At 42.4% G+C, this 60,948-nt stretch overlaps 1 protein-coding gene across 3 annotated transcripts; it reads right to left on the bottom strand.

The window, feature by feature from the left end:
* Nucleotides 1–1,364: 1,364 nt before the first annotated feature.
* Nucleotides 1,365–49,282, bottom strand: RIPK1 (receptor interacting serine/threonine kinase 1). Of its 3 annotated transcripts, none has more exons than XM_072152483.1 (12): nt 49,037–49,282; nt 32,091–32,291; nt 28,969–29,122; nt 25,461–25,598; nt 23,168–23,402; nt 22,655–22,804; nt 12,256–12,332; nt 11,663–11,750; nt 10,337–11,095; nt 7,683–7,751; nt 5,846–5,977; nt 1,365–4,285 (listed from the first exon to the last, which is right to left on the bottom strand). In XM_072152483.1, exons 2-12 carry the CDS (start codon nt 32,240–32,242, stop codon nt 4,005–4,007), a joined length of 2,235 nt encoding a protein of 744 aa, XP_072008584.1. In that variant the 5' UTR covers nt 32,243–32,291; nt 49,037–49,282; the 3' UTR covers nt 1,365–4,004. The 3 variants fall into 3 exon arrangements, with proteins under 3 accessions (XP_072008584.1, XP_072008586.1, XP_072008585.1); XM_072152485.1 differs by having other exon boundaries at nt 10,337–11,092; XM_072152484.1 differs by lacking the exon at nt 49,037–49,282 and adding an exon at nt 46,922–46,993.
* Between the last annotated feature and the right edge of the window lie 11,666 nt (nt 49,283–60,948).

Raw genomic sequence — 60,948 nt, 5'->3', positions numbered from 1 at the left:
TCGCAGCAGAAATCCAGACTCATCAGACCAGGCAACGTTTTTCCAATCTTCTACTGTCCAATTTCGATGAGCTTGTGCAAATTGTAGCCTCAGTTTCCTGTTCTTAGCTGAAAGGAGTGGCACCCGGTGTGGTCTTCTGCTGCTGTAGCCCATCTGCCTCAAAGTTCGACGTAATGTGCGTTCAGAGATGCTCTTCTGCCTACCTTGGTTGTAACGGGTGGCGATTTGAGTCACTGTTGCCTTTCTATCAGCTCGAACCAGTCTGCCCATTCTCCTCTGACCTCTGGCATCAACAAGGCATTTCCGCCCACAGAACTGCCGCTCAGTGGTTGTTTTTTCTTTTTTGGACCATTCTCTGTAAACCCTAGAGATGGTTGTGCGTGAAAATCCCAGTAGATCAGCAGTTTCTGAAATACTCAGACCAGCCCTTCTGGCACCAACAACCATGCCACGTTCAAAGGCACTCAAATCACCTTTCTTCCCCATACTGATGCTCGGTTTGAACTGCAGGAGATTGTCTTGACCATGTCTACATGCCTAAATGCACTGAGTTGCCACCATGTGATTGGCTGATTAGAAATTTAGTGTTAACGAGCAGTTGGACAGGTGTACCTAATAAAGTGGCCGGTGAGTGTATATGACCACATATGAGTTGTGCCATTTGCACAACTTAAAAAGGTGAGTGCAACTACACACTTCTTTTACTCAGTTATTAAACCTGAGATAATCTGCACATCGAGTGCCCATGGCTCTCTTCTCTTCTTCTTTTTCTTCCTTGAAGTTGAGCAATATGACAATGCGACCCTCAGACTGACAAAGGTTATGCACCAATGTTTTAGACTAAGTGCATAGAAAATCAATAGTTATTATAACTATTATAAATTATAACTATTATAACTATTCAAATTTTTATGAGCAACAAAATATTTGGATTTTTTTTGTGTGATCACATTTTCAGTATCTTATACTTATTTTTAAAGAAAACCTACCATTTGATTTGATGCATTTTGAAACAAACGTACCTTGAGAATGCTGTAGCTGCACTGATGCAGGATCATATCCCTATGCTGAGTGGTTTTGCTGATAAAACAGATATAACATTATGATAATGAAGCTCTGTTGCTTTTATGGCTGCTTCCGTGCTTCTACTAGCACATGAGTTATTCTCTGCAGGAGAGGATGATGTAATCCCTGAGTTGTGCCTGAAGGCAGAATAATCAATTGCTGCACCATCCCCTAGCTGCTGTGTATGAGTGAACCACCTCAGGTTGATTAGTGATGTCTTGACTAACCTCCATTTGTAATTACAAGCTTCCCTGTTCTCACCAGTGTAGCTACAGCATTCTCAAAGTATGTTTTCTTCATAATGCATCAAATCAAATGGTAGGTTTCCTTTAAACATTATTTAGGCCCCCTAGGGTGTTATTATTGAGCTTTTCTAGTACACCATGAGGCAGGTAGTGATAGTGAATGTTAGATGAGGAAGAGCCCTGTGTTTGATTATAAATGTTTTATTTGCAGCAGTTAAAAGATATGTATGCAAGCAACATCAGCATTTTGCAACAGCGCCAAGATTGGAGAGATTTTTCCTGCTTGTATATTTTATGGAATAAAGTTGGATATATTATTTTAACATGGATACTACTTAGCAGTTATGTCTGTCATTTTCTCCCCTACCCTGATTGTCGCCCAGTCTTCTATGGCATTGTATGACTAATAGTTTGAATGATGAAAATGTTTGTGTCCAGAGGCCATGAGGAACCTGGTGTGTAGTTTTGTGCTATAAGAAGCAGTGTGCCCTGTCTGTGGTGGATGTAATATGGGAGCAACAGTATCAACAAATGTGGATGGTTTGGATTTTCCAGCTTTGGGAAACTGAATTTTATTGTTTTTCCCTTAAAGTAAGGGCTCCCATAGTAAGTACTTGTTGCTGCATGGTCTGACTTACATCTGTCTTTTAAAAAAAACATGATATGTACATTATTTAAAAAATAAGAAAATAATAGCACAATTAAAAATACTATTAAAATATATACCACATTAAAGAATCATCATAAAGAGGACCTATAAGCTCTCCTGACAGGTCTGTTTTAGTAAATACATATGTTTTCTCAAGGTGATACATGTGAGGGATAGCCCCTACAGGGTGGCTGCTGACCATTTCAATATTGAGGGGAGGTTGCTGGCCATTTTTTTAGTGGGGAGGCTTACGGCCATTTGATTAGTGAGGGTATGCTGCTGGGAATTTAATTATTGAGGGGAGGCTGCTGGCCATTACATTAGTAGAGGAGGCTGCGAGACATTTCATTAGTGGGGAAGGCGGCTGGGCATTTCATTAGTGGGGGAGGCTGCTGGGCATTTCATTAGTGAAGGGAGGCTGCTTGACATTTTATTAGTTGGGGAGGCTGCTGGGCATTTTATCAGTGAATGGAGGTTGCTGACCATTTCCTTATTGCGGGGAGGCTGATGGCTATAACAGTAGTGAAGGGTGGCTGTGAGTAATGCATTTCCAACCCTAGGATCTTACTCAAGTCAATGTAATTTTTTGAGGAAAAATTAGGTCCCACAGCTAATATTCAGGTTGGCTTGTTCTCAAGTATATGCAGTACAACAGTACATTGAAGCACTGCTTCAGCCATCTCTTTTCTGCATCTGCATCCTTGTCTTTATGTTTTCTCTGTAACATGATTTAGGCACATCTTTTATAGGAACACACACCTTTATCTAGGGGATCGTTTGCACCGAGATATCAATTTATTCTTTAATTTGTAACAGAATTAACTGAGTAACAATGCAGTTTTTAAATAATGGTTCTAAACAGACATGTTATGGAAACAGGTAATCTGTATAGGGCAGTGATGGCAAACCTTTTAGATGCCGAGTGCCCAAACTATAACCGAAACCCACATATTTTTCGCAAAGTGCCTATTCAACAATTTAAGCAGTAACTTATTACTCCCTGCTCCATTACATGTTTAAATTATATAGGCACCTGAGGACACCAATACAGTAGAAATAAGGAGAAGAAGTTAGGATTATCATTGTAGCTTCCTTCTAGGGTTCTGGGCTGCAAGAGGCCTTGAGTCCTGTCTGGGGAACTCTGCGTTGGGGTGATGCCGCAGGTGCCCATGGAGAGGGCTCTGAGTGCCACCTCTGGCACCCGTGCCATAGGTTCGCCACCACTGGTATAGGGGTTTAAAGCAATCAGAAAACTCCCTGTAATACACCTTACTTGTTGATACACACAACCTTTCCTATAACTGTATGCTGACCATATGTTTGTGCAGCTTGAATATTTATTGTATATGTTGTCCTTAGGTATCAAGCTTCTAGTATCTTTATTTTAGTCTATTTGGCCCCCTTTTGATTGTAGTACCAATTTGCAGTGAAAATACACAGTGAAAATCGACAGTACACATTACACAAAAAAGAGACCAGCTTAGCTATCCCTAGTCCCTTATTTGGTAATGATACAAAAGTAAGCCCAGCTTAAATAGTTCATTTTCATTATTGTTACAAAATATAATTCAAAGAATTTTTGTAGGAATATCTATTATCTGCATAGAAAATGAAGCACATATAAAATGTCCACAGGGTATAAACCTTTATACTTGTCTTTAAATTATTCTGACCTCTATGCTACTAACTGGCCATATACGGTATGTTCTGAATATCATTTATAATTTGTTTACACACATTGTTGTTTCTTGTTTGACAAGGAGGTGTGGTCGCGTCGATTAGAGGGTAATGGGTACCAATAAAGACGAGCCAAGAAGCACTAGACTTTTTGGAAAAAGTAAGCAATTCTTGTGGGATAAAAGTTTAAAAAGGTGTCTAAAGATGAAGTTAACTTTTTATCCAGTATGCCATTTAGACAAATTTCTGCATCTTTAGACTGCCTGCTCTAATTCTGGAACTGGATTAAAGAAGCTTTATCTGCCCAGGTACTTTTGTAGAAATCCGGTCTTCCTTGTGATATAATTAGGCCATATGTGGTTGTCATATTAGTTCAACATGATCAATTGGTTTAGAAGGTCGGTATGTTTGAGATTATAGAGGGCAGTGGCCACCTTTCCAACTGTGACACTTTTGGACCCCTCTTTCATCTGCCACCTGTGCAACATCTGATAAACTTTTTCCTTCAACCCATCACGTTCCCAGTCGTGGTCTATTTCGTCAATTTCTGGCTGGCAAAATCCAACTGCGCGTGCAAACGCTTTCCATTTCTTGGATAAATTGTCCCTCAGCAACTGCATCTGTTTTTCATTCATTAATGCATTGCTCCCTGAAATGCAAAAGTAGAAAGAAAAGACTAAAACTTCATAATAAACTTGACATCTACTTGGTTCAAAATGAGATATATTTGACTTTACTTGACCAAGTTAATGCCAAATTAATTTAATGTGATGGACTTTATTTTGGTTTATTTGGATTTTTACCAAGAAGGAGGTTTCATGATCAGAGACAACTGTGATCATGGACCTCTCACCACTAAGATGTTGTATACAGATTAAAACACAGCTCCTAAGAACTTACTTTCACTTTCTATAAATGTTATGGAATAGCACCCCCAAGAGGCGAACTACTACATGGATATATACAGTAATTCTATATAATAATAAGTTATTGCTATGACATTGTATTTTGAAATGCAATGCGACCAGAATAACGAGGCACTTTTGCTGATCCCCTTCGTTTCCTCTGAAATGCAGGTATTAGATAACAAACACTACATATTTTGCATTGTTAACATGCAAAACACATGGTGCATGGTTCAGAGGAAATGTAGGTGATCAGCAGAAGCCCCTCTCCGTTCTGGTTGCATTGTGTTTCAAAACACAATGGAAGCGGAAAGCGTTACCCCACCATTAGAGGATCCCATAGTTGTTAACTGGCAGTCTTTCTGGTGGAGGCGGGCTATAATAGAGAAGCAGTATGTTCACAATATACTGCAATACAGTTTTATTGCTGTACATTGTATAGGAAACTGGACTCCCTAGGGTCCAGGCACCCTAGGGGGCTTGAAATCATAGAGATGTTTTATTTTTAAATAATATCAAAATATATATTTAAAAAGAAAATTCCAATCAGCCCCCTTTTCTGAGAATGCAAATAATTTATTTGTTTACTTATTCATACGTGCGTTCACTGCAAGGACTAATCGATTTTATATTTTGATATTTTGGGTTATTGGGATACCTAACATGTTTATCATAAACATTTCCCAACAAGCCAAAATTTTTGATCCACCAAAATATAAAAATGACCTGGCAGTCAACATTGTAGCTGAAAATAATTACACATTTAACCTCAGCTAATAATTTTGCCGTCCAAGTCTCTCCCATGCAAGTCTATAGCACTACAAAAATAAAGTAAAAGGACTGCATATAGGCATTAGGCCGAATTCACACAGAGGGCAATGGCCGAACGGAGTTATATACAGTGCCACCGTACCGCTCCATCCATGCGGACAAGATGTCATATCTTTCCCCGCGTGCATGGCTGTACACCATACATCTCTAAGGAGAGTGGAGGGGTAATCCCTACTTCTCTCCAGCGTGGCGGCTAAGGCGGGACGGGTATATGTTTGTGTGCATTTGACCATAGTCTGTTTTTCATAGCAATAATAATTGCGAAATAAAGGTGGCAGAAAAATAATTGAAACCTTTTGGAAAGAGTTTTCTACTTTTTTTTATGCCTCCTAGAAGTATAAATCCTGTTTTCCACTTCTCAAAGACATGAATTGTTGTGCCATCTATATAATTTTACCCATCCTGTATTACTCAGTGGCTTGTCTTTAGACTGCCTATAATCCTTGTAGACAATTAATGCTAACTGAACTTACCAAGAACATTGGTGTATTGGTTTGACTCTTGAGTGATCCGACTCTTATCTGAGTCTCCACTAAAATTTAAGGTATTTTGGGTTCCTATCTGAAAGGCTGTACTGTTTGATATAGTAAGATTGACAGATTTTTCTGAAAAAAAAACAAACACATTGGGATCATGTCTGTGGGATAAATCAGAACACACCATATATAATAACAGAAGCAAACAGAGGACAGTAGTCAGCATCACTTAATATGGTTGAATAGCCTGATCCACGGTTGTAGATTCAACAAATAAATGAAAACAAGTTGCTGAGCTCCAGCAAACATCATGTTTATGGTATACGCTCAGCGTATACGTCGGGAAAGCATAGTTGTACCTTCACCTGCTCGGTATATGACGTATCTGGTGTAAAAGATACAATGGAAAGACGTCCTCCTCCAGATACATGGGACTGCAGGAGAGGGGGACACTGGTGAAGTCACTGTCCATCATTGAAATAACACCCCTAACATTGGCAGCAGCCAATTGCCAGCTACTGCCCTGGTTCACTTCTCTCCCCGCATTCAGGGGAGAGGACAAGTCACAGGGGCGTATCCCACTATAGTGGGATACGCCTTTGCCATACGTTGTAAGGACACGACAGAAATCAGCCTTGACCGATTTGGCAAGCTCTGTGTAGCTCTGCGTAATCTGTGTACGCTATATAAATAAGGGGATTATTATTATTATTACTACAATGTAGACAAAATACGTGAGGTGAACCCAGCCTCATTAGCTCATATCACTCATATCACCTTGCCTGTTTTTCAATGGAGCGCTGTGATGTATTGGGGGTGTCCCAAGATTATCAATGAAGCTCAGAACAGGAAGTGCAGTTCCTGTCTTTTCCATGTTATTATTAACAAGTTATCCAGGATAAGAAAAGTGTGGCTGTTTTTAGTCCAAAAACAAGCACCATGTCTGTCACTAACTAGTATGTTGCATAACTGCTCAGCTAGATCTGATATGCAATACCATCATTTATTTAATAATAAATCTTTCATTAGAGCCATCATTACCTTTGCAGATCATATATATATAAAAACAAAATAAGACATAGCATAATAAAATTGGATAAATGAAACAATAGGAATGAGGGCCCTGCTGACAAGACCATAAAGGTCTCATCTGGGTGTTCAATTTTAATTTAATTAATCTGCCATATATATATACATTTCTTTAATGTTATTAAAAAATCTATCTGAGTAAAGATAATTTCTAATAAATGTAGTCATGTTATCCTTTAGAAACCAGATAGTTATCCTTGGATACGACTACCGCACTCTTCCAGCAGTAGGGAGGCATGTAGTATTGAGGTGTCTAAATTCAGTGTTTTTACCACAGGACAGCTGTGAGACATAAGGTAACCCCCGTTCGTCTCATATGGAAGAACTATTTGGATATGACCACTGCTGCTGCAGTGATTGCTAAAAAAACCCAAATCAATCTTGCATTTGAGATGAGATAGTTCCATAGACATAGGACAGCTGTCTTTTGATATGAGCACTGCTACTGCAATGATTGCACACAAAAAAACAAAGACCTGTCCAATGTCTCTGTCTCTATGGAACCATATAACTACATTTATGGGAAGTTTGAAGAAAATGTGCAGCACTCCGTTTGTGGTAAAAAATGAATGTGGTCCTTTTATTCCATCACATATAACAATAGCTATTGCTTATCCTGCTTGATTTTCATGGAAGATTTTCTTTAAGGAAGCCAACATAGTCCAATTGGTTACCAGACCAAATGTTAGAGCCGTCACAGATTTTAGAAAAAAGAAATGGAACAAAAGTAAAAGTACTAATTTACCTGGAGCATATCCTGGAACGGGTGAATATCCAAAATTTCCCTTGGGGAACAAACTGCTGCCTTCTATGCCTGCAACAACAAAAGAGAGGTGGAAGCTACAATTCTGTTACCTTTTTTCCACTAAAACCCATGTATCAAAAATTACAATTTATACACAGGAATGCAGAGAAGTGACATGACACAAAGTTTAAAAGGGGTTTTTGGCTTTAGCATAGGTCTGTGGGAGGTGCAAACACCAGCATCCAGGTCGATCAGCAGTTATACACTAAGAGTGGTGCACACAACCTGGACGATTCTAAGGTCCATTCTTCACAACTGATTTGCTTCAGTTTTGTACCTGTCTGTCCATTTTTCATGGAAGGCACTTGGATGGAATCTGAGGGTCATCCTTAAAGGGATTTTCCCATGAAAAAAAGTTAGGCTCTATCCACGGGAGGGTTAACTTGTTCATCATTGGGGGTCTAAGTGCTGAGACCACCACAGATCACGAAAACGTTGTGTCCGATGGTGGTCTCGCGTACCTCCATCGGACCCCTCGTCGCTCCGTCAGACTAATGGAGCAGACGGCCGTACATGACCGCTCTGCTCCACTAATCTCTATGGAGCTGACGCTAATTGCCGAACACCACGCTCGGCGATCTCCGTCAGCACCATAGAGATCTGAGATCCCCACTGATAAGCGAGTCCAGGGGATAGGGCCTAACTTTTGTTCGTGGGAAAACCCCTTTAATTTTATTCACCCTTTGACTTCTATTGTACACATGTGTTGGTGTAAACTATTCAGAGTAGGAAATGCTCAACTCTTTTAACCCCTTAGCGCCACTCCCCTTTTTAGCATGTCAATTATTTGCTTTATGAGGGCTTGTTTTTGTGCAACAAATTGTCCTTCCTAGTGACGGTATTTAGTCCCATGCATTGTTCAGGAACGTCCGAATGCAGGGGTTAATGAACTGTGTATCCGATTGGCTCAAAAGTAAAAGTTAAATCAGTTAAAAATGGATGCAGCTAGGCCATGAGAAACAGTTGAAAATGTCAACTTTTCAAGTGGTGCTGGATAAAGTTGGAAACATTCATTCATGAATAGCTAGGCCAGTTGCACAAGACCATTGTTTAATTTCACAGCCAAACCTCATTGTAGAGGATATGACTCATTATAGTGCATCTTAGATATATGCTATAAGGAGTCCCTTCCTCCCTGCTGCCATAATGATTAACTAGTTGGTCCGTGAAATGCAACCAGCGCATAGTAATATGAATTCTGATGAACTGACCTTTTCTCTTGGTTAGTGCACATTTACTACTAATTTTACTACTACTACTTTGCACAAAACACCCTTTAAAAAAAAAAAAAAATAGAGAGCTTGGAGTAGCATTTACTATTTTGGAGTATGGTTTTAGAGGGGTGGGTGCAGATTTTATTCATATACTATTTCTTGAACAGATGATAATTGGAGAAGCCTGGCTCGATAAGGAGAGGTGTGTGTCACAGCAGCTAGATCCACCCACCATCCACAAATTATAGTTGTAGAAAGACTCAAGGAGGAAAATAGCGGAGAAAACAAAGAATACCAATTGTGTAACATTCAGAAACAGTGTTAAAAGGAACTTATCACCAGGAAACTCATTTTCACTAAAGACAGGTTACAGAAGTGCATTACACATCTGCTTTTCTGCTTTTTCTAAGCATCTGCATTACAATATAATTGTGTGTTATAACTTACCTTGCACCCTGACTGAATCCTCTGTGTAGTTCCATGGTTTGGTCTTTGGTTTGGATGCATTTAAAAAAATAGCATGTGACTTGTCTGTGCTGCAGACTGCTCAGCTCCTGGCCTCCATCTTTGTGCTCCTGTACAGCTCCTTCCTCTCCCACTGATGTTAGCTCACCAGGTTGTGAGCTCTGTGAAGGAGCAGGAGGGAGGAGCTGTACAGGAGCACAAAAGTGGGGGGTGAGAGCTGAGCAGTCTGCAGAACAGACAAGTGTTGTGTTGTTTTTTTGAAATGCATCCAAACCAAAGACCAACCTCTGGGACTACACAGAGGATTCTGTCAAGGTAAGTTATACCACACAATTATATTGTAATATTTGCACTGCAGATGTGATGGGCTTCTGCAATGAATTCCAATGAAAGATACCCACTACAATTATATACAATCCCTATACTACCCTAAAAATCAATACCAATAACAGTATACAGGACCAAAATGTAATACTCAAACCATAAAGTCCAATAGGATAGAATCTTTTAAATCTTTATTTGTACACAACATGGCAATCAAAAAACATTAAAATATTCACATAAAATCCACAGAAAAAAACAAGAAGGGTGGTGGTCAGTCCATAGTGCATATATCCGCCACAATGCGCCCAGAAGCGCGTTATATACATAAAGTGCCTACCAACAATAAGTAAATTCCCTGGACCACCACCACAGCACCCCGAGAGTACGTTTCGCCGTCGCTTCCTCAAGCGATGGTGAAAGTGAGGTCACTGGCTACGGGTTCCCTTTAATTTTTCTATGCACACAGTGAACTACTCATTTATTCTGAATGTATTGATAAGTGAACGTTTTAATTAGAATCTATCTATACTTCAGATATGAAGTATAATTAGCCTATGTCCAGAAGTAGTAACAGATCTTTTAGAGACTTACCTCCCGCAAGGGCTCCAACAGGATTATACGGATAACTTTGAGGTAGTGGATAGAGATTCTGTCCTGATTCTATAACTCCCAGCTTAGTGGAATCAAATGGAACAGAAGTGTCAGTAGTGTACAAATTGGGGTAGAAGGTAAGCGGGGATGAAATGGGTGGATTTGTATTCCATGCAAAGGGCTGGGGCGCTGGAAAATACATTGGTTCATTGGGTTGCTGATATTCTACAGGTCTGCTAGGAGCAGGGAAAATATTTGGGCTCTGTATGATATTATTATGGGTGTATGATGGAGCTGTATAAGCTGATGATTCACTGTTAGCACCATATGGCATGCTTCCAGGATATGCATAAGATGGATTAGAATTCCGTCCAGGCGATTCCCTATTGGTGTCAATCGGCATGACTACAGGATAGGTCCTTATGGAAGGAGAATTTGTTGCAGGAAGCTTAGTGTTGGCACCAGTTGGCATGCTCACAGGAGAAGCCCCCACTGGAGTAGAGTTCCACTCTTGTGGTTCACTGAACACTTTCCTGTTTCTCAGCTCACTCATACTAGGAGGGTTAGAAGGGTTTGTTATATTGTCAATGCGACTTCCTGCCTGATGGTAATTCATTTCATCTTGAAGTTTTCTCTCCAACAGCTCATCACATTTTTCTTCTTCACACTCCACCGGCTCATTAATACAAGCATAAAATGAAGCCTCATTCATATTTCCATATTGAAAACCCGAGCTGTGTAGAGATAGCGGAACATCTACTGGAAGAAAGAAAAAAATGGATATACATATCGTTATGTAACACACTTTTTTGAGGTACATCAATATTTAGAGTACAGTATGAACAAGCTTAGAAAAAAAAGTCTTAAAATTCAGGGAAAAACACATTTGTGCCATTTTCTTTTGGCCTGTTTTATGGCTTTCACTATGTGCTCCAAAAGATACCCGCCCTTTATTTTTTGGTCGTAATTTAACCCCAGGCGTTCTCATCTCTAATTTCATATACTACTCTACTACTTTCCATTATTCTGTGAGAAAGTCTTGGATTACTGGCACTGTCCCATAACACAACACAAGAATAATTCTTTCTTTTTGTCTATGATGCTGACAAACTTCAATGACTAGACTTACATAAGATGCTGCTGACTGACTGCTTCCATGTGTATCTGTGTTAAAATGTGTCAGGAAAATACAGGATCACTGATAAATATGTTATTTGATCATTTATTTATAGCTTGTTCTTTAGCTAAGATATGAATTGAATATTAAGGAGAAATGCAAGCTTTGTACTTTTTCAGCTATAGTCACATTAGGCATATAAGTCTTACCTCTTGGGATACTAGGAGGTTCTGCATCACAATCGAGCTGTAAAGATGCCATTCTCTGAATAAAGGCGTCCGGTTTAGGATATGATTCCTAAAATGAGATTGTAGTATATTTAATAGGCAATGATAAGTCAGCTTAATTTAACACAGGATCTGATGGATCTGAGCCAATAGAACAGAAAGAGGCTGTTTTACATATTGATATGTAAAAATTTTGCTGGAGAAAAATAATTTACAGGCGGTCCCCTACTTAAGGACACCCGACTTACAGACGACCCACAGTTACAGACGGACCCCTCTGCCCACTGTGACCTCTGGGGAAGCTCTCTGGATGCTTTATTATAGTCCCAGGCTGCAATAATCAGCTTAAAAGTGTCTGTAATGAAGCTTTATTGATAATTCTTGGTCCAATTACAGCAAAAAATTTTGAAACTCCAATTGTCAAAAGGGAAAAAAAAAAAAAATTGGCTGGAACTACAATTATTAAATATACAGTTTCGACTTACATACAAATTCAACTTAAGAACAAACCTACGGACCCTATCTTGTACGTAACCCGGGGACTGCCTGTATAAAAATATTTGAAAAATTCTCACCTGAATTTTTTTCAGATCATTTGCTACATATTTTTCATATCTTTCAGAGTATATGGGCCTGAATTTATTTTCACAATCTGAAACAAAACAAAATAAAATTTTACTCAGCACGGCTGCAGAGTCGCTAAGCGTGGTTTATCTCAATTTGCCTAAATCCAACTCCACCAAAATCGTCACCAACTCTGTATCCAAAGTCCTGTTTTCCTATTCATTCTAGCAGTTCTAAGATAAGTGCAAGCATTCTTTCCCAGTGATCTATGGCAGAGGAGCTACAATACTGAGCATGTACATAAAGAGCAACCACATTCGTTTCAACTAAAATCCAGTGAGAAGAAGAGGAGCCAGAAAAGGAGAGGATCTATTTCCTTTTTTTGGTCTGTTCTAGGGGTTTCAAGTATTATTAATCGCCTATGGGGTCTCCAATGTTATTTGTCTACTTTGGGGTCTCTCCATTATTATCATAGTCTACTCTGGGGGGTCTCCACTTTAAGTTTTTGTCTTCACTGGGGTCTCGACTATTATTGTCTGCTCTGAATGAAGTATTTGGTTTCTGAAGTACTATTTATTGCTGTACTGTGATTATTAGTGCATCTAGGGTGTACTAATGCACCAATGAATGTTTTAATTTTTCAATACCAAAGTACAAAAACATAAAATATAAATACTATAGATTACATATCAATTACCATTTCAATAGTTCATACAAATACTTTACTTATATTTTACCCCTAACATCATCCCACACCCCCACCCTCTCCTCCTGGTCGGCTGAGCAGGAAAAACCCTTGCTTTAAAATCTTTAAATGTCCTGTACCAACCAGCTCTTCCTCCAAATATTAAGGCACCCAGGACGTGTGCGGCACCGTCCTGCTTCATACTGCGCTGTCTGCCCATTGCCGGCTATGGGGGATGTATATACGCCATATATATACGTCGGCCGTATATACGCCCCCCGATACGCGTGTGTGTGAATGTACGTAGTCTAAATCGAAATCCAGGCATGACTAAGCCACATGCACAAAATTAGTGCCTTCTCCTGAGCACCGACAACATGCAGTTTTTCTAATAATAAAGCTGGTGCACAAAATTAAGAAGCATGAAGAAGAGGCATCTTTTTCAGACAAATAAATTTATAAATTAGTGAAATTGCTTTTCTAAATTATGTGACTAACTTTTTTTTTTTACTTGGATTGCCAGCCTGCCATTGCACTTGTAGCCAATGGATCTTGTAGCGGCTGAGCACCGATTGTAAGCTGCAGTTGCTGTGAGAAATTGTGTGCTTAAAGGGAACCTACCACCACAAATCTACCTATAAAAGGTAGATCGGGTGGTAGGTGGATCAATGGGACGTGAGGATAATCCTCACGTCCCCGCAATTTTTTGGTAACTTTTATGAAACGTTTATGCTAATTTTATTATGCGGCTACTGGGGCGTGGAGTAGCCGCATCTGAGGTTACACAAGGCGGCTACTCCACGCCCCGGTAGCCTCTTTTCTCCTCCTACTTACCATCTTCGGCGCGCAGCTGCTCGTAGCTTCGTGCCCTCGTCCGACGATCCTGCAGTCTGCGCATGCGCAGAACAGCAGGCCCGCGCCTGTGCAGCCCCGGCTTTGGAGCAGTGACCGCGCAGGCGCGGGCCTGCTGTTCTGCACATGCGCAGACTGCCGGATCGTTAGACGAGGGCGCGCAGCTACAAGCAGCTACGTGCCGAAGATGGTGAGTAGGAGTAGAAAAGAGGCTACCGGGGCGTGGAGTAGCCGCCTCGTGTAACCTCAGATGCGGCTACTCCACGCCCCAGTAGCCGCATAATAAAATTAGCATAAACGTTTCATAAAAGTTACCAAAAAATTGCGGGGACGTGAGGATTAGCCCTTAAAAGGCCTATCCTCACGTCCCATTTATCCACCTACCACCCGATCTACCTTTATAGGTAGATTTGTGGTGGTAGGTGCCCTTTAAAGTGTAACCGTCATTTCAAAAATCTTTTGATATGTTGTAGGGCAGGTAATTTTAAGCCCTTTTGCAATTGGATTAGTTACCTGAATCTTGCTCCTTCCTCTTGTATTCTGCAGACTTCCCCTAGATGGCAGTGTCTGTTTAGATAACAGTTACTATGGACATTCCGTCTTCATAAAGAACTAGGGGCAGGAGACACCCCCCATCTCTCCCTGCTCTCAGCTGATCACCTCATGTGTCACTGCCCCAGCACTCAGTCATGTGCAGGGAGAAGCCCTCACTAATGTAGTGACCAAACACCTGAACTTGTCTCTCCACAGCTTTCCCTACACTTGTGTATAACAAATAATCCACACAGACAGAAACTGCAGCCCCCCCATCACCTCACACAAGGAAGTGGCAGGAGACAATCTCCAAGCTGTCCCTCCCCTCACGTGCTGTGCTGGAGTGTTACATAGATAGATATGAGATAGATAGAAGATATAGATAGATAGAAGATATATATAGATAGATAGATAGATAAATATGGGATAGATATATGAGAGATATTAGATAGATAGATAGATAGATAGATATGAGATAGATACATAGATATTAGATAGATAGATAAATAGGCAAATAGATAGATATTACATAGATAGCTCTGGTGTCATTGGTCAGCAGCAGGCGCTTGTGATGAGGTGACAGGCGGCAGGCTCAGCCCCTCCATCTTGCTGAATGTAGTTCTTTTGAGAGCTGGAAACCCTGGTTGCTATGGGCCAAAAAAGATACTAAATGAGGACCGAGAGGGAAAATACTTTGAGGAATGATTCCCAGGGACACCTGGAGCTGAATTATGTATTTTAGTTTTTTTTTTTGGTCAGAATGACGGTTACACTTTAATTTTGAGTTCTTTACATAAATTGATAATTTACAGCTCCGGGTTATAGATGGCCCCAAAGAGTTGTTAATCTGGTGGAGGAAGCTCCAATTACTAAAACTAGGACATCGAAAAGAACCCACTCGGGTCCTCTTTGGGCTCAGTGCGCCCAAATATACGTATATGCGTCCCCAACGTCCGTGTGAATGTAGCCTAAGATCTATACAGTCATGTGTCAATATAAAAGGAGGTAGATAGTTCATCTAGCATGCTAAAGGTGGGATTATTCCCTGAATGGGGACAAATGACCACAGGGACAAAACAAATGAAAGAAGGGTTAGGAAAAATGTTATGATATTGTCAGGGGGAACCAGGCAAACGCTAAGTGCTAAACACTAAATTAGAAAAAGTACTCAATTATGTAGTAGGCATTATCAGCACAATTATGAGTTTGTGTGTGTGAGTGTATATCCGAGAGAGTCTTGGGGTGAGAAAGAGCAGTTCAGCTCAGATTTCCAGGCAGTTACAAACACTGTGGGGGAATTAGTCGTGCAATCATGTAAAACCCCATGTATCAAGGAGAGAGACCTATGTGTTTGGGGGGTGGGGGGAGGGGCTGGGATCCCTCCTTTAGCATTGTCTCAAAGTTGGTGGTCTTGAGAGATCAGATTGACCAAAAAAAGAGCTAAGCTGTGAATAATACAACCATGACAGAGCCATACCAGGACTTTTCAAACAAAGAGGCTCCGGTAGTTCCACCAGTATCAAGGAGCTCTCCCGGAGGTTTTTAAATTAAGGGGATAGGGGCCCAAAGAGGGAAGAAAGCCCTAGGGTCCTGGAAGTTTTAGTCCAAATTAAAGGTAAGTCACGAGTCAACCACGGCAGTGCGTTTTCTACTCAAACCTATTGTTTCGTAGAACGACAGCAGAATCAGTTAACCAACCATATTAGTACTGAGGAAATGTGATATTTAAGCAAAATGGAGGATGTCCATTTTGATCACGTTTAAGCGACCAAACCATGATATAGATCTCCTGTCCCAATCCTGCAATGAGTTTAATAATCCCCCTGCGTCCAATGCCTCCTTTACCTGTAACTGGTCCCCTCCCATGTCCCCACTACCATATCTCCTTTCCTGTAGCTGTCCCTCCCCTGCTTCCAATGTCCCCTTTCCTGTAGCTGACCTCATCTCATGTCCCCTTTCCTGGAGCTGGTCCCCTACCATGTCCCCTTTCCTGGAGCTTGCCACCTCCTCCCTTGTGCCCTTTACGGTAGCCTGTCCCCCTCCTCCCATGTGCCCTTTACAGTAGCCTGTCCCCCTCCTCCCATGTGCCCTTTACGGTAGCCTGTCCCCCTCCTCCCATGTGCCCTTTACTATAGCACGTCCCCATGCTCCCATGTCCCCTTTACTGAGACACTTCCCCCTCCTCCCATAACCCATTTACTGTAGCACGTCCCCCTCCTCCCATGACCCATTTACTGTCACACATCCCCCGTCCTCCCATTTCCCCTTCACTGTAGCATTTCCCCCTCCCCCTGCTTCCAATGTCCCCTTTCCAAGTTGCACCATGTTAAAAAAGAAAAAAAAATCCAATACTCACCTTCTCCTGCATCTGTCTTCTCATCTTTACGTTGCTTCCACAACATCAACACATGCTACGGCAGTAGAGTCGTGCATTGACGCGGAAGCAAAGTGAAGAGGAGAAGACAGACGCAGGGGGATGCGGAAGGTCCGTATTGGAATGTTTTTTTTTTTTTCAGTGTTTGGCTGTAGCCCGGACCAGGTGCTCCGCGGCCTGGTAATGGCCCGTGGCTGAGGAACTGCCCTAGGGGATATATCCAGGACCAATTCTAGCCTTTTTGATGCCCCCTTCCTCTCCTTCTTCCCCCCAGCAGTCTATCCCTGATACCCTGCTATATTTGGATAGCCAAAATTGCAGACATATCTATGCAAAGTATCTGCAACCTAATCTAAAAATGCTGACATCACTAACAATTGCGAACATCCCCACACGGTGCCACCAGAATGAAAGCTTGTGACTGACAGTACACATGCTGACATTCTTAGATGTCACCTGGACAATAGTCCTCCTAAATATTTTATACCCCTATAAAACAAATGACAACACAAATAAAACATCCTATATATAGCCCCCCCCCCCCCGAATAAATTAAAGTATGTACACCACCCACAATTTATTATATATACCAGACTCCCCTAATTAATATATAGGCAGCATAAACAGGTAGGATCCCCCTCATAGAGAGTATATGCAGGCAGGACCCCCCATACAGAGAATATATATATATATATATATATAGGCAGAACCCGCCATACAGAGTATATATAGGTAGTGCCCCCCTTAGTAAATACAGCAAGGATCCACCATAGATAGTATACATAGGCAGGATCCCCATAGATAGTATATATATATAGGCAGGACCCCCATTGGCAGTATATACAGGACCCCCCTATAGAATATACAGCCAGAACTCCCCCTATAGTATATACAGTCCAGACCCCCTGTAGCATATACAGCCAGGTCCCCCATAGATAGTGTATATGTAGGCAGGATCTCCATAGGTGGGATATACAGACAGGACCCCCCCAAAGTACAAGCAAAATTTATGCTCACAGCTGGTCCCTGGGCAAAGAAAGGTTGGGAACCACTGCCCTAGGAGATGGGCTTGGGTAATGAGGACAGGATCTTCCAGATGTATGAATAGGGTGGAAGGGGGCCGGGGCCCTAGGGTGGATAAAGCGTGCAACGGACCTACCACACTTATTGGCATATCCATAGCAATGTTTGCGGAAGAGTGACAAACTTCAGTACCAGAAGGCCCAGCCATCACAGGCAGTAGTTGTTTTATCTGTAACACATTGGTATGTGTATGCATTACTAATTCCCTGCCATTTCTGAAGACTTCTTGACTCTTTCTGTGTCTTCTCTCTCCCCTTTATAGTAGCTATAAATAATATGTTTTGGGTGCAAAAATTGCTGACTATTGGTCTTACCAGACTTAGGACTCCTAAGTGCAGCTCTTAAAGGGCTTTGCCCATGAAAGAAAGCTAAAAAAAATCCCCTACTGATGTTCACATAATAAAGATCATTTTTAACCCCCTGACTTTGCAATTTTATTGCTGTTTTAGCTTCTGTAATTCAGTGTGTATGGAATTTTCTAAGCAGACACCTCATGTGCTATGAGATGCGGTGCGCTGACAATTGGCTTAGATTATCATGGTACAGGTTCTGTGTTGGTCTTGTAATGCAGGGGGGAAAGGCAAGAGGCAGGGAGCTCTGCAGCCACGCAGACAAGAGAAGTTATTCATGAGAAGAATCCGACCATAGTGAGAAAATTTACAGTCAGACCCAGGGACAACCAAAATAAAGACGGGTTGAAATTATATCTGTGAAATGCTGTATTATTTTCATAACAGTGAATTAGAGAATATGTTATTTTGTTATCCTGAATATATATATAAGAATCGTGGTAATACCCATTTAAATGCACAAACTGAATTACCGTATATACTTGTGTATAAGCCGAGTTTTTCAGCACAAGAAATGTTCTGAAAAACCTTACCTCGGCTTATACACGAGTCAATTTAAAAAACCGTACATACTCTCCCTCCGGCGCCCCGATGCTCCACGCGGCTCCTCTTCTATCTCTTCACACTATGACGTCGACCGGCGAGAACGCTGCATCATGGTGTGTGCACGGACGCGTCTCTGCTGGCTTGGGAGCCGTGTGGAGCATCAGGCGTCGGAGGGTGAGCATGCAAGTTTTTTTTTTTCTATGTGCTGGGATGGCTGGCTGTATACTACATGGTGTGGGCTGACTGCATGTATACTACATGGGGCTGGCTGGCTGTATACTACATGGGGCTGGCTGGCTGTATACTACATGGGGCTGGTTGGCTGTATAGTACATGGGGCTGGCTGGCTATATTCTACATGGGGGCTGGCAGGCTGTATACTACATGGGGCCTGGCTGTATACTACAGGGGGCTGGCTGTATACTAAATGGCGATGGATGCTGTATACTTCATGGGGGCTGGCTGACTGTATGCTACATGGGGACTGGATGGCTGTATACTACTGGGGGCTGGCTGGCTATATACTACAGGGGGATTGCTGACTATATACTGGAGGCTGTGACCAATGCATTTGCCACCCTCGGCTTATACTCAAGTCGATTAGGGGTCTTGGCTTATACTCGGGTCGGCTTATACTTGAGTATATACGGTATACTAAAATTTAACCAGAAGTGAACAAAGGGACTCTTTCTGCAAGTAAAACTAAAACTACTAATCACCAATCGTAAGCTTTCAAAATGTTATCTGAAAAGCAAAGTCACACCACTACCCCTGTCCTCCATTGCCAACATACCAATTCTAAATCTGGTGGACTTGCACTTAGGAGAATGCAATGTCAAGATGGCACCATAATATGCTTCTGCCTGTGCATCTGCTCCAGCTCAACCTTCTCCCCAACCCTGCAGCATCAACTTTGTACTCTCACCCGGTCACCCCCCTTTAGCACCAAGTGGATCATCAGCAGCAAGAACTATATGTTGCAAGTTGGGTGCAACAGAGCATTGGAACTTGGCAGCCAAGAGCACCAGTTATGGCATCATCGGAGGTCCTCAAATGTAAGTGACCACAATCAGTACTTACCACAAGTCAGGAGAAACACTGTACTAAGGCTCCAGTGGTAGCCAGGGCCAGACAGCTTAAGCGCTGCTACTTGGCAAAAGTGGAGCTACAGTCACTGTCTCTTCTGCCAAACCAACAGCAGCACACCACTGTTTCACCCCAACCAGCACAGCATTGACCCCCCTACTGTAGTAACCCCTATGCATGTCTATCTAGTTTGTGTCTATTTGTTATTGTCACTAGTGTATTTCAGCCTGGAATCGTTTCCCTTATGTATTCTAATGTTGTTATGTTAACTTGTATTGCACTGTATCACAATGTCCTGTAACTATGTTTGTATGCAACTAAGGAACTAGCAACATGTAAGAAACATGCTAGTGTATGTATGTAACTGTAAAGTTAAGCCTTTCTCTAACTACGTGTAAAAGTTGACAGGACACAATGTACAAAAGAATTTCCCCCGTGGGGATCAATACAGTAATATTTATTCGTATTTACATAATATACACTTAGGAGTTATCTACCGGTATATGTATTACTGAGAATTTAATAATCCTCTCGGCTAAAAATACTCCTCAAATATCATAAGAGGAGTATTATTACCCTGCTGGTAAAAAGTTAGTGCAAGCTCTGCAGCAACCATATACTGAGAATACTTTACAAAGTTGGTAAATAGTTGAGTATAGAATCTGATTCTCTTCTACTTTTTAGAATGAAGATCTACTGGTATGTTTTGGAAGTACAGATTATAATCTTTAGTTTGGTATACAACTTCAATTAACCTCTTCCCGCTCAGCGTCCGATATATCGGACGCTGAGCTCAGTGACTTAGCGCTCAGCGTCCGATATATCGGACGCTGAGCTGATGCCGGTTTGGCTCAAGATCTGAGCCGAACCGGCATCGGGAAAGACGGGGTGCCGGCTGTGACTGATAGCCGGCACCCCAGTGTAACACCCGCGATCGGAGTTGTCTCCGATCGCGGGTGCTTAACCCGTTAAATGCCGCGGTCAGCGCGACCGCGGCATCTAACATGTATCTGGGGGGTCTTTCCCCCACGATCGGCCCCCCCGAACCGTTTTCGGGGTGCGCCGATCGTTGCTATAGTAACTCTGGGGTCCGATCTGGACCCCAGAGTTACCTGCAAGAATTGCCAGTAAGATGGCGTCTGTGACGTCATCTTACTGGCACAGTGCCAGCCTATGCAAGTGTATAGGCTGACACTGATAATACTCTGCAATACATGAGTATTGCAGAATATTATCATGAACAAGCAATCAGAGGATTTCTTGTTCATGTCCCATGGTATAAAAGTGAAAAAGTAAAAAAAATAATGTTATTCAATAAAAAAATAAAGTAATAAATCACTAAAAATGCCCAAAACCCCCAAAACATATAAAGAGACATATAACTAAAAAAAAAGTCTAAATCATAACACAAACCCCACATATATAGTATCAACGTGTCCGTAACAACCCGTAGAATAAAAGTAAATCATTATTGAACCCCCACGATAAACGCCGTAAAAAAAAACTGCTATAAACCTTCCAAAAATTATGATTTTTAGCTATTCAATCCCACAAAAAATGCTATAAAATGCGATCAAAAAACCATGTGTACTCCGACATGATACTGGTGCAAAGTACAACATGTCCCGCAAAAAACAAGCCATCAACCAGCTCCGTAGCCAAAAAAGTAACAATGTTATGCCACTTGGAAGACGGCAATACATAAATGATAGATTTTTCCCCACATTAGGGTTTTGTTTGACAAATTTAGTAAAACGTAAGAAAATATATTCAAGTCTGGTATCCCCGTAATCGTATAAACCCATAGAATAAAGATAACATGATTATTAGTCTATACGGTGAACACCAAAAAAAAAAAAGAGTAAAAAATCCAGTACAGAATTGATGCTTTTCTACTCCTGCCCTCAAAAAAAGTTCCTAAATTTTCAACAATAGGTGATACCAACCCCAAAATGGTAACAATGGAAAAAGCATCTCATCGCGCAAAAAAAATGGCATCACATGACCCAATAACGCAAAAGCGAAAATTTTATAGCCTTCAAAAGGGGCCAATGAGGAAACTAAAATCCTGGCAGCTGCAGGGCGCTCCTTCCCTTCTGCGTCTCGCTGTGCGCCCATAAAACAAGTAACGGCCACATGTGGGGGGTCTTTGTACTCAGGAGAAATTGCAGAACAAATTGTATGGTGGGTTTTCTCTTTTTATATTTTGGAAATGTGTAAATTTTAGTGCTAAATGAACGTATAAGGGAACAATTTGACCATTCTAAATTTCACCTCCATTTTGATTCAATTACTCAATTGACAATCAAGGGGTTAACAATCTTCGTAAAAGCTGTTTCTGATAGCTTGAGGGGTGCAGATTTGAAAATGGGTTGGTTATATACGGGGGTTTTGATGCTAAATATGTAAAATTTCATTCCAAACTGTATTTATCCCCAAAATAGTCAATTCTGAAAATCCGGAAAAGCGATATTCTTTTTGTAAGCCGCGTGACATCAAAATAAATTATCCAGACATATCAAAAATTATGAAAATGTAAAGTAGACAAATGGGAAATGTTATTCAGCAACTTATTTAGGTGGTAAATCTATCTGCCTGGAAACGCAATGATTTTGAATTTCGAAAATGGCAAATTTTTCTAAAAATTTATCATATTTTCTTTTTTTTTGTAAATAAACGCAAAACTTATCAGCCAAAATTTACCACTAAAATGAAGTACAACATGTGGGGAAAAAACAATCTCAGAATCGCTTTGATAAGTAACAGTGTTCAAAAGTTATAACCATATAAAGCGACGCAGTTCAGAATCCAAAAAATCGGGCTGAGCCTTAACCTGCAAAATGGCTGCGTCCTTAAGGGGTTAATTAATGGAAAAAAACAAAAACAGGGCAAAATCTCACCTTGAAAGGTAGGTCTTTCATCTGGTTGCTCTTTCCAGCACAACTGCATCAGATCTGCTGCCTCTCCCAGACCACATTGCAGACACTCCTCTACATCTGGTCGGTCACCACCAGTTACACAATGTGATAAATGTCTACTATTAATTGCATCTAAAGAAAGATAGGAATTACATTATTATATTTCTATTCGCAGGATTAATCCACTCACTACTGTGAAGCTCGGTTTCTAGGTGCCATAGTTCAAAAACTATATGCGAGTGCGGTTAGGGCATATGTAGCTGTATGGCAGTAGTGAACTGGTTGCATTCATTTACTCTGTAGTGCAAAAAACAGCTATAAGGTGATTTCAGCAGATCAACTGAAGCTTTCATGACATGGAGTTATGTTTATCTACTCTTGGGTCACTCCTAAGGTAAAAAATAAGATCCCTGAAATTGTGTGGTAATATTTCAGAATAACACTTCTTACAATATTCTGATACATAATGTACAATAAAAGTGAAATGTTAGTTACTTTCATAGGGTTCCTTGTTGGTCAGTATCACCCAGACTACAATGGCAAAACTGTAAATATCAGATTTTTTGGTTGCCCTTCTATTTAAACTCTGCAAGTGTTCTGGAGCCATATAACTTAAAGTCCCAGCGTTCTTTGTCGTTATGCTATTCTGGCTATAAGTTCTCTGTCGAGCCGTCTCTTCTTTTGTCAAGGTGCTCCATTTCTGAAAGGCCGCAACTCCTAGATCTGCAATCTGAAATAAAGTTTAAATTTAGTTGACAAAGCATTCTGCATACTAAATACTGTAAAAAGTCTGTAAAAAGTCCCCTATTGCAGTGGTGGCTAATCTATGACACTGGTGCAGGAGGTGGCACTTGGAGCCCTTTCTGTGGGCACTCAGGCTATCACCAGAGATGACTCCAGGTATCTTCCTGCAGTCCCAGACAGCCCAGGACTTGCTGTGCACAGAGCTATTTTAAAGTGGCAGCGCTACCTGGGACTACTGGAGGAGTGGGAAGGTGTGGACAGATCTGGTTTATCATTGTAGCTTCTGCTCCGGCCCTGACAATGCTTCCTGTTTATGGGACCCTGGAGCAAAGCTACAATGATCATCCAAATTTCTTCTATTTTCTGCTTTATTGGTGTCCTCAGGTGCTGGTATCAATGAAAGCTGTGACAGAGAAGTATAAATTACAAATTAAATTTCTGTGTTGGCACTTTGCGATAAATAAGTGGGTCTTGGTTGTAGTTTGGGCACTCGGTCTCTAAAAGGTTCGCCATCACTGCTCTATTGTCTAAATGAACACTATAGCAAATCAGTATATTGCATAAGACACATGCTGCACCATGTTATAGGTATACATGGATGTCATCTCGTAGCCATGTGAACACAGGAGGGAACATTGGTACAGCTGTGCTGTATATACTAAGGGGCCCTGGCCCCCCTGTTGTACCATTGTACTATAACCTGCATCAGCTATAGCCAAGGTACCATTGCATATGTCCCTGCAGTGTCCCACTTGGCATGGAGGTGGTTACAATACTCTCAATGTATAAACCTTTCTCCTGCTCCACTGTAACTTTAAACTAAATTGGGTGGGGGAGAGGGGGCACTATCACTACTTTGACCTTTCTCTTGTGTTACTTCTTGCAACTAACTGTACATACTTGTGTATAAGCCGAGTTTTTCAGCACAAAAAATGTGCTGAAAAACCCCTCCTCAGCTTATACATGAGTGTATAAAAAAATTAACTTATATATTCAACTTTTAGCCCTCCACGATGCTCCGCGCCGCTCGTCTTCCTACTTATTTGCACTCGTAACAGAGCGGGCAGAGACACATGCATGCGGTGGTGTCGCCACTGCTGATGTCATAGTGTGTGCCAGCGGGCAGAGTGTATGGATGTGTCTCTGCCTGCTCTGTTACTATGAAAAGGAGTTGTGGGGAGCGCCGGAAGGTGCGTATGTAAGTTTATAGTTTTATACATCAATTCACTAGGGGGGGGCTGCTGCAGGGCATTTCACCACTAGGGGGCCTGCTGCAGCGCAGTTTACCACTAGGGGGGCTTCTGCAGGGCACTTCACCACTAGGGGGGCTGCGGTAGGGCATTTTACCAATAGGGGACTTCTGTAGGGCATTTCACCACTAGGGGGGCTGCTGCAGGGCATTTCACCACTAGGGGGGCTGCTGCAGGGCATTTCACCACTAGGGGGGCTGCTGCAGGGCATTTCACCACTAGGGGGGCTTCTACAGGGCATTTCACCACTTGGGGGGCTGCGGTAGGGCATTTCACCGCTAGTGGGGCTTCTGCAGGGCATTTCACCGCTAGGGGGGCTGCGGTAGGGCATTTTACCACTAGGGTGGCTGCTGCAGGGCATTTCACCTCTAGGGGGACTGCTGCAGGGCAGTTCACCACTTGTTGGGTTGGCTTATACTCGAGTATATATACGGTATTTGTTGCATTACCAGCTTTGAGCTGGTCAGGGACCTATCTTAAAATTGTAACTTTTACTGCAAAAAGTTGCAAATGTGCACTAAAAAAGGTACAAAAACCTGTAAAAATGTATTTTTTCTGGTGCATGTCCACTATGCCCTATATTTCACAAAAATGTAAGGTAGCACACAATAAAATGAAGTTATGGCCCTTAAACCTCTACATCTGAAAATTTGCTAAAAATGCCCAAGTATTAAAGACTTTTTAGGCCTTCTTATTAAGGGGTTAAAGGGAATAAAGTAGAACGTTTCCTAATTACTTTTCCTCTCTTTACACCCTTCACCATTACATTTAAAAAAATGCTAAGTAAAAATTACCTTCACATGAAATTCATCATCTGCTAATATGTTCTCTGGTTTCAGATCCTTGTGAATCACATTTTGATTATGTAGATACATCATTCCTTCAATAATCTCCATAATAAATCGAGCCTTCAATGAAACTGGTACATTGACCTGGTTGAACAGCATATAACAAAATTTTATTAAACAGAAACTTTTTCAGTAATGATAACTATATTTTGTTAGTCAAACAACATTGTTGCACCATAATATACTACCTACAAGTATATACCAATGTGGTATGGTTTTTCTGTGATTTTCATAAAATTATGACACAACACTTTAACAAACCTCCACACTGGAAAGATTATGTTCAAATATTCAACTTGAATTTCACTGGGGGACATTCATCTATTTTGTGGCAAAATAAATCATAAACTAAAAAGGGTATTTTTCGTGGGTGCCAGAGGGGCGCTGAACAGAGTATTACGGGCAGACTCTACCAAAGGATTGATTTCCTACTCAGACACAGTGGGGCACATTTACTAAGGGTCCTCAGCCACGAATCCGTCGGGTTTTTCCCGAATATTTCCTCTTTGCGCTGTATTTCACGGGATTGTGGCGCACGCGATCGATTTTTGGCGCAATCGCGCCGACTTTCGCGCGACAGAAATCAGGGGGCGTGGCCACCGGACAACCCGAAGGATTCGGAAAAAACGCAGAATTTAAAAAGCAATTTGTGTCGCAAGATCAAGCACTCACATACACCAGAAAAAAGCAGGTGAACTCCAGCGGACCTCGGCGCAGCAGCGACACCTGGTGAATATCGGCGCACGGACCTTAGTGAATCCCGGCAGAACCCGAATCAGCGTCGGAGAACCCACCGCTGGATCGCAACTGGACCGGGTAAGTAAATGTGCCCCAGTATTGCTTAGTGGCTCCATAAAGGACACACAATTGAAGTGTCGTGCTAAATGGGACCGAGAGGTAGGTCCTTTAGAAGATGAACAGTGGGATGAAGTGTTAGAGCTAGTACCTATCCTTTCCCCCAGTGGAGCTTGAAGAATGTCTCAATTACTTTTATTACACAGGGTATATTAATCTCCTGAATTACTTTTTCCGATGGGTATTAGGCCCAATTCCGAGTGTCCTAGATGTGGTACATAGGCAGCTGATATATTACACATGATGTAGGGCTGCAGGGAACTGGGCACCTTATGGAAAGCAGTTTTAGAGATTATACGTATGGCCTATTCTGTGTCTCCATATCTCTTTGGAGTACTCCAAGTGTATGATCTTACAAGATCTCATAGCATAGCAATCCAAAGATCTCTGTACCAGGCTAGGAAAGTCATAGCGGCACACTGGATTAGGCCTAGACCTCCGGATAAGAAGGAATTAATAGATCGTATGAATGCAGTTATAAGAATGGAGTATAGCACTTATGAAAAAATATGGGGGAAATGGATGGACACTCCTGGATTACCATCAGCAGCCCTAGACTAAGAACAAGTGTTGAATATCAACTACCAAATATCATAGGTGAAATAAAATGTAAAATATGCCCCGGACAGAAAATAAGGCAACAATTGCTTATAGTTGAAGCTGGCTCACGGGGAGGGGAATTGTTCTGGGAGGGGGGGAGGGGGGTGGGGGTCTTTGTATTTTTTTTTACAAATGTGATATTGTAAAGAAATACTGCCTGTGTTAGTCTTTGGGTACATTCACACGCGGTATGCCAGCCGTGCGGGCATACCGCCGTGTGCTGGAGGTGAGGAGGAGGTGACCCCTCCTCCCTCCATAGGAAATAGCGGCACACGGCCGCACATCCGCCGAAAGATAGAGCTTGCTCTATCTTTTTGCGGTGTGCGGCCCGGATCGGTGCCACACATGTGTGGCACCGGATCCCCGCCGTGCCGCTATTGCCGTCTATGGGGACGTACATGCGGCCGCAAATTTGCGGCCGCATGTACGGCCCCGCAGACGGCAGTGTGAATGAGCCCTTTATGTTTTCTTTATTCATGTAATGTTTGTATCTGTTGAAGAGAAAAAGGGGGGTAAAAAAACTAGATTTTTTTTAAAAAAAGGGTGTTTTTCAACATCACTGCTACTTTTTAAAAAGAGGGTATGTTAAGGGCACAGGTAAATTTACCACCATTTCTAAATTGTGACACTTGCTGTCAGAGGCTGATGACACAACTATAATTTGCACACTGAATGGGTGTCAACACTTCTCAAATAATGGAAAGACCCTCAAAAAAAGATGAATGCCAATATGACTGCTGAACATACAAAATAGGTATCTTAATTAAAGTCAGAAAGGAGGTACAGGCTCAATTTGTCCTGGAGAAAGTGACATTTTCTTCTATAAAAGTAATGCATGGGGAGGTGCCTGCCAAGACTATGAGGGGACTAATATCCCTTTTGTATAGGGTATTGCTGGATGAGGTGGTGGGAGATCCAATGGTTGGGGTCAGGAGAAAATGGCAGTAGAGAGTTGGGGACATGGAAGACGAGGTACTGGCATCTCCGAGTACGCTTACTTTAAATGTAACGCAAAGACGATCACAGCTGTTTCTGCTCCATCGAGTGTATCGGACGCCATGGGTATTGAAAATAATGGGCTTGAGGGTGGATGCCTGCTGTCCGAGGTGTTCAGATGATGATGCAGATGACATACATATGTTTTGGACATGCAGGGAATTGGATATCCTGTGGAGAAAATGATGCACAGGGTGTACGGAGTGACGGTGCTTAGGAACCCGAAAGTGTGCATGTTAGGATATGTGGGTGAGCTTGATGGCAAAAGAAAGGAACAGTTAGCGGCTGCTAAAGTGCTACAAGGTGCGTAAATCTATTGCAATGCACTGGTTGGATGCTGCCCCACCAAGACTGAGGGAAGTGAGGAGGTCACTGAATAACACTATATGGATGGAGCTGAAGGTGTATGTGAAAAGGGTAGCTGTGGGTAAATTTGAGAAACAATGGGATAAGTGGCTTGACTGTTCGGGGGTGGCCTCAGAGGAATTGCTATGGAGTTGTATACAGGTCTGACCGGTGGTACTAATAGGGGAGTGAGTTGCGGTGTGTCTCCTAAAAATGAGAAGGTGCTGGAAGAGCTATAAGGATAGGGGCAATTGACCAGATTGCAGGGGGAAGGGGAGGGGAGGTAATGGGGTGGTTGAACATGTTGCCTTACTTGTTTCTGGTAAAATACGCGACTGTGATATTGTCATAATGTGAAACTGTACCTTCTTCACAATAAAGTGATTTAAAAAAAATTGTCAGAAAGGAGAAGAAATTAAAATCACCACATAAGCGTATAACATGGTATGGATTCAGTTAATAGGACCAATACCTCTAACATCAAATTAGAAAATATAGGAATACTTTATCGCTATGCGTATCACAGGTATCACATCTGAGGGGTGTAAGAGGGATTTGTATTTATTCTTGTTTTTTACATTAGCTGATTATCGGTACACCCAATCCTAATCTTGCAAGCCATGATGATAATGCGACAATGGATGACATGGCATTGTACCTGTTTTAAAACATGCAGCAAATTTCCTTTGGTCATGTACTCAATCACTAAAGCATAGTTTCCATCTTCCAAGATGATTCCAAGCAGCTTTACAATTCGTTCATGGTTGAGTTTATACATCATTTTACCCTCTTCATAGAGATCTTTGTTGTAGCTGTAATACATAATGCAAATACAAGGGAAATGAATATGGTAATACGTGTCATCAGAAATTGACCTAATTAACCATTACCAGTATGTTGTGAGGCAGATTAACACCTTCTAGATGATGTTTCTTTCATGTCTCAATTTGGTGGCATCATTCAGAAAATCAACTTTGAAGTGAGTTATAAATTGGTTGTATAAAGTCATGGAGGCGTAGAGCTCAGCATTGAAGTCAAGCTCTCTTTACCTGAGAATGTAGGAGACCTGGTTAGTGATATGTCTGGATGTAGGACCATCAATTACAGTGTAGATGGCATTCTGAAGTGAGGAAAGCTTGACTTCAGTGTTAAACTTTCCTCCTCCCCAACTTTATACACATGTCATACATGTCATTTCAAAGTTGATTTTCTGGACAATGCTACCGTGGGGAGCCATGAAATAGGCATGATCTGGAAGGTGTTCAGCTACTTGATGACATAGTGGTAGTGGTTTAATCTCTTCTGAAAGATTCCCTTTAAAGAGGTTTTCCCACAAAGTAAAGTTCGGCCCTATCCACGGGATAGGGCCTAACTTGCTGATAAGTGGGGGTCACTGCAGCGCTCTGCAATTTCCGTCAGCTCCATAGAGATTAATGGAGCAGAATGGTTAAGCGCGGCCATCTGCTCCATTATCTGACACAGCACTGAGGCCCCCACTGATCAGCAAGTTAGGCCCTTTCCCATGGATAGGGACTAACTTTACTTTGTGGGAAAACCCCTTTAAAGAAAAAGAAAAGTACACAAGTGACATTACCCAATTTCATATGTAGTGATCTTTATTTACACCAGACTATTGCTATATTTAAGGTTCCCTATATCCATTCACCAAATGGTTATAGTCCAATCCTTAATATTCCATAATACTCTTGTTTACAATGTGTTTTAGTGACAACACCCTAGTCATATCTGCTTTCCTACTCTTTCTCATTTGTCACCTTTTCTCTCCTTCACTCATTTCTTCTTTCTCTTTGTGACACCAACACATTTGTTCTAAAAAATTTTTCCAGTTCCCCTTTCACATCCCCAAACAGAAACACAAGAAAGCATCTACATTCTAATAAATTACATTTGCAAACATACGGCTGATATAAAAATCTTCAAAGAAACCTGTGTCCCAGATTATGAAATTATCTAAACCGTCTCACAACCAGTTGGATGATAAAAAAGTTACAATAAATTGGTAACATTATTGGATCCACTCGGTGAAAGCCATAAAAAATCTGCCAAAAATGTAAACTTTTCATAAAATCCCTTCACAAAAATGTTCCAAAAACAAAATAAGCTATGTGCACCAAAATGGTACAACTAAAAAGAACAACTCAACACGTAAAAAATTTACCCTAAACCAGCGCTGTGAACCAAAAAAATATTAAAGTCCAGTTATAGTGACACGTCAGATATGAAAAAATGGACTACAAGGGGTTAACATAGTAATTTTTATAGCCTTGGTAGCAGCTTCCAAACACAGGTAGGTACACATTAAGCAAAAATAAAGGGGGTTTGGCCGTTCCAGTCTGGGCCTACTAATCAGCTGCGAGGTGCCAGCTTTTTGGAGGGTGGGATTCGTCAGGGGTAGAAACATGGTTACCTAGAGTAGTTCAGTTTATTGGGTGATTGACTCCAGTGGCAGTTCTGGAGGCTACGGTGCCTTAATGCAGAAGACTTGGAGGTTGTACAAGCAACTTTTGGAAAAAAGTGAATGGACTAAGATTACCCCATTATGGGAAAATTCTTTCCTTTTCCTGAATATCTACAAATTAGGCACGCTGTTACATTTTCTTCTAAGGGGGTCATGGTGGGGTATCACAGGCTGAAAATATATCGGCCTTATAGCCCTGCTGTACAATGTGCTTCTGGACAAGATAGTGGTCTGGAATCAGGTAAGAAAACCTATTGCCAGACATTGGCTAGATGCTGAGTCCCCAGGTATAAAAGAAGTGAAAAAACTATTACATACAACCATAAGGATGAAACTGAAAGTTTACCAAAAATAGGACTGTTTATAAAATTTGAAAAACAATGGGGTAAATGGATCAACAGTCTGGGACTGGCATCCCCAGAGTGTCAACGGAACTGGGTATGACACTGACTAGGAGGGTTTCAGATGTTGTGAGAGGCATCTACCACCAGGATCAAGGTTTGTAAACCAAGCACACTGACATACTGGTGTGTGCCCACTCTGGTAGAATCCACTCTTCTTTTAGCTTCTTATGCCCTTGTTTTTATGAAAAAAAAAGGATTTAAAAAATCATAGCTGCTACTGGAGCCTGAAGAACCCTCCCTCAGACTCATTTGCAAAATATTGAAAGCCTTTTGTCAAAAAAACAAGGGCATACAAAGCTAAAATAAGAGTGGATCTTGCCAGAGGGGGCACAAACCAGTGTGTCAGTGAGCTTGGTTTATAATCCTTCATCATGGTTGTAAATCCTTAAATGTTAAGGCATGTATGAGTGAAAGAAGGGTAAGGAACTTCTTGCATGTGGGTGGAAAGGCCAGACCAAAAGGAGGAGGGGAGGGGTGGAGAGAGTTGGTTGCCTTGAACTGATTGTAGTAGTTATTGAGTTACAGGTGTATGTGAACTTCATACATGTATACTTCAGTGGATGGTATATATATAATTGCAATAAATGTTACCTGATTTTAAAAAACAAGCAGCCAGTGTTTTGCATTGTTCTCTAAACGCAATGTAGATGCCCCATGTGACTGAACCCTGATCATCTATCACCCAGCATCCTCACGTACCAGATGTTTTGAATTGTTGAAAAACAGAATGGAACACCAAACAGATAGCAGTGAGAACAGCTCATTGGTGGAATGGGGGATTGTAAACCCCTAATCTGATACTAAAGACTTATTCTATGGTTTATTTTCATAAGTTTTGATCAAAACTAATTTACCATTATGAAAAACTTCTATAGAAAGTATAAAATAGTTACTTACGAATCAGTTTTGTTTCCAGTAAAAACGGTTTTCAGGGCCACAAGCCCTTTAGCTCGATGGCAGCATAAATAGACTTTGCCAAATCCTCCAGAATCAATCTCCTTCTTATCTAGCAGGTCCTTGGAACTCATACGGATGTCATCAATAGACATGTCTGCAAGTGCTGTTTGTGATTCCAGGAACTAAATACTTCTAAATCATCTACAAAATAAAAAAGAAAGACTGTTAAATGGAATGAATGTAAGTGCCAATTTAGAGCGGTCATAAAGGCAATAAATAATGGCTATATAAACAGGATCCAGCAGCCTTCCACGAAAGGGGTATGTCATAATTATTGTTTTTTCTTGCAGTTCCCTTTATCTAGAGCACAGTAAACGTCATTCCAATCCATAAATTTGGAGCAAATTATCCACAGAGCTACCCCTGTCCACCAGATAATTACTTCCACTTACCTTTCAATCAATTCCCACACAGCTCTCAAAATGCAAACATAAGGAACTACAACAATGGTCTAGAAAGGAGACCTAGTGTAGAGACTCCATCATCTGGTTCCAAAAGTCACTGCATAAAACAATCATATTCTACTCTCTCTTCTGATTTTAAAGGGTTATACTCACAAAGACAAAATTATCAAATTCTCTAATTCAATGTTATTAACAAAAATAAACAAAAATACAGCATTTCATGAATAAAATTCTAACTTCTCTCTATCAGTACACTATTGTGTGTTTTGTTTGGCATGGGATACAACCATAGATTCAGTCCTTACTTGGTCTGGCAGCTCTTCCTGTCAGGTCGGATTTCTCTCACATGAAAATGCATCTCCTGTACTGAAGGAGCAGGGGGGAGGGAGAAGGCAGACAGCACTAGAGCCATAGGCACTTCCTGCCCAGCAGTGTGAACAGGAGAGACACCAGCTCTACAAACAAATCTGAGGGATCTGAGGGAGTGGAGCATAGCAGTGCAGAGTGCATGTTTGATGAGGTTAGGTGAGGTAGCAGAGCTGAGCTCTGTCTCATCTCTCATTTTCTATGTGTCAGATATTAGTAGAATCTTCAGAAGCTAAATTAAAATTTAGCTAAACCCTGTACCCTGATAATCTAAGCACGTTGTCAGCATACAGCATCTTCCCCCCAGCATAGTAAAGAGGAATCAAGAAGTGTCTGTTCAGAGCTGAATTTTGCAATCAGGAGCTAATGAATTGATGAGAGCAAAAGCAGGACATAAACTGAGTAAAATGGCAAAGTAAGTGGTGAAACGATAATTTTATTATTTTAGTATCGCTAGGGGATTAAGATTTGAGGGCTTTCTTTCATTTGCAAACCCGTTTGTGGATAGAATGTGCAGTGCAGTAAGTAAAAAGTTAGTTGCAAAACTTCACAAACTGCACATCTGTCATTCTTCTAGTATCCATGCATATTGCAACCCACATTTTAAAAGCTTAATTCATCTGATAGATATATACAGAAATATACAGCCAGACAAAACTAAGATGGTAATTCCCTTTAATACACGAAATACAAAAGTGAAAAAGATAGTACATAAATATTGGCATCTGTTGTTAGAAGATACAATCATTGGTCCTATTTTACCTGATCTACCCCCTATACAAGGAGTCAGGAACCTATGGCTCGCCAGCCAGATGTGGCTATTTTGATGGCCGCATCTGGCTCGCAGTGCGGGCTCCTGGTGTGGCCAGTATATACTGGGGGGCTCTCTAGCTATGTATAGGCGGCTGGCTATATACTGGGGGGGGCATGCTGGCTATATACTGGGGGCTGTCTGGCTATATATAAGGGGGCTGGCTATATATGGGGTGGGCAGGCTGGCTGTATACTGGGTGGGCAGGCTGGCTATATACTGTGTGGGCAGGCTGGCTATATACTAAGTGGACAGGGTTGCTATATACTGGGTGGACAGGCTGGCTATATACTGGGTGGACAGGCAAGCTATATACTGGGGAGGGGCTGGCTGGCTATATATTGGGGAGGGGCTGGCTGGCTATATACTGGGGAGTGGCTGGCTGGCTATATACTGGGGGGGATGTCTGGCTATATACTGGGGAGGATGTCTGGCTATATACTGGGGAGGCTGTCTGGCTATGTATAGGGGGCTGGCTATATACTGGGTGAGCTGGTTGGCTATATACTGGGGAGGGGCATGCTGGCTATATACTGGGGAGGCTGACTGGCTATATATAGGGTGTTGGTTGTATACTGGGCTGGCTATATACTGGGGGGGGCAGGCTGTATACTAAGGAGACTGGCTGGCTGTATACTGGGGCCAGGCTATATACAGGGCTGTCTGTATAATGGGAGGGGGGACTGTCTGGCTATATACAGGGGGGTCAGACCATCTGTATACTGGGGAGGGGCTGCCGTATACTAGGGGGACTGGCTGGCTTTATACTAGAGGGACTGGCTGGCTGTATACTGTATAAACATATTGTACGGCTCTCGCAAAATTATATTTTAAAATATGTGGCGCTTATGGCTCTTTCAGCCAAAAAAGTTCCTGTCCCCTGCCCTATAGTATTCACCAAAGCACCTAACCTGGGATAAAAAATTTCTCCAGCTGTCAAGAGAGCCAATAATAGACAAGCCTCCAACACTTAGCTGTCATTAGAAGTTTTTTTCGGTATGGACGATGTATGTGTTGCAAAACTACCCAATTTAATAGAAGAAGTCACATTTTAAGATCTCACAGTAATGATTATTAATTTACTATAAAAGAATTACTCACCTGCAACAGTACATTATAAAAAAAAATTCACAATTGTGATCCCAGATTGGTTAAATTCAGCGCTATATATTCTGTGACCAGAGATTAGAGAAGGGGAAATTTCATAGCACGTATGTTCATGTTAAAGGCAGAGTTAGAACTCTGGATTTCTTTGAACAATGTCATATACAGTAATGTCTAGTACTTTGATATTTATGGTGAATGATGATCTGGGTTCACTGTGACATACACTCACCGGCCACTTTATTAGGTACACCTGTCCAACTGCTCGTTAACACTTAATTTCTAATCAGCCAATCACATGGCGGCAACTCAGTGCATTTAGGCATGTAGACATGGTCAAGACAATCTCCTGCAGTTCAAACCGAGCATCAGTATGGGGAAGAAAGGTGATTTGATGCCTTTGAACGTGGCATGGTTGTTGGTGCCAGAATGGCTGGTCTGAGTATTTCAGAAACTGCTGATTTTCACGCACAACCAACTCTAGGGTTTACAGAGAATGGTCCGAAAAAGAAAAAACATCCAGTGAGCGGCAGTTCTGTGGGCGGAAATGCCTTGTTGATGCCAGAGGTCAGAGGAGAATGGGCAGATTAGTTCGAGCTGATAGAAAGGCAACAGTGACTCAAATCGCCACCCGTTACAACCAAGGTAGGCAGAAGAGCCTCTCTGAACGCACAGTACGTCGAACTTTGAGGCAGATGGGCTACAGCAGCAGAAGACCACACCGGGTGCCACTCCTTTCAGCTAAGAACAGGAAACTGAGGCTACAATTTGTACAAGCTCATCGAAATTGGACAGTAGAAGATTGGAAAAACGTTGCCTGGTCTGATGAGTCTCGATTTCTGCTGTGACATTCGGATCAGGGTCAGAATTTGGCGTCAACAACGTGAAAGCATGGATCCATCCTGCCTTGTATCAACGGTTCAGGCTGGTGGTGGTGGTGTCATGGTGTGGGGAATATTTTCTTGGCACTCTTTGTCCCCCTTGGTACCAATTGAGCATCGCTGCAACGCCACAGCCTACCTGAGTATTGTTGCTGACCATGTCCATCCCTTTATGACCACAATGTACCCAACATCTGATGGCTACTTTCAGCAGGATAATGCGCCATGTCATAAAGCTGGAATCATCTCAGACTGGTTTCTTGAACATGACAATGAGTTCACTCTACTCAAATGGCCCCCACAGTCACCAGATCTCAATCCAATAGAGCATCTTTGGGATGTGGTGGAACGGGAGATTAGCATCATGGATGTGCAGCCGACAAATCTGCGGCAACTGTGTGATGCCCTCATGTCAATATGGACCAAAATCTCTGAGGAATGCTTCCAGCACCTTGTTGAATCTATGCCACGAAGAATTGAGGCAGTTCTGAAGGCAAAAGGGGGTTCAACCCGTTACTAGCATGGTGTACCTAATAAAGTGGCCGGTGAGTGTATGTGTCTGTTTTCCAGCACACAGATGCACACTGTATCTTTTTCGCATCCATTCACTTTCCACATACCATGCTTTTCTTTTTTATCCTTTGCATTTTGTATTTTTAGCCATCATTTTAATAATATTCTACTGAATCAGATAAATGTAATATATAGTTTTTGTTAGGTTTAATAATATTATACGCTATACAATCTACTACATGTACATTGTAATGAATCGTTTTTATGCATGTTGCATCTTTTTTATGCATGTTGCAGTTATTAACTATGGAGTATCAGTATTTAATACCATTTAGACTCCAGGTTGGGTTTTGCAATATTTTTCCTTCTGAGGAGACTTAGGAACTGTGCGGACTTGAACTTTACCACATTGACTAATACAATTGGGGACATTTGGTGATTCAGTATTTTGTGGGGACCACCATTGGAGCTCCAATCGCTCCCATCTTATTTTATCTAATGCTGTTTTGGCACACCAATATAACGATCTGCCACCTCTGTACTTGAGAAATTTTTGTATGTGTTAATTGACAAGAGTGGAACTCTCCACCAGCTACAACTCACGATCAGTGGAGAAGAGAACTGGAGTCGCACATACGCTGAAGAGACTCCGGAACACCTATTACTTCATTACTCCTCTTCCAAATATGCTGCTCCACTATTGCTCTGAGATGACCATGGACATATATAAACTTCTAATCATGAATATCCACAACAAGCACATTGCAATTTCAGTTTAGTAACTTTTATATAATATCGAGTAGAAGTCCACAGAGGAGGAATGTCTGTTTATGACAGCAAACTTTGAAATATGTTGTGAAGTGTCCAGAGCAGCAAGATTTAGCACATCTAAATGTGCTATATTCTTATAAATGTATACATACGAGTGAGGAGAACATGAATAATTTGTGTATTAAATAATGATACTAAAAATTATTATTTATTATTTAATAAACAAATTATTTATGTTATCCTCGTATGTATACATTTAGATGTGCTAAATCTTGGTGCTCTGGACACTTCACAACACATTATCTATACATTTTCTCTGTCTAAAGATACTCTAGACCACTCCAGTAGCACAGATTTTTGACCTCATCTGGTAGGAAGGTTAGTAGAGTAGCCCCATAATATATCTTCTTCGAACTTTGAAATATATCTAAGTTGGAACCACTATATTCATCTACAAACATTGTTGACTGTCCATGGGACTATAATATGAACACAAAGTGGTGAATCTGTTTTTACTGGAGGTCTAACATCGGTATCATTTACATTGACTCTCATGTTGGTACTTTATGCTAACCACAATAGCATATCCCCATTGTGTTTATTGTTTTTGATATTGCCCTAGGAACCTTCAGTGTCAACATACCTGTATCCTGGTCTGAAGTTTTTACACAACGTCCGCAGTTGTGTGTAATTTATTCACTGCATTTCTATCTTCTGTACATTACCCATGTACATATTGGGGCACATTTACTTACCCGGTCCATTTGCGTTCCAGCGGCGGCTTCTCTGACGAGCGTTCGGGTCTTCCGGCGATTCATGAAGGTCCTGCGCCCGATGTCCACCAGGTGTCGCTGCTGCGCCAAGGTCCGCCGAGTTGCGTTGGAGTTCACTGAGCTCTTCCTGGTGCATGTAAGTATGGCGCGTGCGACCAATTTTTTTTTAAAATGCGGCAGTTTTTCCAAATCCATCGGGTTTTTGTTCGGCCACGCCCCCCGATTTCCGTCATGTGCATGCCAGCGCCGATGCGCCACAATCCGATCGCGTGCGCCAAAATCCCGGGGCAATTCAGGGAAAATCGGCGCAATTCGGAAATATTCGGGTAACACGTCGGGAAAACGCGAATCGGGCCCTTAGTAAATGACCCCCATTGATTATATACCAAGCATAGTATTGATACATATATTCATTGGATGACATCTAAATATTATTCCAATTTCAGGTGCACATATTTTAAAATTTTATGTCTTTTGGGTAAAATAGGGCCTCATTTATCAAAAGATTGTAAAACTGTTCTAGGTGCTCATGGCAACCAATCAGAGTTCAGCTGAAATTTTCCCACAGCAGTTTAAAAAATGAAATCTGAACTCTGATTAATTGCCATGAGCAATAAGAACAGTTTTGCTTTCAGACACATTTGATGAATGAGACCCAATATCCATGGTGACAGCCACTGCCTCAATTAACATTAAAGTGAGTTGTCATAGTGGGACACCCTATAAAAAAACAAGTAAATTGCTTTTGCATTTCCATTTTTGCTCCACACCTTTAAAAATCAAGCTGTTTTTATTTTTCACAATACAGAGCTGCGCGGTAACTTCTTCCTCTTTTAATCAGTGTGCGAGTTACTGCACATGCATGAGCACGGCTGAATAGCCCAAAAGTTCTGCGGGCCGCACACAGAGGTGAGACTTCAAAGGCTACAGACGCATGGTGTAGCCTTAGCCCCCTTTGTTTGGCCAGCCTACTCCACACCCCAGTAGCCTCTGAAGTTAATCTAATTAAAGGATAGATCACATTTTTAGTTGACATCTTGATACTGAAATCGCTTATGTGTGAATCCTGTCCTAAAAATAACAATACCAACAGACGCTTTAATACAAGTAATCAGGAATTTTACCCTATTGTTTCCCGCACATCTAACTTGGATAAAATTCAAGAAGCTATAGAAAGGGATCTTGTTGAACTAAAAAAATAGAGTTGACAAACTTGGCAGTAGCTTCTTCAATTTATCCAAGGGAGAAAAACATGCTCTCACACAACTTAAAAGGAATAAGAATGTTGTAGTGAGACAGGCGGATAAAGGGGGTTCAGTGGTTATTCTGAATGCTATCCTCTATGAAAGGGAGAAAATGGTAATGTTAAATAATACAGACACCTACAGAAGAGTAGTGACCCCACGTCAGGTCGCGTAAGTCACGTGACCAGAGGCGCGCGGTGTAGGAACTACAGAAGGTGGGCCGCTTGGGGCTCTTAATTAGTTAAGGTTAGGCCGCTAGGGTCTTTTAAAGAGAACCCGTCATGCAAAATAACCGCCCTAAACTAAATATATTTACATAAACTGCCATTAGAGAGAATTGCATCTATCCCTTCATTGTCCCTCTACATGCCTGTAAACCTAAGCAATGAGGTCCTAAAGCTGTATGCAAATGACCTGTGAAATTTCCAATGAAGCATTAGCATATTCAAGCTGTCCACTCTATTCATGAGTGGGAGGTACAGCCACACCCCCAGTGCATGACTGACAGCCTGTATAATGATGTGAGGCTGTATAGTGATGTGCTTTCTGGTGCTGGTGGCCACGCCCCCTGCTGCCTGTGTGTGCATGTGTGTGTGTGTGTGTGTATAGGAGAGATACAGCAGCTCCAGGCAGCCATGTTACAGCAGAACATGTCAGATTCATGTGTAGCTGATGTCTGTGTCTCTCACCTGTATATTAGGAGGATGCAGCATGTCAGCAGATAAAGCACAGACACTAGCCATGCTTTACTATACATTACACACAGACATGAGCAGGGGGAGGAGAGGGGAGGGGTAACAGGGGTGACATCACTGCCTCTGACCATGTGACCAGCCTCATTTACATGATAAAGAATAGATGATTTTATAATGATTTAATGTATGAAATAACTAGATAAAGGCTGGGATGGGATCCATGTGAGCTGCTCCAACAGGAAGAGGTGACAGGACAAGTGACACAGACCTGATGACAGGTGTCCTTTAATTAGTAAAGGGAGGCCGCTAGGGTCTTTTAATTAGTAAAGGGAGGCCGCTAGGGTCTTTTAATTAGTAAAGGGAGGCCGCTAGGGGCTCTTAATTAGTAAAGGGAGGCCGCTAGAGGTTTTTATTAGTAAAGGGAGGCTGCTAGGGGTTTTTTATTAGTAAAGGGAGGCCGCTAGGGGTTTTTTATTAGTAAAGGGGGCCTTTTATGACTGTTTTAGTGTCATTTTGTGCTATTTTGGTTGGTGGTGTGCCCCAGGATTTTCTAAGTATAAAAAGTGTGCCGCGGCTCAAAAAAGGTTGAAAATCACTGCTCTACAGGACAACAACATCTTGTGAAATCCTATATTAACTGTAATACTGCACATGTGGAATATGTTATTTCGTGTACCCTATGTAGGGTACAATATGTCGGTTGTACCACTGGTCCTTTGAAGATTAGACTACGCAGGCACTTGTCTGATGTTTCCAATAATGCATACAATATATCTGCAGTCTCACGCCATTTTAGAGACATACACAATAAGGATTGTTCAGGGTTCAGATGGCAGGCAATTGAAAGGGTTAATCGTCCAGTTAGGGGGGGGGATTACCAGAGGAAACTACTTAACAGAGAATCCTTTTGGATTTTCTATATGGAGACCAGGATACCTAAGGGTCTCCACGCTAGACAAGATAACATCCTCTGTTATTGATAAATAAATTGCTAGTGACCATTTTTTATACTTCATTTATTGAATGGTTTTAGCACTAAGGTATGTCATCTCTAGGTGTCAATAACATTTTTCTGTTTCTAACTTCTTGTCCTTTTCTTTAATGATCATGCTTTGTATTTAGGACCCATTTAAACCAAATGTCAGATTGGATAGATTCGTACAATGTATGTAATACTTACCTTTGTTTTTTGATAATAGTTTTCCTTTCCATACCATTGCCCTGTTTACCATTATGTGTGTTACTTTGTATCTCCATAGTGTTTTAGCCTGATTGGGCGTGACGCACGAGTGTGCTGTGGGCGGCTCTGATCACGTGACAGTTTTTTCCTGTCATGTGGGGTGGAACTTCCCGTATGCGGCCACTTCAAATAGTTTGTCCGCTCATATTTTATTTAGACCTTGACTAAGACACTGCCGTGTCGAACGCGTCGGTCTGTGACGCTAGCTGTATGCTTATAAACATGTTTTTAAACCTTGGATAATAAAGAAGTGATATTTTTCTACCCATCGCTGTGTGCTGGACTCGAAGCTGTTTGTTTCGTGAAGTTTGCATCTGTATGGTTGGGCTCCGGACCAGTCCGGGCACTCTAGCGAAAGAGGTATCGTCCAAGAATTTGTGGTGAGAGCCGGGATCAGAGGCATTCTGCCTACCGGACTTTTTTTGTTTTCACATTTTTAGTTAGTTTTGGTTAAAAATATAGGTAAAGGCAGTGTAGGGCTTAGTAGATAGAAAGGTATCTACCATTAGCATTACCTAAGTTAGTGTATTTTTGATGGTGGGTTTCCTTTAATACATGTAACAATTTGTACTTCCTAGTGACGGTATATTACATTCTATGGCGTGCACTAGGAAGATGATAAAAAAAAGGAAAATGCAGCTAAATTGACGGAAAAACACATTTTTACCATTATCTTGTGGGCTCTGTGTTTGAGCTCCAAATGGCACCTCTCCTTTAATGCTCTAGGTCAGTTGTCGCAAACCTATGGCACTGGTGCCAGAGGCGGCACTCGGAGCCCTCTCTGTGGGCACCCAGGCCATCACCCCAGAATGAAGTTCACCAGACAGAACTCACAGAATGTTCCTATAGAATCTTCCTACAATGATAGATGAATTTGCCCTCCTCCTTTCAACTGCGTTGGTGTCTTTAGGAGGCTGAACGATTGAAAGTTGTCAAAGAACAAGGAGAAATAAATTACTGCTTAAATTGCTGCACTGGCACTTTGCAATAAATAAGTGGCTTTTGGTTGAAGTTTGGGCACTCCGGCTCTAAAAGGTTCGCCATCACTGCTCTAGGTTATAACAATCATGGAGATACCAGATAGGTTTATTATTATGTTTTAATAGGTTTTTAAAATTTCAAACCTTTTCTACTAAAAAAAAATTCTTTGTTTTGCCATCTGCGGATAATACATTTTTCATACTTTGGTGTACAGAGCTGTGTAAAGTGTCTATTGTCTGTGTAAATTGTTGCCATATTGCATACTGTACAAGCTTTTGAACAAGATTTCGGCAAAATGGTGAAAAAGTGTCGGTTTGGGCACAATTTTCCATTACAGGGTTCACCACCAGGAATAACCATTTTTATATGGTTAAATATAGATCAGGACTTTTGGGATACAAGAATACCTACAAGGTTAAGATTTTATTTATTTTTGGATCAGTTATATGGAAAGGGGGGCGATTTTTTTTTTGTTTTGCTTTTTACTATTTTCTAGGCCCTCCAAGTGTATTTTAAGCCTTGGGGATCTGATCGCTTCTACCATATACTGCAATATTGAAATATATAGCAAATGTTAACAGTAATGTAATTCTGCAAATCACCTCATCTCAGTTGTTGCAATGAGTTTCAAAACGCTATGAAAATGCAATTAAGACGCATCGTGTAACTGTGCCCTTAGAGATCAAGCTAAATGAATGCCTGGGAGTCATAGACTCCCAGCTGTCATGGCAACTAATCATGATGACCTCAAGGGGGCGATGATCCAACCCCAGAAGATGGTGCACATTTAAAGGGAACCTTTCACCACAGTTAGTGACAGGTTCCCATAGAACCCTATTAACTAAATATTATTTAACCTGGTATCAGAGAGGGCATGTCCTGCTCAGCTGGCTTCTCCAATCTACTCCTCTCCAACATTTGCAAAGTCAACCCCATGTAGATTACATGAATCTGATCCAATAAAATCACAGCATGCCTCTATGGACTTCTACTCCTCCTCATCCTCCATGGAGACATGCTGTGATTTCATGTAATCAGATATAAACATGAGGTAGGTTTTGCAAATGTAACTGGGTAAAGGAAGAAACGTTATATTACATCACCTTGATCACATAACATGAAGTGCTCAGTGACATAACAAATCTCTCTCAAAGTTCCAGCAAGGCAATGTGTAAAACATTTGACACAGCTTTTAATAAGTAAACAGAGCTATATATGTCTGTAGATGAATATTGGCAGACGGTCCCTAAGTACTAGTTCAATACAGCAGCATGTCCTAGCAGTGAGACCTCTCAATCAGGAACAGGCAGGGCAGTGCAAGTAAAATTTAATAAGCAGGACTCCATTAATATAATTGGATTGTTTGAATATAAAACACTGTAACACAACACCTAAGTTAATAAATTAAATTATTTTGGAGTTGTAATGCATAACGGAGCCTTTTCTATTCAAATGGGTCTGTTTTGGCACCTTAGCAGACATACTCGATGGACTCATGAGTTATGACACATAGGGGCAGATTTATCAAGCTGTCTGAAAGACAGAATATTTCTAGTTGCCCATGGCAACCAATCACAGCTCAGCTTTTATTTTACCAGTGCTCATGAATATTTTAAAGGGGAGCTGTGCCATGGGCAGCTAGAAATTTTCTGGCTTTCAGACAGCTTGATAAATCTGCCCCATAGACAATTATTCGCACAACTAGCATTACAATATATTGAGGTACTCATCCTGGATCTGGTAAATCATCTTAATATGGATAATTTCACACCAATACGGATGGATCTGGCTAGTTGTGGCTAGTTGTGAATCTAAGCCTGTATTTGGGATACATTTTGATTCAGCTTTTTGTCTATTTTTGGGCCTAGTTTTTAATGAAAGAAATAAAGATTTGCTGTTTTAAATGATCCTCTATACAGGCAGTAATCGCTTTTCTTGTTATTGAATCGATTGGGGACATAAACTGATATTTGGTATATGGATTCCCCATTTTTGTACAGTGAATTACTGGTAGGTATTTGCTGCAAAATGCAGCAAACTCCCACCCTGTATGGAGAGGGCTCTTCCAGCACTGTGCTGGGAAGCGGTATAGCACACATTGGGAAAGGGTTAATGGCTAACTTACTGCATACAGAGTTTTTATGAAATGTGATTTGTAAGTAGACTACAATAAAGGTTACTATTTTTACTCTAAGGGTGAAGACACACGTGGCGTTTTTAGGCCGTTTTTAGTTAGTGCATTTTCAGATAGTTAACTCCTTAACGCTCTGCGCCGTAGCTCTACGGCGCAGAGGTATAAGGAGTGTATGAAGAGGGCTCACGGGCTGAGTCCTCTTCATACAAAGGTGGGGGTTTTTGCAAAATGCATAAAACCCCCACCGCTAATAACCGCGGTCGGTGCTTGCACCGATCGCGGCTATTAACCCCCTAAACGCCGCCTGCAAAGTCGCAGGCGGCGTTTAAAAGACGGCGGCGCGTGGGCGCCGCCATCTTTTTTTTGATCGCCACGCCCCCGAACGTCATCGGGGGGTGGCGATCAGTTGCCATGGTAGCCTCGTGTCTTCTCTTGACACGAGGCTATCTGGCAGCTGCATATTCGTTACAATGAGCCAGTGGCTCATTGTAATGAATGTGCTGCAAAAATGCCATATATTGCAATACAGAAGTATTGCAGTATATGGTAGCAGCGATCTGACCATCTAGGGTTAATGTACCCTAGATGGTCTAAAAGATAGTGAAAAAAAAAAGAAAAAAAAAAGTTTAAAAAATAAAAAAAATTAATAAAATATTAAAAGTTCAAATCACCCCCCTTTCCCTAGAACGGATATAAAACATAACAAACAGTAAAAATCACAGACATATTAGGTATCGCCGCGTCCCAAAATGCCCGATCTATCAAAATATAAAAACGGTTACGGCCGGCGGTGACCTCCGAGGCGGGAAATGGCGCCCAAATGTCCGAAATGCGACTTTTACACCTTTTTACATAACATAAAAAATGAAATAAAAAATGATCAAAATGTCGCACAGACCTCAAAACGGTAGCAATGAAAACGTCGCCTCATTTCGCAAAAAATGACCCCTCACACATTTCCGTGCGCCAAAGTATGAAAAAGTTATTAGCGTCAGAAGATGGCAAAAAAATTTTTTTCTTTTTTGTACACATTCGTTTAATTTTTGAAAATGTATTAAAACACAATAAAACCTGTATAACTTTGGTATCACCGCGATCGCACCGAACCAAAGAATAAAGTAGGCGTGTTATTTGGAGCGAAGAGTGAAAGTCGTAAAAACTGAGCCCACAAGAACGTGACGCACGTGCGGTTTTTTTTCAATTTTTCCACATTTGGAATTTTTTTTCAGCTTCGCAGTACACGGCATGTTAAAATAAATAACATTACGGGAAAGTAAAATTTGTTACGCACAAAATAAGCCCTCACACAGGTCTGTACACGGAAAAATGAAAAAGTTATGGATTTTTGAAGTTGGAGAGCGAGAAATGAGGCGAAAAACCCTGCGTCCTTAAGGGGTTAAAAACGCATGCGTTAAAAAACGCATCCGTTTTTTGAAAACGCATGCGGTTTTGTCAGTTTTTAATTGCGCAAATTCAGAAAAACTGACAAAAACGCATGCATTTTCAAAAAAACGGATGGGTTTTTTCCGATCTGAAAACGCACTGACTAAAAACGGCCTAAAACGCCACGTGTGTCTTCACCCTAAGGGAGTAGACACACGTGTCGTTTTAAGGCCGTTTTTACTAAGTGCGTTTTCAGATCGTAAAAAACGCATGCGCTAAAAAAGGCATCCATTTTTGTCCGTTTTTAATTGCGCAAATTCAGAAAACCGGACAAAAACAGATGCGTTTTTTAGCACATGCAGTTTTTTCCAACTGAAAACGCACTTAGTAAAAACGCCCCAAAAACTGCATAAAAACGCCACGTGTGTCCACACGTTAAATTTATCAGATGCAGTTTTTGATGCCCAAACCAGGAGTGGAGTGAAAATAGAGGAGGAGTAGCACTTCTTAATGATATGTTTTCACTCATCATTATACACACCTGCTTTTGGGTTCAAAAACTGCATCTGAAAAACTGAACGTGTGGCTTTGTGCTCTTGTGAGTTTCCTTTAGAAAATATAACACTGGGGACCGCATATCAATAAGGTGTGGCAAACACATAGCAAGGTGGCCTGTTTCCCGGAACTGAAACCTGATGCCATAAAAAAACATGGCTATGAATCCAATTGAAAGAGGAATTTTGTATAGTATTTGGTGTTGAACTATGGTTGTTGAAATGTATCATATATATCACTAGACAACACATTCAAGACATCTGATTGTGTAGCTTTGTAATGGTGGAAAAAAACACTGCAAAATATAGGGCAAAGGCCTCATTCAGACTGGGGCCTCGATTTTTTTGCATGATTTGAGACCAGATCACAGCCTCCATAGACCTCAATGGGGGACATTTACTATGGTGTTTCCGCCAGTTTTGTGGCGCTTTCACCGCAAATTCTGCTCTCCTACCTATTTATTAGCTGTCGGGGACAGAAAAAATTACTTTTTCCGCCTGCTCCGACTCTTCTCTGAAAAGGGCCGTGGCTTTGGTGGAGTGGAAACTCAGACACAATTAATATGTGTCGCAGCCATTTTTGGAAGCTGTAAACTGGCGTAAAGTAGACCAAAAGAAATTTGGTCTAGCAGGGACACAAATCAGTGCTATTGCACTGTTGCCTGTTCTCTGACTGTTGGACACATTTCTGGTTCTCGGGACAGATTTTGGTCCCAGGGACAGAAAATGGTCTCAGCGCCAGAAATTTATCTGCACAGCTCTACAATATTAAATGCAGGTCGGTAACAAAGCCATTGCAGACACCGACACTTTATGTAAATGTCCCCCAATGGCTCCCAGCGCGTGAGCACCTGAGTGAAGTTGGCCCCCCCACCTTGTTCAAATCAAACTAAATTAGTGTCAAACGTTTGTGTTACCTTTGTGCTGGTTTGTGCAGCAGAAATTTTCGTTTGTGCCGCTATCGTTTTTAAGATATTAATAAAAGTTTCACTTCACTGTGACTGTGTCGGGCAACTGCGCCGCAAAGTAAAGGACTTGTCCTATCCTACAGATATGCAAGACACTTCTGCCTATGGAAGGAGGAGGGGTGAAGAACGATCCTACCACCTCCTCCCGGCGAGCACCTGGCTGTGTGAATGCACCCAAAGTTACATTAAATCAGTCATTCACATTTTGGTCCACAATCCCTTTTGGTCCATAATTATGTCTTTCCATTCAGATCTAGGTCACCTCCGGTTGTCCCTGGACAGTCAATTACAGTGCACTAACAATGGTTATGGTTGATTGTCTACCAAGTTACACCATAAAATTAGAGAGATACTTATCTATTACTACTGGCATGCCATTAGTGTTCCAGTCTTTCCACCTGTACAGCATGATATATTCTCAATGCAAAAAAGTTGGTTTGCCGTTATCATGACCTATGTATATAAAAGCCACTCATCTGCCAAAAAGCCCAAATCCTTAAAGGGGTATTCTCATCTGGGCATTCACATTTAATTAAATTCATTTGCCATATGTAAACATTTCTTCAATTGGATGTTATTAAAAAAAAATGTTCCTTTGTGAAGATAATTCCTCATAAATGTAGTCATGTTGTCCCTTAGAAACGAGATGGCTTCCCCGGATACGACCACGTCACACTCTGGCAGCGGTGGCCAGACTTGCGCTATAGAGTCCTGCCTGACCACGTGGCTTCAGCAATCATTACCACAGGACGGCTGTGCGACATGTAGCAACATCCGGACATTTCATACACAAAAACTTTTTGTTTCTTTGTGCAATCCCTCCAGCAGACGTGGCCGTATCCGAGGACACAGTCTTGTTTCTAAGGGACCATATGACTACATTTATAAGAAATTATCTTCACACAGGAACATTTTTTTTAATAACATCCAATTGAAGAAATGTTTGTATATGGCAGATTAATGAAACTGAAAGTGAATGCCCAGACGAGAATACCCCTTTAATTAATGTACTTCTTATGATCCACATGATGTTCAGCGTATACTTCAGGATAGTCCCTTTCACATGCACTAAATACCCATATACATATACTGGCAGATGGGGTTATACTTTTTGGCTTCATCTAACGAGTATATGTTGTATCCTGTAGGAATGAGCAACAAGCTACGTATTATCATCCTGCTCCCTATTGCTGGATGACATATATGCTTAGTGGAGGCCATAAAAGCCTATGGGGGACAGATCCAGCAGTACTGCATCCATCCCGGACTATGATGAGTGTACACTCTTGGAGACCACGGTGATGTAACTATCCGTACAAGGACAGTGACATCACTGGGGTAACACCCTGCACATCAGCAGCAGCCAATCACTGCTGCCATTGTTTAGTCCTCCGCCCCCCCCCCCCCTTATCCCTTATTCCACTATAAAGAGTGGAAGCAAATCCACTCAAAATATGCTTACAACAAAAGGCTAAAAGTGCACATAGCCTTTAGCAGTGTTGGACTGGAGTTCCTTGGGCCCACCGTTCATCAACCCCAAAAATTAAAACCCTCTTAGCCTTCAAATTTCGATGTCTCCTGCCAGACCTCTAGGGTCCTGTACTGGGTTAGAGAGTGGGCCCACCGGAGGATCCTCTGGTGGGCCAGTCCAACAATGGCCTTTACGAGTCCTGTCCTTGGAGTATCTGCTAGTAGGAATACGGTGACAGCTTCCATGTGAATAGGTTTGGTACCCATCTTCATTACCACATGGTGGTGGTTTAGTGAAACCAAAGGAGCAGGTTCTGTTAAATGCCAATTCCAGGTCCAGTAGTTTTAAGCCATTTTTTCCAATAAGAAAAATGAATGAAATGGATGAGTAGCACAAGACAATATTACACAGCTCCTGGCTCTGTATAGTACCCCCAGTACACAGCCATCTAGGTGCCACATACACGAGCACTGGCAATCGCAGCACCAGCTTTCACTTTCGGTTCCTCTGTCACTGTATACATGTACAGCCACCAGCGCCCCCTGGCTGCTGCCCCCCTATGCCTGTAACCACAGCGCACAAGACCCTCTCACCTGTCACACACGTCACGTACACACCGAACGCTGCACAGCGCTCCTCGCGGATTCCCGGTGTCTTCTACATAACATTCAGGGAGCAGAGACCACCGACGACTTCTCCCTCAGGTCGCTGACATGAAAAGTTTTCGCAATTCTGGGAGGGAGTCTTCGCTGTTTCTTCTGTGCTGCTTGTTACCGCTTCCTGGTGGAAGATTGTAGTACAGCGCCGCCTCTTCCCTGTACCGCCCTGTCCTTACTGTACGCGGGTGTATGCAGGAGGCTGTGACACAAATTCCCGCGCTGTCCCCTCATGTGCAGACTGCTGGGGACCTCAGCCACTGCTGCTCCCTGCCCCCCACACGTCCCATCTCCTGACAGGGAAGAGAGGACATAGGCATCTGCCCAGCAGGAGCAGGTAAAGCTGGGCCTGAGCACAACGAATAGTAGGGGCTTCTTTACATGGAGAGCAATGAGGGCAGCCATGCCTAGTGCTGTCAGCAATATCACTATATTAAATATATATGTCCCCTTATCAGTCCAAGGGCTTTACTATTAGACGACCAGTGCACACATATATAGAAAAGAAAGAAACAATTCAAGGGGGGTATTTATTATATTCATCACTTACAAAAGGTTCCCGGGTGCAACGGGTGAACTGTTGTGGGGACGTAAGCACTCGCATCATTCCAACCCCATTTGGCGTGGAGGTGGCAGAGAGGGGAAAGAATCACAAGTGCTAGCAATAAGCTAGCAATTATTTCAGGGCTTCTTAGGGCGCTGTCACACGTTGCGTTTGCAAACGCAGACCAAACCGCGCCCACCGGGCGGTCCGCGGTCCAATCGCATCAGCGTTTCTCTTTGTTTCTATTGAAAACGCCGATGCGATTGGACCGCGGACCGCCCGGTGGGCGCGGTTTGGTCTGCGTCTGCGTTTGCAAACGCAACGTGTGACAGCGCCCTATGACAGTATCTTGGCACAGAATCCCAGGTAAATACCCCCAAGGTCTCTTTATCAAGTGCCCAGAACAATAGATAGGGGCTAACTTTTGTTAGTGGAAAAAAAACCCTTTAAGGCCATTTTAGAGGCATGTGGAGACTTGTATCCATTGATGCTTAACAAGGGGATTCTGTGAATTCTGGAAATACATTTTCCAAGGTGGGAAAAGGAAAACGTATTTGCATATTTCCCAGTATCCCCTGCATCAATGGCTATAATTCTCCACACGCCTATAAGGCATTCTTAATTGACAAACTCTCCATAAGGAGAACTCTTACATCCTGACCCTAGTCACAAGCCTCTCACTCAGCCCAAGCAGTTCTGTACGCTGTACTGAAGATATCCAATCAGGTCGAAACAGCTCTGTTTATAGTTGGAAATGTGTTCCTTCTAGAATAGATATACAGGCAGTCCCCAGGTTAGGTACAGGATAGATTCCATAGGTTTGTTCTTAAGTTGAATTTCTATGTAAGTTCAAACTGTATATTTAATAATTGTAGTTCCAGAAAATTTTTTTGCTCCAGTGACAATTGGAGTTCCAAAATGTTTTGCTCTAATGGGAACAAGTAATATCAATAAAGCTTCATTACAGACACCTTACAGCTGATCATTGCAGCGTGGGAGTAAACTAAAGGATCCAGAGAGCCACACCAGAGGTCACAGGGGGCAGAGGGGTCCGTCTTCAACTATGGGTCGTCTGTAAGTCGAGTTTCAAAAGTAGGGGCCGCCTGTACTAGATAGATATCTCACATCATGTTATGAGACTCATGGTAGGCCATCCTTGGTGTTAAGGGGGCTGCCTTTCAAGGTAGCAAAAGGAGGCATTGTTTTCTATTTCCCATTTGGGCTTCCTTGCCCTGCACTAGATAGCTGTACAAGAAGTCGCTGATTCTGTGTTCTGATTGGCTGGTCTGTTTGGTCATGTGAATGCCCTTAGCTGATGTCACAACCAGGAAGTCACGCCCACTTCAGAAAAAGCTGAGAGTCCTAGAGGTACATTCAAATGAAAATTTTACCTTTTTTTTTAAGTATGCAAAGAACATATATGCATAAATACATATACAATTTGATAGACTATGTCAGAACAATGGTAGTTAACACGTAATTATGGGAAAGAAGTAGGCACCTATACTATGTCAATCAGTGGTCCACTCAATTTACTCTTGTCAAAGCCTATCTTATGGATTTTTTATACAAGCATTAGGTAAAGGTCTCACAAAGGAAGCATAAACAATTGTAAGAGATGTTGTCAGGATTCGGGATGTGTGAATCCACTGGACCACCGCAAGTGGTGGTACTAGCCGACACCTGGGACTGGAGTCTTAAGTGGCACCTGGTCTTCACCAGAGCCCGCCGCATAGCGGAATGGACTTGCTGCGGCAGGGTACCACCAGGTCGTTCCACAGTTGCGACTAGCCCGCAGTGGCAGCCGAGGTCGGGGTACCTCAGCGGAAGACAGTCTCATTGTCAGGTCCAGGCACAAGGGCAGACGGCAGAGATGCAACGTCAAGTCCAATATGGGGTCAGCAACGGGATGTCCAGGCAGATGGGAACACAGGCACACGGGAACTCAGGAGCAGGAATACTCGGGAGCGGGATACACAGGAACGCTGGAGACACAGGAATGCAGGATAATCACTAATTTCAAAGGCTGTGAGGCACAACTTTAAATCTTCGTGAGCGGGCAAACTGTAGGAGCCACTGAGACCGCAGCTGGAGCCAAGAGAGGTGAGTTCAGCCATGCAGGGGCTCCGGGGGCACACGGGTGCACCCGCGATCCGACACAGGGATCGCGGGAGCACCCATGACAGTACCCCCCCTCGGCCTCCCCCTCTTCTTGGGCCTGAGGAATCGCTGAAGCAGGCTTTTGTCCAGGAGGTTATTCTCTGGCTCCCACGATCTCTACTCAGGACCAAATCCCTTCCACTCAACAAGAAAGAGTCGTCTACCTCTCACCGTCATCATGTCGAGGATCTCCTTCACCTCGAAGACATCGGTGGAATTAGCCTGAGGCACAAGAGGAAGAGGAGGGACTTGCCAGGCAAAGCGGTTCAAGATGACTGGTTTGAGGAGAGAAACGTGGAAAGAGTTGGGAATGCGGATGCTAGCGAACAGTCGCAATTTGTAGGCCACTGGGTTGATGCAACTGAGGACTTCAAAGGGACCCAAGAACCGGGGTCCCAATTTCAGCCAGACATACTTGGAGGACAACTAGACCTTGTCACCAGGAGCCAAGACATGAGGAGGCCTGCGTCTCTTATTGGCTTGGAGCTTGGTTTCAGCTGAAGCCCGTAACAAGGAAAGGAAAGTCTGCTCCCGGATGGTCTTCAGGTCCTGTACCAATTCTTCAATGGCAGGAAAATCCGATGACACAGGTAGTCCATAATTGAGAGAAAATGGAGAAGAGCCTGCGGATGCAGAGTCCAAGGAGTTATAAGAGAATTCTGCCCATGGCAACAGAGTGGACCAATCGTCCTGACGGGCAGAAACAAAATGGTGTAGATAGCAGCTCAGGGTCTGATTCACTCTCTCCACCTGCCCATTAGACTGGGGGTGATAGGTGGAAGAAAAGTCCAATTTCACCTGAAGTTGGTTGCAGAGAAAACGCCAGAATTTAGAGACGAACTGAGACGTCAGAGACGATGTGCTGGGGAAGTCCATGGAGTCGGAAGATGTGAAGAAAGAACTGGCTGGCAAGACATGCAGCAGATGGCAGACCTGGCATACTAACAAAATGGAACATCTTCGAAAAGCGTCCCAGATGACGGTATTGGCTGATGAAGGTGGCAGATCCGTAATGAAGTCCATGGCCAGATGAGTACACGGACAGCTGGGTATCGGCAACGGCAGAAGAAGACCAGCAGGCTTGAGACGTGACAGCTTATTCCGGGCATAGGAAGCACAGGAAACCACAAAGTCCCGAACATCTTTGGCCAGATCTGGCCACTAGTAGGAGCGCTGCACCCCAAGATGCCCAGCCACACGCGAGCAATGGCCGCAAGTCAGAATCTTCCTCTGCAGAGCAGGTTGAACGTGGGTCTTGCTAGGAGGTAGTTGATGAAGATCCACAGGCGGAGCCAGTACCAGTCGTTCAGGCAGGATGACATGCTGAGGAACCGGTTCCTCCCCCATGAACTGGCCCCCTCATGAATACGGCCGACTGCCAGGGGACCTGTACGATGATCCGACCTCTTATTTGGTAAGAGGTCGGATGGATTAAAACTATGTTTGCACACACAAATTGTAATAAAAAATGTAATAAATATAAAAGGGCTGGGGACAGGATTAGGGGGAACATATTTGGTGTGGGTATTTTTCGGGGGTGACAGGTCCTCTTAAACTAATCCAATTACAAAAGGGCTTAAAATTACCTGCCCTACAACATATCAAAAGTTTTTTGAAATGACGGTTACTCTTTAAACTTCAGAAACTACTTATCTAACAGATAAGAATATAGATCTTTGGGAAGGTAAACCTTGTGTAGGCTGTAAGTGGCTTCAGTTTCCCTCAGAAGGGCTGTGGGAATAATCTGGTAAGAAGGGATATCATATTCTTGCAATATCACTCTAGTAGTTTTTGGTATGGATGAAGAGGCAGTAGTAAATGTTCTAAGGGTCTGTTGTTGTGCAACCCTTTCTTTATTTCAAGCCAACTGGACGCGGATGTGTACTGCCACCATGCTTTCAATTGTTTTATGTGAAATGCGTGACAGTACCAGTGTAAATTGGAGGATTCAACAAATGGAAGAAAGTAGTACCCGATTTGTCCATAGAAGCATGGGTAGACTCACTGAAAATGACAAAAAAAATAACTAAAAACATATCCCACATTATCTCCCAGGTATTTATTATTCATACAGCTCACTATACTCCGAAACGATTGAATTACTTTAGGAAGACTAAGGCCCCTTCTACACTAGCGAGTGTGATGCGATGAACTCGCATCACACTCGCAACGCAAGCTGCCGGGAACTCACGGCCCGAACGCTGCACCGCGGGAGTGAACTCAGCATGTCAGTTCACTCCCGCGGTGCAGCGTTCGGGCCGTGCGTTCCCGGCAGCTTGCGTTGCGAGTGTGATGCGAGTTCATCGCATCACACTCGCTAGTGTAGAAGGGGCCTAAGGATGAAAGGTGTCCTAGGTGTAATCTGGTGGATGCAGATCTAATACACATGCTATGGCGATGCCCGAAATTACATTTATATTGGAAAAAGGTCCTAGATAGATTGGCAGGGTTATTTAGCTGTACAATCTTGGCAAGTGTGGAGGTGTGTATTCTGGGTTCTAAGATTGGTGTAACAGGCTCAAAGAGTGGGGTGAATTATGTGTTGAAAGGTTTACTCATGGCAAGAAAAGTGATCTTATTTAACTGGAAAAATAAAAAACCCCCAAATGTGCAAAACTGGGAAAGCAGAATGGATACCTTGCTATATGCAGAACAATTAGATAGAAAAGAAGTGAATCAGGAAACGGAAAAACTAAGGAAAGTATGGCTTTCAAGAATCCCCCCACCATGAGTAAAAGAAGAGCTAGTAGATATCATTATACAATAAGTAGAAGAAGAACCATTAGATAATTTTATACCTTAAATGAATATAGGACTATGCATAGATGCCAAAATGCGCTGATTAGTTCCAGTTATATATTTTGATATATAAAAACAAATGTCAACCACCGGGGGGGGGGAGGGATGAGGGGAGGGTTTAGGATTAGAAGGAATAATGTTATGAGAACAAACGAAGGATGTATATGTAAGATATGTGCTACCGATCAAAATTGAAAGTAACTCTTGTAAAGATTTGTATGACCTTTATGTTTCTCTGCGCTCATATATTGTAAATGAATTTAAGAAAACAAAATAAAAATTTAATGGAAAAAAAAAAAAAAAAAAATTGGAAATCCCCATCTCTCCTTTGCTTTTGGGCTGGAATAAGATTGAGGCTGTCACCTGTGGTTTAGAATTCCCCAATATAAATGCTAACACTTTCTTTTGGAGTTTATTAAAGGGAACCTGTCACCGCTGTTTGCAAAAATTGTGGGCAGGTTCACATAGAGCCCTTATAGCATAAGGACACCCTTTTTTCACCTAAAAAAAATCTCTGCTCAGGAAAAAATGGACACTGATTCTCTGCCTGGTATCCAGTCGAAGTAGGCGTAGTACATATGTGAGTCTGGCGGCTTGTTCTTACCTCTGTAGAAAATCCACACCCTCTTTCCCTACTTCATCTGGCTGTCTGGGCCGTATTATCACACATATGCCTACGGTTGCCATGCGTAGTGTTGGCGCATGCACGGCTTTACTGCTTACGGTATATTTGCTTCAGGAAGCTGCGCATGTGCAGTGAGCCGGCCGGCAGAGAATCAATGTTCATTTTTTTCCTTTTCTGAGCAGAGATTTTTTTATGTGAAAAAAGGGTGTCTATGCGAAACCTCCCACGACTTCATTAAGGACTATCCTTACCACCCATGAAAATTCGATACTATTCATGCTATGAAGCTCACTCTGCAGGGATTTAAGATGGCTGGATATATTTGCTTCTGCCATTCTGCTTAAGCAAATCAAGAACAGAATAAATTTAAATGGCTCACAAAGACCCAATACTCTCACTCCAGTCAAAATACAGTTCTCCTCACAGTGGTACCATTGAAGACATTGGATTAGACCAGAGATCGCATTAACGCCTCACCAAGCGTCATGGACGCATGATGAGGCACCATTACTCACCAGAATAATTGCCAAGCATAAAAGTACGCTTGGCAATTATCCCTGTAGTGTGTGGGCTGAGCGGTCGGGCGTGCACAGCAATCATGTACAGGGCATTAGAATCGCAGCACACCTGCCGGCACTGCTTAACACACACTACATCGTTGCTAGCATCTAGAATGGAGCTACTCCGGGTAGCAGTGATGTCACGGGAGGGGGTGGAGCCTCTGGGAAAGGAGCGTCACTTACTACACAGTCTCCTCACAGGAAGTAGAGCTGTAATAGCTGCCTGAAAGTAGAACTTGTAGAGGTACTGTGTGCATACATGTGTATAGAGGTGAGGGGGCTTGACAGGAGTGGATATGATGGTTGTAGTAAGGTCAGGGAAGATATGTTTGTTACATGGGACTATGTCTTGCAGGTGCTGAGGTGGCATGAGGTGTGTTTTACATGGGACTGCATGTCTGGTAGGTGCTGAGATGTATGTTACATGGGACTGCGTGTCTAGCGAGTGATGAGGTGCTGTCAGGTGTATGTTACATGGGACTGCATGTCTGGAATGTGCTGAGGTGTATGTTACATGGGACTGCATGTCTGGTGAGTGCTGATGTGGCATGAGGTGTATGTTACATGGGACTGCATAAACAGTAAAAACACGTAAAAAAATGCCAAAGACGCAAATTCAATTAATAAAAAAACCTCACAAAAACGCCCCCCCCCCCCCAACACAGACACCAAAAAAAAATAAACTAAAATTGCTTTTAAAAAAAAGCATTTTACACAGCAACCATCATGGATTTGCAGTGTCAGCTGCAGTCTGGCTATGGGTGCTTGGCGGCGGCTGCCACAGTCTGGTCACATGGGGAGGAGGATACAGTGTGCGTTAGCCACAGTCTGCAGTCTGGTCATAGGAAGGGGAGGACACAGTGTGCGTTTGCCACAGTCTGGTCACATGGGGGGATACAGTGTGCGTTAGCCACAGTCTGGTCACATGGGGGGGGGGGGATACAGTGTGCGTTAGCCGTAGTCTGGTCACATGTGGGGGATACAGTGTGCGCTAGCCGCAGTCTGGTCACAGGGAGGGGGGGAAATAGCGTGCCTTAGCCGCAGTCTGGTCGTTTCCCCACTGTGGGACTAATAAAGGATTATCTTTGGTGTCAGCAGCGTTAGCCACAGTCTGGTGGTGGGAGGTCCCGGTGGCTGGAGTGTGGTTAGGGGGTTGGTGGCGTCAGCTCCAGTCTGGGCAATGCATGATGTAAGATCACTATAACTGCCTCAATTTGCTATTTAACCCCTTAAGGACGCAGGGTTTTTCGGCTCATTTCTCGCTCTCCAACTTCAAAAATCCATAACTTTTTCATTTTTACGTGTACAGACCTGTGTGAGGGCTTATTTTGTGCGTAACAAACTTTACTTTCCCGTAATGTTATTTATTTTAACATGCCGTGTACTGCGAAGCTGAAAAAAAATTCCAAATGTGGAAAAATTGATAAAAAAACCGTCACGTTCTTGTGGGCTCAGTTTTTACGACTTTCACTCTTCGCTCCAAATAACACGCATACTTTATTCTTTGGTTCGGTGCGATCGCGGTGACACCAAATTTATATAGGTTTTATTGTGTTTTAATACATTTTCAAAAATTAAACGAATGTGTGCAAAAAAGAATAAAAATTTTTTGCCATGTTCTGACGCTAATAACTTTTTCATACTTTGGCGCACGGAGATGTGTGAGGGGTCATTTTTTGCGAAATGAGGCAACGTTTTCATTGCTACCATTTTGAGGTCTGTGCGACATTTTGATCATTTTTTCATCATTTCATTTTTTATGTTATGTAAAAAGGTGTAAAAGTCGCATTTCGGACATTTGGGCGCCATTTCCCGCCTCGGAGGTCACCGCCGCCCATAACCGTTTTTATATTTTGATAGATCGGGCATTTTGGGACGCGGCGATACCTAATATGTTTGTGATTTTTACTGTTTATTATGTTTTATATCCGTTCTAGGGAAAGGGGGGTGATTTGAATTTTTAATATTTTATTAATTTTTTTTATTTTTTAAACTTTTTTTTTTCACTATTTTTTAGACCATCTAGAGTACATTAACCCTAGATGGTCAGATCGCTCCTACCATATACTGCAATACTTCTGTATTGCAATATATGGCATTTTTGCGGCACATTCATTACAATGAGCCACTGGCTCATTGTAACGAATCTGCAGATGCCATGTAGCCTCGTGTCAAAAGAAGACCCGAGGCTACCATGGCAACCAATCGCCGCCCCCCAATGACGTTCGGGGGCGCGGCGATCGCATTAAAGATGGCGGCGCCCGCGTGCCGCCGTTTTTTGAACGCCACCGGCGACTATCACATGGTTAATAGCCCCGATCAGTGCAAGCACCGACCGCGGTTATTGGCGGTGGGGGTTTTATGCAAAATGCAAAAACCCCCACCTCTGTATGAAGAGGACTCAGCCCGTGAGCCCTCTTCATACATCCCTTATACCTCTGCGCCATAGAGCTACGGCGCAGAGCGTTAAGGGGTTAAACACAGAAGATTCTGACACATGATTTTCCTAGCGTCTATCAACATTATATACAGCTATGAGTTATATATTTGTATTACTTTCATACTCCGCGGCTAAAAATTATCCTCAAAAATAGTAAGAGGAGTAATATTACCCTTCTAGAAAAATGTTAGTGCGACCTCTGGATTAGACAAATTTTTATTTGTCAGTATTGAAATTAAACTCAAACTTTCATGTTCAACACAGAGAATCACCACAGTTGCATTTTATGCAACTGGCTCAATTGTAAAAAGGCTTTGCAGGCCTTATGGTTTGTCTGGAAATATCTTCCTATACCAAGATGTTTTAACAGGAAGTGATAACTCTCACATCCCAGTGGTACAAATGCTGTCAGAGACATGATGTCCAGGCACTCACAAGATGGTTGTCAGTATGGATTTGTGCTAGAGCATCACTCCCAAAAGAGGCCATTTGTGATGATTTTTCTTTAGCTTAATGTGGTGCTTTAGTAAAGGTTTTCACAGATCATTATGATTTGAAGAGCTACATTGATGAGTGCTTAGGTGTTCTTCTTCAGAATAAGTCTTGCAAACTACCAACATGTTCCATCAGACTGCATGTCGCACAGCTCATCAAAATGAATTGCCATTGGGACTGTTTGAGAACAAGATGCCCCACCAGGGGATTCTGGCAAAAATGCAAACACATTTTCCATTTCCCACCTTGGAGAATGTATTTGCATATTTCCCAGAATCCCCTGGTGGTGCATCAATGGCTATAAGTCTCCACATGCCTATCAGACGGCCTCTTGATTCCTGATCCCTGCATCATAATAAGAAATGATCATACAGTAATCTACTACACCACAAAGAAAAGAAAAAAAATAAAGGTAAAAAAAAATATATATATACATATATGCACATTGAAACCTCTCCAGAAGACCACCTCTCTAAAAGATTGGTGTCATGGGTGCTCCTGTGACCAATATCTTGGGCCCAGCAGCCTGGCTTCTCACTGGCACTCACTTCTCTCTCCAGCGGCGTCTCCTGTGGTCCCACCTCCTAGTGCGCACATGCGCCGACCCTGTGAGATTCAAAGGGCCAGCGCGCCACTTATTGGTGCTGCTGGTCACCTGCTCTGATAAACGAACTGCCTTCTTGCCTCCTCTGTGGCCAGCCTTGACCTTCTGCGTTGTACCTGACTCCAATCCTGTGCCGCCTGTCCTGACCTCCAGCCTGTCCATGACTCCGTCTCATGATTCTGTACCACGCCTTGGCCACCACTGGTCAAATTGGCACCTGTGGAGCAACCTGGTGGTATCCCGCCGCAGTTAGTCTGGTGAAAACCGAAAGCCACTTAGACTCCGCTCCCAGGTGTCAACATTTTCAACTCGCCTCATGGGAGATGTGGCCCTGACTCTATGGAAGATGCCCCCTATCTGCAGACCACCCCCTTCCTATGCAAAGAGGTTTAACTGTATGTGTATGTACTGTGCTGTGCATGATCTGATGCCATTCATTAGAACTGATGGGAAGCCTAAGCTCTGTCTCTATATGTGCTTTCAAATTTCCAGATATTCATAATTCTACTACAATCAAACTTTCAAACACAAACAGCACTGCATACCGTTAGTGTGGCAATGTACAAAGACTTCCTCCTTGTAATCGGATGACCTGAAGCATGTGATCAGTCACACACTTGTGACATCACTCCAGGTTCTTAAGTTTGTTTACACGTATTAAAATAGCTCTACAATTTTGTTAATAGATTCAAAACAAAAGCAGCACAAAACAGCACAAACGTAGCACAAACATTAGAACATTAGACACCAGTTTTGTTTGATTCAGTTAATGTGGGGGGGGGGGCACTGACTGACATTTTGACCTTTACAATTTCATTAATATCTCAAAACAAAAGCAGCAGAAACAAAACTTTGAGCAGCACAAAATAAGCACAATTGAATAGCACCAGTTTTGTTTGATTTGGGTAATGTAAGGAGGCTGATTGACCTCTGATGACCTCTGGAAACTTTTATTAATATTTTAAAAATTATAGCGGCACAAATGTTTGACACCAATTTTGATTGATTTGAACAAGGCGAGGGGACCAACTTCACTCAGGTGGATTAAGGCTGTAATTTATTCATTTATATAAATATCACCTAATGTATGTATATACAGTACCTGCAATATGTTTATTGTCAGGCACCAGGGTTAGTGGACCACTGGACCACCACGGACGATGACGTAAGCCGACACTTGGGAGCGGAGTTTAAGTGGTACCACCAGGTCGCTCCACAGGCGTGACTTTGTTCACGGTGGCGGCCATGGCATAGTACAAAGTCGTGAGGGAGAGGCGTGGTAGGGGACAGGCAGAAGGTTGAGACAGGCAGGAAAGGATCGGAGGCGGGGACATACCGGTAGGTCAGGAGAGGCGGCACAGGAGGGAAGTCAGAAATCGAGGTCGCAACGGGAAATCAAGATAATCGCAAAGGACTTGGAATACACCTTTCTCTCAGGCATGGAAGCACACACATCCGGCAGGGAACACAGGAAGGGGTTAGGAATGTATCCAAATTGGCAGCCAGCCAGTGCCAATTATCGGCGTGCTGGCCCTTTAAATCTCAAGAAGACGGGGCAGGTGCGCCCTAGGAGGCAAGGACGCACGCACTGTGCTGCCGGAGTCAGGGCTGGATCACGGTGA

Source organism: Engystomops pustulosus, chromosome 5, assembly GCF_040894005.1.
Source record: "Engystomops pustulosus chromosome 5, aEngPut4.maternal, whole genome shotgun sequence".
In the NCBI taxonomy this organism is placed as follows: domain Eukaryota; kingdom Metazoa; phylum Chordata; class Amphibia; order Anura; family Leptodactylidae; genus Engystomops; species Engystomops pustulosus.
Note: the sequence above shows the minus strand (reverse complement) of the source record. Positions and strands in the feature narration are given on the sequence as shown.

Bases quoted from the DNA above. Each gene is read 5' to 3' on its own strand.
- RIPK1 (XM_072152483.1), bottom strand. From the start codon at position 32,242: ATGTCTATTGATGACATCCGTATGAGTTCCAAGGACCTGCTAGATAAG. The intron at 11,096-11,662 runs GTAAGACTTATA...TCTTTCTTCCAG, and splicing joins ACCTCCTAGTATCCCAAGAG to TAGATGTTCCGCTATCTCTA. The intron at 5,978-7,682 runs GTAAATTAGTAC...TTTTTTTTTCAG, and splicing joins CGTTCCAGGATATGCTCCAG to AAAAATCTGTCAATCTTACT.